The sequence below is a fragment of the Musa acuminata genome, chromosome BXJ2-9, assembly GCF_036884655.1.
Source record: "Musa acuminata AAA Group cultivar baxijiao chromosome BXJ2-9, Cavendish_Baxijiao_AAA, whole genome shotgun sequence".
Classification (NCBI taxonomy): Eukaryota; Viridiplantae; Streptophyta; class Magnoliopsida; order Zingiberales; family Musaceae; genus Musa; species Musa acuminata.
Window position 1 is genome coordinate 20,175,315 of NC_088346.1, and position 72,089 is coordinate 20,247,403.

The 72,089-nt window shown below is 38.8% G+C and overlaps 2 protein-coding genes across 2 annotated transcripts in view; one reads left to right on the top strand and one right to left on the bottom strand.

The window, feature by feature from the left end:
• LOC135623294 (uncharacterized) overlaps positions 1–4,648 on the bottom strand; it is a 9,121-nt gene extending 4,473 nt beyond the window's left edge. Inside the window, exons 1-3 of the mRNA XM_065126088.1 lie at positions 4,445–4,648; positions 4,209–4,326; positions 4,040–4,083 (exon numbers count right to left, since the gene is read on the bottom strand). Of these exons, the coding sequence (XP_064982160.1) occupies positions 4,040–4,083; positions 4,209–4,326; positions 4,445–4,536 (254 nt within the window). The 5' untranslated portion in view covers positions 4,537–4,648. The remainder of the gene's footprint in view (positions 1–4,039; positions 4,084–4,208; positions 4,327–4,444) is intronic.
• A 12,017-nt stretch (positions 4,649–16,665) lies between these two features.
• Positions 16,666–31,340, top strand: LOC135623297 (WD repeat-containing protein WDS homolog). The gene is made up of 4 exons (XM_065126091.1): positions 16,666–17,567; positions 20,343–20,444; positions 21,294–21,932; positions 30,898–31,340. The coding sequence occupies exons 1-4, from the start codon at positions 16,890–16,892 to the stop codon at positions 31,075–31,077; spliced, it is 1,599 nt and encodes a 532-aa protein (XP_064982163.1). The 5' UTR covers positions 16,666–16,889; the 3' UTR covers positions 31,078–31,340.
• The last annotated feature ends 40,749 nt before the right edge of the window (positions 31,341–72,089 follow it).

Sequence of the window (72,089 nt, forward strand, 5' to 3'; positions counted from 1 at the left end):
TCTAAGTGCAGATTGCGTTTAAGCGCAGTTTTGCGTCTAAGCGCAGTTTTGCGTCTAAGCGCAGTTTTGCGTCTAAACTCAGATTTACGTCTAAATGCAGATTTACGTCTAAACGCAGATTTACGTCTAAACGCAGTTTTACGTCTAAACGCAGATTTACGTCTAAACGCAGTTTTACGTCTAAACGCAGTTTTACGTCTAAATGCAGATTTACGTCTAAACGCAGATTTACGTCTAAACGCAGTTTTACGTCTAAACGCAGATTTACGTCTAAACGCAGATTTACGTCTAAACGCAGTTTTACGTCTAGACGCAGATTTACGTCTAAACTTTGAAACTCGTTTGTATACTTGCAGAAGACAGTATGCAGTTGAAATCAAGACGTAAATGTAAACTGAAATCTGATGATTGAGCGAGGAAATCCGATTTACGTCTGAATGCAGTTTTACGTCTAAATGTTGAAACTCGTTCGTAAAATCGTAGAGGACAGATTGCAGTTATTAATAGGATTAAAATGTAAGCGTAAACTGCAAGGAAGCTCGTTCGTAAAAGTGCGGAAAACAGTTCTGCAGAATCAAACGTAAACGTAAACAGTAATGTATGAAAATACGAAGTTACGTCTGAATGCAGATTTGGAAGAACAGCTCTTAGAACTTGTTCGTGAAAGCGCAGAGAGCAGTAGTGATGAGGGAGGTTTGCAGTAATGATAAAGTGCTCGAAATTAAACGCAAACCAGAGATTTAGAGTGGTTCGGTCAGCCTTGACCTACTCCACTTTTGGCTTCCTCCACCGATGAGGTTGCCGACGTCAACTAGGTGCCTTCCTTCAATGGGCGAAGGCCAAACTTCCCTCTTACAGTTTCTCTCCTTTTGACAGGCTTAGGAGACAACCTTTACAGACCTTTCTCTCCTCACTTTACAATTGAAAACTTGAAGAACAGAAGGAGGAGACTTAAAGGCTTTACAACACTTTTGAGCTCTTTAGAATCACAGAAAAGATCAAGATTTCGGTATAGGTCTGTATCTTTTCAGTGCTGAATGGGTGGGGTATTTATAGGCCCCAACCCAATTCAAAATTCGAGCTCAAAACGATCAAATCGATCAAATCCCAGAATTCTGGGATCAGGCGGTTGCACCTCTCGACTGGAGAGGTGGCACCGCCTGGCAGAGCTCGAAGACTGAGCTCTGCCGATTGCTCTTCTCTGCCAGAGCTCGAAGACTGAGCTCGATGGTTGCATCACCTGGCAGAGCTCGAAGACTGAGCTTGGTGGTTGCATCACCTGGCAGAGCTCGAAATCTGAGCTCGGTGGTTGCATCACTTGGCAGAGCTCCAAACTGAGCTCAAGCTGATGCACCATTCTGCCAGAGCTCGAAGACTGAGCTTGGTGAATGCATCACCTGGCAAAGCTCGAGACTGAGCTCAGGCTGATGCACCACTCTGCCAGAGCTCGAAGACTGAGCTCTGTGGTTGCATCGCCTGGCAGAGCTCGGAACTTGAGCTCTGGCGGTGCAACCTCTTGGCTGGGGCGGTTGCACCTCCCAGCCTCGCAACCCTGGCGGTTGCACCTCCTGGCTGGGGCGGTTGCACCTCCCAGCCCCACAGCCCAGGCGGTTGCACCTCCTGGCTGGGGCGGTTGCACCTCCCAACCCCACAGCCCAGGCGGTTGCACCTCCTGGCTGGGGCGGTTGCACCTCCTGGTGCAATCAGGGTCCGAATGGTTCACTCCATTCGGCCCACTTTGAATCTTTTCAGGGGCCCAATTGCCCCAAGATTAAGCTAATGGGATCACCTCCCATTTTCATGCTTAATCATCATGCTAACTACGATTAACTCTAAGACAACTTCTGCAGCTTTGCTCCGATGCGTCAATCGCTTCTTCCGGCGAGTTTCCGGCCAACTTCCGTCGATCAACCGATAACCCTCGGTGATCCTTCTGCGGACATCCGGCATACTCCTGGACTTTGCGACGATCCACTTGGCGAGTTCCGACGAGCTTCGCTTGGCAAGCTTCTGGACTTCTCGGATCTGTTCTCTCTGAACCTCCGACGACCGTCCGAACTTCCGTCGAACTCTCGAACTCCCAACGTGATCATGATCTTGACTCCGGCGCAACTCCTGCTGCTTGTCTTACTCTCATCGTAGTTAATCCTGCACACTTATCTCAACACATAGATTAGATAACAAATGACAATTGACTTCATCATCAAAATCCGAGATTCAACAACATGTACTGGTCAATGGCTGAACTAGAGTGGGTCTGACCCATGCCGACATACTGCCACATAGTATGCTGTCGTATACCGTGGTACCGTTTAACTTCAAGGGGAGGTCAAAGAAGGAAGAAGGAAGGAAAGAGGAGGAGGAGGAGGAGAGCACGCATTGAAGTAGGAGAAGGAAAAAAAGGTGGTGGAGGAAGAGGAGAGGTACTAGAGCATAGAGTGTGCTGGGCTATGAGTGATAGGTGGATGGGCAGCAGTAGGTAGGCATCGACGGTCAGGCTTTGATGTGGAGGGAAGATGTCTTCTGAGGAATTGAAAGCATTACAGGGCAAAAACTATCAATCCAGTTCTCTATTAAAACAGCCAGACGTACTATTTAAAATAATAATAAACCGTCTGAAATGGGGCATCTACATCTCGGTTCACACTTGAACTGGTAAACACTGGTCAGTATATGGACTGGTCCGGGTGAAATTAAATTCCTTGCCAGGTGAAACCGATGGCTACTTTTAACAATAAATAATGATGTTTAAGTTTTCCACTACTGGATGCGAGAAGCTATTAATGTGATGACGAAGTTCCAAAAAGATATGAGTGGACTCAACGTGATGTTCCGACACAATTAAAGAGAATTCAGGTAAACCTTTTTTACTGTTCCAGGCCTCTTATTTGCTCAAATTCCAATATGTCACATTCTCTCAGCATTAAAGCATAGGTGTCATAGTTTTTTTAGTTATTATTCTTGTATATGTCTCCATAACTCCATTGTATCTTCTTAGTGAATCTTCAGTTGGATAGTTATCTATACTAGAATCTTCTTCACATGTCAGCTTATTTTGATTGCAAAACCATTGCATTTACAGTGGAGATGGAAATGGTTCAAGAAATATGAAACCTTCCTGATCCAAATCTTACTACATCCTTTTCATTATAATTTGTCTTAAAATTTTTTTATCAGCTGTTCGGCTCTATAATTCATTTCTATTAAAGTGAAATTCCCATGTATCCTTCCAAATTAATGCTGTACAAATTGTGTCATTGAAGAATTTTGTCTTATTTACAACACCATGGAAGAAGTCAAGAATGCTCTATCCTTTTTTCTTTCTTCTTCCCCCTTTTTATGTTGCCAAAGTTAACGAGATCAAGATTGTGTTCGCAAGTACATGTCTAAATTAATATCTAAAGTAAAATTCACAGTAACCAACTTTCCAGTATTCATAAACTTCAGGTGAAAGTTAACCAGATACCTGAGTACTGTAACAAGACATGAGATTCATATCTCATAATTTGGCCATATCACAACCATATGCTCCTCCAAATTAAAAAAGTCGTTGTAGATGCAATACAAACATTTAATGTCAACCAACAAACTTTGTTCTACAATCAACATTGCCTTGCTCATCTAGGTTAGTCAATTTACCATAAGATGTGGCATATCTTCTGCTGCCAAATTCCAGGACGAGCCAATTTTGAGCTCACAGTGCATTAACCAATTTTCCCATTCATGTGTAAGATAATTCCTCCAAATGAATAATTAAGTTCTAATCCAAAAAACACAAAACAAAAATTTTACGTTTACAATTATCTTGTTACATTTACATATAGAAATAGGTAAGTAACTAAAAGAATCCATACTGCCCAAAGTTGGTCAACCACAGCACAAGCTCGACTAGATTTTATAACTTTTTCCAGTAGCTACATGCACGTATATATACCTATTTATCATTAGATTAAGATGCCCATTCTATTAAGTCAAAAAGAACAAAAAAATGTGAAATCACGATAAAAAGAGGAAACATCTGTGGATTAGAATATCTTACTTCATTTGTATCCTTTCAAGCAATTCAGCAGCTGGATCGATGTCCTGAAAAAGAAGAAAGAAAGTGAATCTCAAGAGATCAGAAGAAAAGAAATAATGAACAGAATACAAAACGGCCTAGTTTTCAGAATCCAAATGGAAACAATGAAAGACAGGCTGAGAGAGAATGCCTGTGAAAGAAAGGGTGGCTTGTACTCTAATCTCCTCTTGTTACAGATGAAAACCACATCGCCATTTGTCTCCGATGCGCGGTTGATAGCGAATTGAAACAGAAGAGACGTCTTCCCACTGATTCCTTTTATGAAAGGAAATGCATATTTATGTGAGCAACGAGAATCCAGAGATGGGGTCAGGTTCTTAAAGAAGGAAAAGGGTGTAGAGAGGAAGTGAGGAAATAGAGGGAGACCAGGAAGGAGGACCGGAGAGGAGGGTAACGGGCGGTACGGCCTCGGGGGCCCCGCCTTGCCTTGGCCTGGCCGAGAAGAAGCTTTCCAACATCTTCGTGGATACAAACCCCGCCGATCCCGTGCTCGAAGAAATGCTCCACCGGTTGGTGCTCAATTGAGAGGTCTCGACAACTCCTCTTTTGGATCGAGCTGATGTGCTTATTAGCGGATGCAGCGCCTCACCTTGGCATGTCGGCTTTAACGGATCGGATCCGGAGTGTGGCATGACTTGAAAGTTCGAAAACGTAGCACTTGCAGATTAGGTTGCATGTCAAAACTGGCTTCGTGTTCAGAATGTTCTATCTTACGAGTTATCTCATTACATATTGTATGGTTTATCTCATTAATCCGACAATGTCAAATCCATGGCAAGAAAATGCTGTACAACAATTGCCTACGAATCTTAAAAGGTTTTTGAGTTTGATTCTAACTAATTTGTAAAACAAAGTTAAAGCCGAACGATTCGACTAGCATTCTAAAGTTTACTTGAACAAAACCTGATAACCAAGTGTATTAATGTATCTATAATGGTCAAAAGTTATTGTCCAGTTGATTGTTATGTTTAACAATTGTTATTCTCATGCTTGTTATGTTTTTAATATTTATTTTAATCTTTTCTATCTAAGAAAAATGATTGATAGAATCAAATTTGTTTCTTGTGTTTTTCTTTTTTAATTCATTGGCATCCATTTGAATCCATATTCGTCCTACACTTCATCTCCTTACGTTCTCCTTTTCACGCATTTGAACCAGTATCGACTGATTCGAAATGGATATAAATTACGGAGATTAACACTTACTTCACAGGATAGAGTAAGAACACTAAACCATCTAAGTTTTGAAATAGCATGGACATCTACTGACATGAAATATTCTCCCACATCATATATCTATCTATATATCACATTCGCATTCACCTCTCTAAATTTGAATTTAACGTATACATTATCTAATTTTCATATATATATATATATATATATATATATTGTTGAATCTCGGATTTTGATGATGAAGTCAATTGTCATTTGTTATCTAATCTATGTGTTGAGATAAGTGTGCAGGATTAACTACGATGAGAGTAAGACAAGCAGCAGGAGTTGCGCCGGAGTCAAGATCATGATCACGTTGGGAGTTCGAGAGTTCGACGGAAGTTCGGACGGTCGTCGGAGGTTCAGAGAGAACAGATCCGAGAAGTCCAGAAGCTTGCCAAGCGAAGCTCGTCGGAACTCGCCAAGTGGATCGTCGCAAAGTCCAGGAGTATGCCGGATGTCCGCAGAAGGATCACCGAGGGTTATCGGTTGATCGACGGAAGTTGGCCGGAAACTCGCCGGAAGAAGCGATTGACGCATCGGAGCAAAGCTGCAGAAGTTGTCTTAGAGATAATCGTAGTTAGCACGATGATTAAGCATGAAAATGGGAGGTGATCCCATTAGCTTAATCTTGGGGCAATTGGGCCCCTGAAAAGATTCAAAGTGGGTCGAATGGAGTGAACCATTCGGACCCTGATTGCACCAGGAGGTGCAACCGCCCCAGCCAGGAGGTGCAACCGCCTGGGCTGTGGGGTTGAGAGGTGCAACCGCCCCAGCCAGGAGGTGCAACCGCCTGGGCTGTGGGGTTGAGAGGTGCAACCGCCCCAGCCAGGAGGTGCAACCGCCAGGGTTGCAAGGCTGGGAGGTGCAACCGCTCCAGCCAAGAGGTTGCACCGCCAGAGCTCAAGTTCCGAGCTCTGCCAGGCGATGCAACCACAGAGCTCAGTCTTCGAGCTCTGGCAGAGTGGTGCATCAGCCTGAGCTCAGTCTCGAGCTTTGCCAGGTGATGCATTCACCAAGCTCAGTCTTCGAGCTATGGCAGAATGGTGCATCAGCTTGAGCTCAGTTTGGAGCTCTGCCAAGTGATGCAACCACCGAGCTCAGATTTCGAGCTCTGCCAGGTGATGCAACCACCAAGCTCAGTCTTCGAGCTCTGCCAGGTGATGCAACCATCGAGCTCAGTCTTCGAGCTCTGGCAGAGAAGAAGCAATCGGCAGAGCTCAGTCTTCGAGCTCTGCCAGGCGGTGCCACCTCTCCAGTCGAGAGGTGCAACCGCCTGATCCCAGAATTCTGGGATTTGATCGATTTGATCGTTTTGAGCTCGAATTTTGAATTGGGTTGGGGCCTATAAATACCCCACCCATTCAGCACTGGAAAGACACAGACATATACCGAAATTGTGATCTTTTCTGTGATTCTAAAGAGCTCAAAAGTGTTGTAAAATCCTTTAAGTCTCCTCCTTCTGTTCTTCAAGTTTCCAATTGTAAAGTGAGGAGAGAAAGGTCTGTAAAGGTTGTCTCCTAAGCCTGTCAAAAGGAGAGAAATTGTAAGAGGGAAGTTTGGCCTTCGCCCATTGAAGGAAGGCAGCTAGTTGACGTCGGCAACCTCATCGGTGGAGGAAGCCAAAAGTGGAGTAGGTCAAGGCTGACCGAACCACTCTAAATCTCTGGTTTGCGTTTAATTTCGAGCACTTTATCATTACTGCAAACCTCCCTCATCACTACTGCTCTCTGCGCTTTCACGAACAAGTTCTAAGTGCTGTTCTTCCAAATTTGGATTCAGACGTAAACTCGTATTTTCATACATTACAGTTTACGTTTACGTTTGATTCTGCAGAACTGTTTTCCGCGCTTTTACGAACGAGCTTCTTTGCAGTTTACGCTTACATTTTAATCCTATTAATAACTGCAATCTGTCCTCTACGATTTTACGAACGAGTTTCAACATTTAGACGTAAAACTGCATTCAGACGTAAATCGGCTTTCATCGCTCAATCATCAGATTTCAATTTACGTTTACGTCTTGATTTCAACTGCATACTGCCTTCTGCAAATATACAAACGAGTTTCAAAGTTTAGACGTAAATCTGCGTCTAGACGTAAAACTGCGTTTAGACGTAAATCTGCGTTTAGACGTAAAACTGCGTTTAGACGTAAAACTGCGTTTAGACGTAAAACTGCGTTTAGACGTAAAACTGCGTTTAGACGTAAATCTGCGTTTAGACGTAAATCTGCGTTTAGACGTAAATCTGCACTTAGACGCAAAACTGCGCTTAGTCGCAAAACTGCACTTAAACGCAATCTGCGCTTAGACGCAAACTGCACTTAGATACAAACTGAGAATTTGCTTTTGCATCATATTAATTCTTGAACGAACGCAGCTTTTGGTTTTTAAATTATTATAAGATATCCGCTGCACTAATTCACCCCCCCCCTCTTAGTGCTCTCGATCCTAACAATTGGTATCAGAGCTCGGTTAACTCTCTAAAGGATTAAAACCCAAGAGAGATGGCATACGCCGGAAACCAAGAGGGGCATTCGATTACACGTCCACCCATGTTCAGTGGAACGGACTACACTTACTGGAAGACCCGAATGAGGATCTTTCTTATTTCTATGGATTTTGAACTATGGAACCTTGTTGAAAATGGATTTTCGAAATCTTCTCTTCCAATGATCGATTGGAACGATTTGGAAAAGAAGGCTTTCGCTCTTAATGCAAAGGCTATGAATGCCTTATTTTGCGCACTTGATAAAAACGAGTTTAATCGTGTTTCAACTTGCGAAACTGCTTTTGATATTTGGCACACACTTGAAGTGACCCACGAGGGCACAAGTAGAGTGAAAGAGTCAAAAATCAATCTGTTGCTGCATTCTTTTGAACTTTTTCGAATGAAACCGAGTGAAACCATTGGCGACATGTTTACCCGTTTCACGGATGTCGTCAACAGTTTAAAAGGTCTCGGAAAGAGCTTTTCGGATTTTGAGCTTGTTAATAAGATACTAAGATCCCTTCCTAAGAGTTGGGATCCTAAAGTCACCGCCATTCAAGAGGCAAAAGATCTGCAAAATTTTCCTCTTGAAGAACTAATCGGGTCATTAATGACCTACGAAATGACTTGCAAAGCTCATGAAGAGCAAGAAGACATCCTTCCAAAGAACAGGAAGGATATGGCACTTAAAACTTCTGAATGCCACTTGAGAGAAAACTCAAGTGATGAGGACTGTGATGATGACTTGGCACTTTTGACAAGAAAGTTTAAAAAATTCTTCAAAAGAAACAAGTTTAAAAACGATGTGAAAAATAAACTTGAACCTAAGAAGGACCAAGTGATCTGCTATGAATGTAAAAAGCCGGGACATTACAAAAGTGATTGTCCCCAAGTCAAGAAAAGAACAACAAAGAAGAAGGCGCTCCAAGCAACATGGGATGATTCGAGCGCATCCGAGGAAGAAGAATCCAACACCGAGCAAGTTGCTCATTACGCCTTTATGGCCATCGAAGAGGAGGTAACGAATTTATTAGATGCTGATTTATCCTTCGATGAATTATTAAATGCCTTCCATGATTTATTTGATGAATGCAAAGTTATAAATAGAAAATACAAGTTGCTAAAAAGGGTACATGATAATCTTACTTGTGAGTTTGATAAGTTAAAAGTCGAACATCATGATAGTTTAAACTCATGTATCAAATGTCATGATTTAGAAACTATACAAAAAGAAAACTTGCTGCTTAAAGACACCTTGAAGAAATTCGAGGTTGGTAGCAAGTCATTAAACATGATCCTTACAAACAAGGGTCATGGTCCCAAAAGAAGTGGGATTGGATTTGTGAGGAGTCCTCACCAAAATCCAACTACCTTTGTAAAAGGCCCCATCTTACACGTTCAACACCAAACCAAGTGCAACTTTTGTTGCAAATCTGGACACAAGACACATTGTTGTCCATTCAAGAAAATAAGTCCAAACAAATTAATTTGGGTTCCTAAAGGAACCATGATAAACTCTATGCAACATGATAGAAAAAATAGATCTGTTTATGAGGCACCCAAAAGCAAATGGGTTCCTAAAGATCATCCGTTCCTATAAAAACATTAAAAGTCTAAGGCCGGAGCAAGAAATAATGTTCTGCTCCTTAACTCTCAATGATCATAAACCAAGAATCAAAAAGGAACTCGCAACACTTAAGTAACAAGTGGAAGCTATGAAATCACAAATACGATACAATTAGAAACATATAATATCCAAATTCACATACCCCTGATCTTCAAAACCTGTTCATCTACGAATTAATTCTTGTAGAAACTAAACATGTCATAAAAGGGACACCAAACAAACATTCGTATGCACCTTAAAAGATCTATCTTACAAAGAGCTTCTTCCTTAAATGAAAATTCATACGAAATCATGTAACAAACATCAATTGCTCTGAAACTCTCCTCAAGGCAAAAGCTCCCTAAATCAAAACATCCTAAAATGCTCACCTGCTGCAGGCGGTGGCACCTCTCCAGCTGGCGGTTGCACCTCCAGCCTTCACGGGTTGCCAGAGGTTGCACCGCTCCAGCCAGAGGTGCAACCGCCAGCAGCTCTGCCCCCTTAAAATCACGCTAGGGCCGGCTAAGGAACCGACCCCAACTCACCCCCATTTCCTCCTCTACTCTTCCAAGACTCCTCCATTCCCACTTCACTCCTCTAAGCCTTCCAAATACCTCCCATTTCGGAGCAAAACATCAAGAATCCTTCCTTCTCTTGAAGATTTCACAAAGGTATTCTCTAAGAAGCTCTTAAATTCTGTTTTGTTCTTCATTTACTTTAGCTAATCATCATCCCTTTAAAACAGCAGTAGTAATGGGATCTAGAAGATCCTCAAGGGACAAGGGAAAGAGGAGAGTAGTAGAAGAGTTTGATCTCTCTCTTTTTGATTCCAAAAACCATGCTGAAAAATTTCTCTCCTTCGAACTAAGAAGCATCAATAAGGGAAAATATGTAGATCTGAATGAACTAAGAGATGTAGAGACTATCCATTGGTTTGCAAACCTTAATCTACTTCCCATTTTGCAGATCAACGAACCCATTTATCCTAGACTAGTTAGATTGTTTTATAACAACATGCAAAAAGATGATGAAGAAAGGATATCAACCTATCTATTAGGACAACACATTTCAATCACTGATAGATTCATTTGTGATATAATAGGTATTCCCATGAAAAGCATAGGACTTTACTTTAAAGGATCATGGGATGAAAATACTATTGGAACATCTTACGTTGACGCCTTAGGAACAATCCTTGCCAATCCTAACATAGAATCTATTCCTAAAAGTTGTGAACATCTAATGCCTTTTAACACTAAGATACTTCATCATATCATGACTAGTATAATTCTTCCTAAGCAATATCATCATGATGAAGTGAGTCAATTGGAATTAGGAATTATGTACCTAATTATGAAAGAACGTGACATTTGTCTTGGCTATCTGATCCAACAAAACATGTTGGAATTATCTACGAAAGATATGATGCTCCCATATGGTGGAATTATTACTAGAATAATGAAAGCTTACGACATTCAAATACCACTAGAAGAAGAAGTAATGAAATCAGATAGATACAGCATAATAAACAAAAATCTACTTCACCGACTGAGATGTCACTATAGAAACGGTAACTGGGTTAGAATGCCTAGAAGAACTGATCCCCCTCAGCTTGAACCTGAACCAGAGCCGGAAACCCCAATCTTTAGGAGTACCCACTCTCCTCCGATCTGTCCCTTTGAGGAAACACATTCGGTTGAGCAAACTCACACATCATCCATCGAAGATATCGGGATTCGGATGGACCGATTTGAGCAACGACAAGAACGGCTTGAACTTCGACAAGATCAAATCCTAACCGAGCTACAACAAATCCATCGACAATTTGACTCTTTATTTAGGCACTTTAATCTTCCACCTCATGAATAAGCTTGTATAAACATCTGATGTTTTTGATATGACATGTTGTAAACTCCTTATGTTATTCATGAAGGACTTTGTCTTTATGGTTACCTGATATGCTGTACATATGTTACCCTGATATGGTTATCTTTATCTATGTAAGCATATTTGCAAACATCTCTTGTTGTTTATCTCGTCTTTTTTACTGAAACTAAAAAGGTTTAAAAGCCTATGCCTTGAAAATATGAAGCAACATACCAATGTAAGTTGATAAGTCAGCAGTATGACATTGATATGGTTGCTATTGCTAATATGATTGCTATCATGCCATGTATCAAACAAAAATTTGCATCCGACTAGCTGATATCTTACCATGTGATGCAATGCTACACTTGCTAAAATAAAAATCCTGCTATGCAATATGATATAATGCTGCACTTGAAATAATTGTGTTACTACATCAAAATTATTTTTCGGATACTATTACATGCCATGACAACGCTTGATCAAATAACATGTTGCAAATTATCTGACAAATATTTTTAACCAAATGCATGTAAGAAGTTCATTTTTCGGGTTGTATGCTAAAAATGGGATGTTCCCGTACACACTTATGAAAACTCTTGAGAAAATGACTTTCCTCCGTCAAGCAAAAACAATAAAGAGATATATGTCATAACTTCCTTTATATGCTTGATAATGCTATCATGCTTTTTTGTTGATGACAAAGGGGGAGAAAAATATGAATTGATAAACACTATGTCATAGCTGAACTGCCATAATCATATCTATGTCATAGTTGTAAATACTGGAGTGATGCTATAAACAATGTTATGCCATCCTTGCATCACCAAGAGATATGTGAACATGTGCTATAGTTTGCATCATATCTTGATTTGATATTCTATAGAAAATGCAAACTTGCTAGAAAATCTCAAATGTGAGCATCATGTAAAAAGTCCTTCGTTGCTTTATATGATTGCATGATGAATGGTTACAAACACTATCATACAAACTTGATGATGTATGTCATGCCTTGACATACAAACTTGAAGAGATACATCATGATGGGCATCATGATGGGAGCATTGATAAGTTTAACTGATCTAACTTATCAATACGTCACTTGAATTCTTAGGTCTTGAATTCAAGGTTGACTTATCTCAACTATGGCATATAGATAGGGGGAGTTGAGGACAACTCCGTTATCAATTGATTGTCATCATCAAAAAGGGGGAGATTGTTGAATCTCGGATTTTGATGATGAAGTCAATTGTCATTTGTTATCTAATCTATGTGTTGAGATAAGTGTGCAGGATTAACTACGATGAGAGTAAGACAAGCAGCAGGAGTTGCGCCGGAGTCAAGATCATGATCACGTTGGGAGTTCGAGAGTTCGACGGAAGTTCGGATGGTCGTCGGAGGTTCAGAGAGAACAGATCCGAGAAGTCCAGAAGCTTGCCAAGCGAAGCTCGTCGGAACTCGCCAAGTGGATCGTCGCAAAGTCCAGGAGTATGCCGGATGTCCGCAGAAGGATCACCGAGGGTTATCGGTTGATCGACGGAAGTTGGCCGGAAACTCGCCGGAAGAAGCGATTGACGCATCGGAGCAAAGCTGCAGAAGTTGTCTTAGAGATAATCGTAGTTAGCACGATGATTAAGCATGAAAATGGGAGGTGATCCCATTAGCTTAATCTTGGGGCAATTGGGCCCCTGAAAAGATTCAAAGTGGGTCGAATGGAGTGAACCATTCGGACCCTGATTGCACTAGGAGGTGCAACCGCCCCAGCCAGGAGGTGCAACCGCCTGGGCTGTGGGGTTGAGAGGTGCAACCGCCCCAGCCAGGAGGTGCAACCGCCTGGGCTGTGGGGTTGAGAGGTGCAACCGCCCCAGCCAGGAGGTGCAACCGCCAGGGTTGCAAGGCTGGGAGGTGCAACCGCTCCAGCCAAGAGGTTGCACCGCCAGAGCTCAAGTTCCGAGCTCTGCCAGGCGATGCAACCACAGAGCTCAGTCTTCGAGCTCTGGCAGAGTGGTGCATCAGCCTGAGCTCAGTCTCGAGCTTTGCCAGGTGATGCATTCACCAAGCTCAGTCTTCGAGCTATGGCAGAATGGTGCATCAGCTTGAGCTCAGTTTGGAGCTCTGCCAAGTGATGCAACCACCGAGCTCAGATTTCGAGCTCTGCCAGGTGATGCAACCACCAAGCTCAGTCTTCGAGCTCTGCCAGGTGATGCAACCATCGAGCTCAGTCTTCGAGCTCTGGCAGAGAAGAAGCAATCGGCAGAGCTCAGTCTTCGAGCTCTGCCAGGCGGTGCCACCTCTCCAGTCGAGAGGTGCAACCGCTTGATCCCAGAATTCTGGGATTTGATCGATTTGATCGTTTTGAGCTCGAATTTTGAATTGGGTTGGGGCCTATAAATACCCCACCCATTCAGCACTGGAAAGACACAGACATATACCGAAATTGTGATCTTTTCTGTGATTCTAAAGAGCTCAAAAGTGTTGTAAAATCCTTTAAGTCTCCTCCTTCTGTTCTTCAAGTTTCCAATTGTAAAGTGAGGAGAGAAAGGTCTGTAAAGGTTGTCTCCTAAGCCTGTCAAAAGGAGAGAAATTGTAAGAGGGAAGTTTGGCCTTCGCCCATTGAAGGAAGGCAGCTAGTTGACGTCGGCAACCTCATCGGTGGAGGAAGCCAAAAGTGGAGTAGGTCAAGGCTGACCGAACCACTCTAAATCTCTGGTTTGCGTTTAATTTCGAGCACTTTATCATTACTGCAAACCTCCCTCATCACTACTGCTCTCTGCGCTTTCACGAACAAGTTCTAAGTGCTGTTCTTCTAAATTTGGATTCAGACGTAAACTCGTATTTTCATACATTACAGTTTACGTTTACGTTTGATTCTGCAGAACTGTTTTCCGCGCTTTTACGAACGAGCTTCTTTGCAGTTTACGCTTACATTTTAATCCTATTAATAACTGCAATCTGTCCTCTACGATTTTACGAACGAGTTTCAACATTTAGACGTAAAACTGCATTCAGACGTAAATCGGCTTTCATCGCTCAATCATCAGATTTCAGTTTACGTTTACGTCTTGATTTCAACTGCATACTGCCTTCTGCAAATATACAAACGAGTTTCAAAGTTTAGACGTAAATCTGCGTCTAGACGTAAAACTGCGTTTAGACGTAAATCTGCGTTTAGACGTAAAACTGCGTTTAGACGTAAAACTGCGTTTAGACGTAAAACTGCGTTTAGACGTAAATCTGCGTTTAGACGTAAATCTGCGTTTAGACGTAAATCTGCACTTAGACGCAAAACTGCGCTTAGTCGCAAAACTGCACTTAAACGCAATCTGCGCTTAGACGCAAACTGCACTTAGATACAAACTGAGAATTTGCTTTTGCATCATATTAATTCTTGAACGAACGCAGCTTTTGGTTTTTAAATTATTATAAGATATCCGCTGCACTAATTCACCCCCCCCCCTCTTAGTGCTCTCGATCCTAACATATATATATATCATTAGATGGATGATCGATCAATATGTAATTTTGCCTACAAAATACATAATAAAACAGACGATTTCATGAAAAAAGCCTCAAATTTTGATTTTGATTTTGATTTTGTTATGAAAAAAGCCCTTCATTTCTTAAATGTCTTAAGAGAGTCTCAATTTTATAAAATAATAAAAATATCCTCATTGACAATTGATAGTTTTATTTTTTGAGTTTCCATCGAATCCCAAGTAGTCCGAGCCAATTAAATGTATTTGGTGTTAAACCAATTGGTTCAATGAAATCAGTATTTTTTAATTATACGTTTTGTTACTGAGTTAAATACACTATAACCATGTCCAAAAGCATCGTAACATAATATTAATTTATTCAAATTCTCACAAACCTTAATTTTTAACATTATTATATGCATTAAGGTTTCATAAATATTTTTGATGAGTGTTTTAAAGTAATTTTGAATAAAGATTAAGAACTCTTAACATATTTCAAAATAAAGGATGAAAAACTTTTATGTTTTTATGTAACCTTACTTTAGGAATATATATTTTGAAATATTACAATATTTTTATTTTATTTAATAATAATAATAATAGAAAAACCTTGGCTATAATATTTTTGAATGAATTTATAGTGTTTGTGTCATTGACTCAAGATACAGTGAAAAATTGGTTTAATTAAAAACACTATAAATTTTTTTAATTGATAACACTATAAATTAGTTTCAATTAATTAAAATCCTCACCAACCATAATTATCAATTTACTATTGATCTTTAGATATTATAAAATAACTAATATGAGAATCAGAATGGAATTAGATGAATATTACGAGTGTTTGACATATTTCAACATAAAATATGATAAAAGTTTAATTTGATAAATTTGTATTAAATTTAGTTCTAAATATTTTAGAAAATCTTATAATATCTGTGATAATTTATGGTGAAAGAATGAGTAACAATGTTTTTGAATTTTATAATAGTAATTTGTGATGGTTCACTGCATTTAAAAAAAAACTTTATAACTGGTTTTAGAAAATAAATTATAATAATTTTGAATTAAGCAATAGGATTTTTGATTTAATAATCAAGAACTTCATAAACCAAAACCGTTGTAGCACTAATAAAAAATAATATGATATTGAAACAGTTTAACTTAAATTAGACTACAATGAGAAACCCTCCTTTTTAAAGATATATTCATTTTTTTATACAAGAAAAAAATTCTCTTTGGAAAATATGAAAATGAGAGATATGATCTCGAAAAATAAAAAAATAAGAGGATTTTCCTAGAAAATCACCCTAATATTATTGTCACAAAATAATCATACAAAAATAATACAACCATGTTTGTCATCAACCACATCAATCAAACTGAACAACGGGCAGCGTGACTTACCCTGTTGAACGATGTCTTCACAACCCCTGCAGCCTAGTGATCAAGAAAAGGACATGCGAGTGCCGACGACGGAATCCCACACCGCAAAACAGAGTGCCGGGGGAATTCCAGTGAACCCAACCAACGGCCGTTGGCACGCGAGCAACCACCACAACATCCTCCGCCGCAGCCATCCTCTCATTGCGTGACGCCCATCATTCGGTCCAATAACCGGAGGCTCAATCTAGAATGGGGAAAGAAAACTGTTCATGCCTTGTCCTCGCACCACTCGACATCATCCTCATCCGGCGGCTGCGATCTGCCAACGATCCGCCCACAACACCACTTTTCCTGCTCCATGCGAAACTACCCCGAATTGTACCCGTCTGATAGCCGGAGAAACAACCATTTTCTCGTGGGACCCGCATGCAAATCGGCGCAGAAGCGGGCGTGGTCGGGAACGGGTAGGGACCGCGAAGGTGCACGTTGGAGCTCAAACAGCAATCCGCCTCTTCGGCTTGTTAATTTATCCGATTTCTTATTCCTTTCTTCTGTCCGCTAAAAAAGGTTTGGCATTTCGCAAGCCATCGTTGGATCTCGTCTTCTCCTCTTCCCCCCAAAGCCACTGCTGTGGACTTTCAAGCCTCTCTTCTTCTTCTTCTTCTTCTTCTTCTTCTTTAGTCTATCAAGCAAGCCTTCCGAGGTCTCTCTCTTTTGTAGTGTTGCTTCCCAAACCCTAAGCCCCTCCAAACTGGCGAATTTGCAGGACGAATGGAGGCTAATGAGAATCCAGATCCCAGATCGCTTACGGACACCAAATCGCGCGAGGTTCCTCGTCGGGTGCTCGGCGAACGGAGGACCGAGTTCGTGAGGATCATCGTGCAGTGCCTCTACTCCCTCGGGTACCGCCGAGCCGCCGCGACGCTGGAATCGGAGTCCGGGGTCTCGCTTGACTCGCCGGAGTACACCGCGCTTTTCCTTGACGTCATGGCGGGCCGGTGGGACGACTGCATCGCCACGATCGAGTCTATCGAGGATATGGATTGCGGAGCCAGGGCCGCTGCGGCTTTTCTGGTGTGGAAGGAGCACTTCTTGGAACTCTTGGGGTTGAAGGATGGGTTCTTGATGGCTAGGGACGTGCTGTCGGAGCGGATTGCGCCGCTGGATATGGACCGGCAGAGGGTTCATGGGCTGGCAAGGTTGCTCATTTCGTCGGAGGGTATTGTTAATGTGGAGGACCGGGTCCGCAGGAGATTGGGGTTGCTGCTGGATTTGGTTGAGGTGCTGCCGCCGTGGGTGCGGGTGCCTAGTGCCAGGTTGGAGCATCTCGTGGAGATGACTGTTCTCAAGCAGATTGCGTCCTGCTTTTACCACAACTCTCCTGGCGAGGTAACTCTGTATGAGGATCACAAATGCAGCCAAGAACAAATCCCTTCCAAGTGCAGCCAGGTTGCTTGTATCCCTTTTACTATAATCCGTCATGTTGAAGAGCTATCTTTTAAGACTTGTTATAACTGGAGTTCATTTTTTTTTATGTAATGTGCCTAAGTATTTGCTTCACTCATAAATTGGGTATGCTTGAAGACCAAATGCATTCCACTTGCAGGAAATGGAAACGATACTCTGAATTTGGTAGGGAACTTGTTACATGAGGCAATCACCCTTGTTAATGTTATACCAATGACTGCTGACAACTGTTTCAGTTTCCACCAGAACCTTTAATTTCTGTGACACTTCAGTTAATCCGGCATAACTTATTCGATGAGCTGATCGTGTTAGTTTGACTAAGAAAACATATCCACTAAATGCTGAATGAGGTTGAATACAGACGATTCACTGCAACTAGCTGAAAATAATAATACAGCCACATTAGTGGCATTATGATTTGTGTAGCTAGTTTCCTTCTCCATTCCTTTGGAATTATTTTAAGTTATTTTAGATTGAAAAGAAGCTACAGAGTTCTTCATGGAAGCCATCCTTATGAGAAAAGTTTAAAATCTTTGGTTCAGTGCCAATGCCAATCAATAGTTGGACCAGAACGCATTGACATACTGACACCCGATATAGGTCAGTACATACGGGAGGGGAGAGAGAGAGGAGTGGAGGAGGAGGCAAAAGAAGAACAAGTTGAAAAGAAGTCATAAGAGGAGGAGGGGGCAGATAAGGAAAAGGAAAAGACAAAGGAGGAAGTAATAGAAGAAAAGATGGACTAGTAGGAGGAATAGGAAGAGGCAAAGGATGAGGAGAAAGCAAAGGCGGAGGCAGCAGGGAAAAGATGGACTAGTAGGAGGAGGAGGAGGAATAGGAAGAGGCGAAGGATGAAGAGAAAGCGAAGGAGGAGGAGGTGGTGGAGGAAAAGGCATATCACTAAGAGGAGGGAATGGTGATGTAGACGAGGTGGTGAAGGCGACAACAGTGTGCTACGGGACAGAGGATGTGGCAGCAATGATGCAACGATGTGACAGCGAAGCGGAGGAGGCGACAAATGAGGGGGGAAAGAGAGATCAAGTGAGAGGAGAAAGATCATGTAAGAAAGAGAGAGAATACCAGAATCAAAGAATAAAAATAATAGCCATTGCTCATTTGTTAAAAACTACAAAGAAAGATTATAGAGACCGAGTGATTAACTTACTACCCGGTTCCAGACTGTTCACCACAGGGTAAGCCTGGTACTGTGAACTGACTGTGTGGTATCGCCCATGTTGGTACCAAGCGACTGAAATCAGCTGTTCTACACTCTGGTTGGCTATTGGATCAGTATATATATATACTCGTACTAACCAGTACAAGTGGCATATGTTACCTTGCTTATGGGCACCCTGAATCACAATAGTCATCTTTATGGAAGTCATCATTATAGATGCTGAAGTCCATCATGGTGTTGTTGATATATATATATATATATATTCATCTCAAATTATTGGTGTTAATAATTTTTTAGTAGTCATAGTGCGACTATTTTGTTAGAAAATTTATGTTCAATCTGAATTAGCCCTTATGAGAATGAGCGAAAACATTGGTCCGATAGTTCTAGAAATAATCTTTGAAATAGACTCTTTGATTTCAATTATGAACCTAGTAAACAATTTTACATATGAATAGTGCATTTTACATTTACTATTTTACCTTCGATTTGCTCATTATCAATAAGATTGTTATTTTATATAATGTGGTAAAGGTTGGGGATTGTTTTAGTTCTAATTTGTAGTTTGTACTGTAGGGCCTTTTGTTTGTTTGCAAATTTGATATGTTTGAAGGAGAGTTTAGTTATGTTAACTTGCAACGATGGATATAGCACTATGAATTTACAAAACATGCCACATGAGTTGGTCTCATTAAAATGGTTAAAAAATTTTCCCTGCAAGGTTAAATATATACAATTGTTTACAAGTAGCTCATTCAGTTTACTCTAGAATTGCAATAATAAGGAGCATAATTAACTGCAACTAACTTCGAGATCCAAGAGTTTCTTCAGGAATTTAAACTGAGATTCAGGATTTAGAATATCCTCAGATTTGTTTGATATATAAAGGATAGTTCTGAACAGATCTTTTTAAGATAAGCAAGTGATTATTTGTTTTGGTGGCAAATGATCAATCTTTCATTTGCTGACACATATGAGAGAGAAGAATTTCTCTAAATTTTTTATTGTTGTGAACTTGCTGATACTCCACTTTATACTTTGTTTCTTGGTACAATTATCATGGAGTCTAAGGAGGCCTTTTAGAGTTGTTTCTATTCTATTCTTAGTTCTGATGCCTACTGATGAGATGCCTATTTACATCAAAAGATGGTATAGCATGGAAAGTTATGCCTTGCATTTTATATCATGCAAAAGAAAATACCATATCAGATTTTTTTTATGCACAAATGTTTTGCAATTAGTATTAGAGTGGTCATGGAGCCAATGTACTTGTATTTTGGTTGTTAAATATTCATTCCTGGGTCAACCTGAGCACATTTTCATTTTGGGAAAGAAATCAAGTTCCTTCTTCCCCTTGGTGAGAACCTTTATGCTGTTTTCAATATCAAGGAAATAATTGATTTCTTATATAACTCACCTTTTTTTAGAGCATTTTTGAAGGAAAGAAAGGCTGTTCTTCTTATGATTGTAAATTTTAACTTTGCAAGACTAGAAGAAAGAATACATTCTGTCATTCTTGTAACAGTTTAATATCTTTTGATAAGTTTGAAACAGGTGTATTACATTTTCCATATGTGCAGATATTATATGACCACAAAAATGAAGTTTGGTTTGTTCAGTTTTCACATAACGGGGATTACTTGGCATCGTCCTCTCGTGATTGCACTGCCATCATATGGGCGGTATGACTTTGCAACTAGTATGTAACAAATACTATAGTGCTTTCCCTTACAATCTTTTATTATCTGTATTTAGTGATAGATTGTTAGGATTCTTGAATTGTTTGTGTTGTATTAGTTTTACTTGGTAAGAAAAAGATTAATTTGTAGAAACTTATGCACAATAGAAACTATGTAGGTTAAAAAAAAAAAGATCAGCTCATTCAAGTTTATGTTACTGGAGTCTAGCTAATCCAATTATATTTCTTGATTTTTTTTTCAACCTTAACAGATATTGTTTAGTTATGTTTCTGTAAAATTATTCAAGGATCATATTGAGCATGACCCCTAACATCAGATGCAGCTGCAGGTACTGTTATGTAATATGCACACATACGCGAGGCTGGTTTCATCTGTGTATTAAAGTGTCTAATCATCCTTTAAGAGGGAAAGTATATTGAGGGGCCACATAAAATATTTGGAACTAAATTTAATAACTATGCTAATATTTAGATTGGAGACCATGTTAACTAAATATAGTAAAATTTAACAAAATTTTTTTCTGATAACTTTATAAAACTGACTTCTTATGGATTTAATATTTTTATTATTTAGATGGAAGGCAGCGGCTTTTCCTTTGGTTTGTCTTGATGAAATAGTCTCTAACTTGTGTGCTATATTTAATTAGTTTGTTCAAGTGCAACGAATCTCATGAAAAATTGTCTTCAATAGTTATTTAGCATTTGAAGGTGCTCTGTAAATTTGATTTTATATGAATGGTTTTTTATCATAGACAAAGGTTTAAAAGGAAATAGCATTGGTGATAACAAAGAACAAATATTTGATTTTTTTTCATTTTTCAACAAATTATAGGTGAACAAAGATGACAGTATATCATTAAGGCATGTTCTGGAGGGCCACATGAAACCTATATCTTTTCTAGCATGGAGCCCAAATGATAGAATGTTACTTACTTGTGGTAATGGAGAAGCCTTAAAGTTATGGGATGTTTGTGATGGCATGTGCAAATTCACATTTACTGGTGGAGCAAATCGTATCATCAGCTCATGTGCATGGTTTCCAGAATCTGAGAAGATAGTTTGTGGCAGCTGGGAGCCTGATAATCGAATCTTCACATGTGATTTAGAGGGAAATGAGCTGGAAGTTTGGGAGGGAGAGAGGATGCCAAAAGTTACTGATCTTGCTGTGACACCTGATGGGCGGTGTTTGATCAGTATATGCTCCAACAAAGAAATTTTAATACGTGATTTCCATAGAGGAAATGAATGGAAAATACACGAAGAACACTCTATAACCTCACTCTCTCTTTCAAGTGATGGACAGTTTTTTATTGTCAATTTAAACAGTGAGGAGATCCATTTATGGAATATTAATGTGAGCTCAAGCTTGCCAGATAAATTTAGAGGGCACAAGCAGGGAAAGTATGTAATTCGGTCATGTTTTGGTGGATCAAATTCTTTATTCATTGCCAGTGGTAGTGAGGATTCACAGGTGATGTTTCTTTTAACATTATTGTTCTTTTAAATTTTAATGCTTGCATCAGTTATTTTTCTCATTAGTGCAACCATATTTTTAATATATATGGATCTTAATATGTTTTGTTATCCTACTGTACCTTTTAGGTTGTTATGCCATTTTAATTTGCATTAGTTTTGTACAGAATACTAATAATGAATCTTGAACTATTGGTTCTTCTTGGTGGTGACCTAGATTTATGTTTATAATTCTTCTTTTAGTTTCTTAATGGCAATGCTAATATTCTCGCTCCCAAGTTTATATAGATTTAATGCAAATTTTGTAGGGAAGAGTTTATGAAGCTTGATAGCTCTCTAAGCAGTGCCTAAAGCATAGAAAGAGACCTTTAAAAGAGTTTCTAAAAATATTAGATATTTTTAATGTGCGAACTTGTAGAACCTAATATACTTGTTTTCTGATTTTTTTAATTCCCCACTGCATGTGCACTTGCTATATTTATTATTCATTCAAGACTAATTTCATATTACAGTTCAACTTTATTACTGCTCTGATCATATTTTTATTATATATCTTGAGATAAGAGTTGATGTTTATGGTTGGATATAAATCTAGAACTGAATCTTGGGAGTTGCATCCTTTCCTTTTGTTTCTTGATAAGATTATTGGCTGTTCCATGTTTTTTTTATCATGTTTTAATTTGCATACTTGGTTGGAAACATTTTCTGCTAGTAAACTTTTTTAAAAGGAACATGTACAGGCAGCATAGTTGATATTTGCTGTTTTCCAATCTTTAGTATGAGTTAATGCTTACCTGACCTGTAAAAATGGTTCTTGCATATGTTAATGTTTCTTGCTGCTGCTGATATTTGCCACATGTTTTTTTTTTCTGTGGCAGTGCAGCATAACAAAGATATGTACTTCTGTACTGTCTACTGTATGCCTCTCAGCCACATGTATGATATTAAGAAGCACACAAACTGCCCTGATTATAGAGATGCCTTGGCATGGGCATGGTACTGTACCACTGTTGAGTGACGTGTAGCACGAGTTACCTAGATCATTGTTCTTGCCATGGTTCCAAATAATACTTGGACCAGTGTATGCTGGGCAGTATTTGATGCTAGCTTGATGGTGAACTGGCACATGAATCAGCCCTTTTCGGATGGTCCTGAACTCCTGATCAACCCTTTTCGAGTGGTTTAGTGAAGGTCAGCTTTTTTTCTATTTAGGATTATCACATCGCCTCTTTCTCAATCTTTGTCACGGAAGGTTTGTCCGTCAATCTCTCTCACATTATCCCTCCTCCTTAGACACCCACAGCCCATTGCCACCAATCAGCCGCTCGGGCCCCCACATTGGTCCACTTGCGTCTGACTTCGATTACAAAACCGGCAGTTTCGATTCCAAGGTTTTGGGAGTCGGATTCGAGTAGCTCTGATTCTACATTTTTATTTAAAAAAAAATTAATTTTTAATTAAAAATAATTTTAAGTAACAAAAGGATCATAATTTTATTTTTAAATTTTGATTAAAGTGCCACTTTGAAAATCGGATTTATTTCTATACACATAATAACATAAAAATAGATAAAAAAATAAAAACATCAATCATTACTAGTGTTGGATTTCCTGATCATTCCTTTCATTGATAGATCGAATAAGTCTTTATTGTCTTTGTGTATGATCACTTGGGTCCGTTGCTCCTCCTTGGTCTAGTAATAAACACATGCTTAGGCTACACATAATAACATAAAAGTAGATAAAAAAAATAAAAACATCAATCATTTCTAGTGTCGAATGTCTTGATTATTCCTTTCGTTGATAGATCAAATAAGTCTTCATTGCCTTCATGGATGATCACTTGGCTTCATTGCTCCTCCTTGGTCCAATAATAAATGCATGCTTAGGCGTTAGCTGATTCAGGGCTCATACTTGAATGAGTATCATCCAGGATACGCCCCTCGTGTTGAAAGCTTTCTCCGCAGCTATCGTTGACATCAGATTTGCTAATATTTGTCTTGCAATGATGGCTAAAATTTGGAAGGTTGTTGAATGGTGTTGAATGGTGTACCCACCATTGAAAAGTGGAAATCCTACCTATAGTGCTATTACCAAACTCAAAATAATTTATTATATTAGTATCAAGTTGGGAATTCGAGCTTGATTATTTACTTGGATTCTTTTATCTTTGCAATAATAATTTCTCCCCTCTACTAATTCTACTACTTTAATTACTAACTTGATCCATAGATTGAGAAGATTGGGAGGTAGCTTGTTGTCTATTATAAGTTGCACTATAATGGTCATATAAGTTTATGATATTTTTTTTTAACTTTTCATCATTTTTTCACCAATATCGAGATCTAAATATAAACGATCAAATAAATTCTTAAATAATCATGCAAACCATCGACTCTACGAGGATCAAAACAAAAGAAACATGGAAAATAGGTAGAATATCTAGAAAATAATGTACCAATTTAGTTTTCATTGTCATAATGGTCATTTTCAATTCAAATTATTTTTGAAAATAATGCTGACAAATTATTGTATTTTTTATCCATAATGCATAAGCTAATTTTAGAGAGAGAAGCTTTGCTATAGTTTTTTTCCTCCTTCATGGCTGTTTGTGGTTCATCATTGATGGCAATGCATCACCCCACTTATGGTGCTCAGAAGCGCGGGCTATCACCACTCTCTCAAGGGCGTTAAGAGTCATTAAGAAATTTGCCTCTGACTTGGCAATACATAGTCCTAACATAGAGGACTCGTCAAGAGGGCAAGCATCTCCTTTTGCATCCTCTTCAGTTGCAATCTTTTGTGCGGAGAGATCTGTGGTGTTACATATGGACAACCATCATCCTGTGGATGTTGCATCGCATCCAACAGTGTCGCCTCCCCCTACAAATCTTGACCTACTTGCGGTTAGAAGTCCGATCGCTTCTTCCCACATCAACATCCCTTCCACGATGTGCTTCTTCCTTATTAGAGCTTTCCTTTAGTGTTGGAGCCTTGTCGACGGCTGACGCGGGAGTCTTGATAAATCTCGACGTTTCAAGCATGATCTCCTCCACAATCTTGTGCGTGATTGCTCCGCTTAAGTCATGCGTGTTTCCTTCCTCGGAGATGGGTGCGTTACCACCCTCAAATTCCATAAGTGATGTGAACCCTTCCCTCGTTGACCAATCCACAGTGTCAAAAGTCTAGCATGGGTCCCCTCCTCTCCTCCAATCAACAAGTTCAAGCGAATGATGATGTGGCATCGAATGCTTCCCCCTTGGATCCTAATATTGTTGCGAAGTGTTCACTCGTTGCACATGGGATGAAGGGTGTTAAGGTGGCCTAGACCTCTTTCAATATTGCTCATCTTACAAAAAGGGCTAGTATGCTCAGGAATAAGCCTTCGAGTTCTTTTTTTGCATCTTTATCTTGCGCTAAAAACTACTCTCTTCTACGAGGAACCGATATTTTCAAATGAAGGCACTCTTAAAATTAAAGCAATCGAGGAGGAAATGTTCAAGGGAGAGGAGTACGGAAAGAACTCTTTGATTGGATACTTTGTTAGTTCACGGTCATCATTTCATGTTGTCAGAAGCCGAGTAAATACTATCTGGAACCTATTGGATCCCTTGATGTCTTCTCTTTGGAAGTGGGTTTCTTTCTATCAATATTTAGCAATAAGGAGGATCTCACAAGAGTCAGAGTTCGGACTAACATTCACAATAAACTCATTCTTCGTCTTTGGGATCATGACACTCGTTTAGAGAAAATTAATTTTTTGAATTATTCCTCTTTGGGTGAAATTCTACAATCTTACCGTTTTCATGTGGACTCTCAAATTTCTCAATTCTATTATTAGTGGCATTGCCAAACACCTATTTATAGATGAACTAATAAGCAATATTACAAGCTTGTAATATGAAAAGGGGGAAGCTTGTGACATGAAAAGGGGTTTGCCAATGCCACTAGCAATGAAACTGAGAAATTTGAGAGTCCACTTGAAAAGGGGGAGGTTGTAGAGTTTTACCCAAAAAGGAATAGCAAATTATCAATTTTCTCCAAACGAGTATCATGGTCCCAGGGATGAAGAATAAGGAGTCTATTATGAATGTACCATGGTTCAGACTTCATAACTTTGGTGAGATCCTCCTGATTGCTAAATCTGAATGTAAAGAAGCCTGCTTCCTAGGAGAAGACATCAAGAGATCTAACTATTTCCCGATAGTATTTACTTGACTTCTTATAACATGAAAGGGTGGACATGAACCAACAAATTAATCGATTAGAGAGTTCTTCAAGTGCTCTTCTCCCTTGAGTATTTCCTCCTCAATCGTTTTAATTTTAAGAGTGCATTCATTTGAGAATATAGGTTCCTAGTGGAAGAGTGTAGTTTTTAGCGCAAGATAAAGATTGCAAACAAAGAACTCCAAGGCTTATTCTCGGGCATACTAGTCATTTTTTCAAGAGGAATGATATTGGAAGAGGTCTTGGCCTCCTAAACACCCCGTATCCCATGTGCAATAGGTGAACAACTTCATAGCAATATTAGGATCCAAGGGGGAAGCATTCGGTGCCACATTAACATTCTCTTGAACTTGGTGATTGAAGGGGGGGAGGGGACCTACGCTGGACTTTTGACACTATAGATTAGTCAGCAGGGGAAAGGATCCATATCACGTGTAGAATTCGGGGGTGGTAACGCACCCGTCTCCAAGGAAATGCATGCAATCTAGGGAGAGCAATCGCTCATGAGATTAAGGAGGAGATCATGCTTGGAATGTTGAGATTCATTGGGATTAATAATCTGTTGATCGTCGGCGAGGCTCCAACACCAAATGAAAGCTCTAGCAAGGAAGAAGAGCATATCGTGGGAGGGATGTCGATGTGGGAAGAAGCAATCAGACTTCTAATAATGACCAGATCAGGATTTATAGGGGGAGGCAACACCATTGGATGCAATGCAGGTTGTCCACACATAACATCGTCGGTCCCTTCGTGGAAGAGATCACGAGTGAAGAGGATGCTCAAGGAGAAGCTTGCCCTCCGAGGAGTCCTCTATGTTAGGACTATGCATCGCTATGTGAGGAGACGAGTTAGGTTTCTCAATGACGACTCTTGACGCCCTCAAGAGAGTGGGTGCAGCCCGGCCTTTTGTAGCACCATAAGCGGGGCAAGGCTTTGTTGGTAGTGATGAACCGCTGACGGCTATGAAGGTGGTGGAAAACCCTAACAGAGCTTCTCTCTCTAAAATCAGCTTGCACAACTATGGATAAAAAATATAATAGTTTGTTGGCATTATTTGAAAGGGCAAATTTATCCTTTTTTTCCTATTTTTATATTTTAAATTATAAAATAACCAAATGCCCCTTGAAATAGTGTTTATTTGGTTATTAGAAGGGGCAAATTAGTCATTTGCCCTTGATGCTTCTAACAGTCGGTGTTGGGCCTTAGCCTGATCCGTTGGGTCGCCAAAACATTCGATCAACGGTCAATTTTGATCGTTGGCCATTTTTTTCTTTCTGTAATTGTTTAGGCTAACTGCTAAGCCGGTTTGGTTTGGGTTACAAGCCAATTCGGTCCAGGTTCAAGTTGAATTGGCACTAGGTCTTTAGGCATGACCATGGTTTGGTTCGAACTAGAATCAAACTAGATTGGATTCGGCTTGGCAGTATGTTGATTCGGAATGTAATCAAAACCGAAGCCCTATTCGATTTCGGTTCGGTCCTAGTTCAAACCGAACCGGGAGCAGGTCTACTAGGCTTGACTAAAGTTCACTTCAAATTGGAATTGAACCGGAACCCAACCTGGTTAGAATCAGAACTGAATTAGCCTAGCAGTTTATTGGTTCGGAACCAAACTAGAATCAGGCTTGGGCGGTTTGGTTTTGGTTCCAACTGCACAGATTTGGAATCAAAACCTTTCCAATTACTAAATAGCAGCTAGTTGGGGGGTATCTTGGGAAGAAACAATCTCAAAATATCTATAAATACCTCCTAAACTTCTCATTCCTTCTCACACCAATTCATTAAGCAATCATAATACTCTCATAAGGTCTCTAAGTGCAATATTCTTTGCGATAGCATTCTCTCCCTCTCCTAAGTTCTCTTTATAATTTTAATGGCAAGTGGAAGCTCAACACACTTGCCTCAACATTCATGCATGAGGATAACTTCTAAAGCTCGGTTGTGCCTACTTAAGAAAGCCAACACTTCCTCGTAGAGCCAAATGAAGTCGATAAATTCTGATGGCTCATGCAAGTGATTTGCAACTACTATTAGATTTTTCAAATTTAAAGGAGGTGAATATGAAACATTTAGAATGATCTTAAGGACTAAGGGAAGGGGAGCAAGCATAAACAAGGTCCCTCTTTGGATTTTTTTTTTTATTACTTCACTTTGGAGCATGAGATACCTACATGATAACTTGATATGGAGCATGATGGAGTTTCTATTAACTGTTAGAAAATGGTGTCATTTCCTCCGCTGTATTAGGAATAAATGGAACTCTTACAACATTTTGGGGAGTCATTTACATACATACAAAAATGAAGGTTAAAGGTTATAGTCTTTTGCTGTGCCCCTTTAGCTGAGATATTGTAACATGGTACATATTACACGTCCCATATATCATATTGGTGTGTTAATTTAACATGCTAGAATAATCCATGTCATGGATTCAGGCCTTGTATCTATTGGATATCCATCTGTATGGTATGTACAAGGTGTGTATTGTGGCAACTAGCAACACCTAAATTCATGATATATATTCTAGACTAAGAAGCACAGACATGTTGATTTGGTGGGCATATCCGTGTTGGACACAGATATGCCACCGACATGGCCAGACACGTGTCTGTTATTTATTTATTTATTTTAATTTTGGACATGCATATTCGTGTCAGGATAACTATCTCCCATTGGTCCACACCCTTCCTCATCTCTCTCGCATCCTTCCTCGCTCACATGATGTGCATGCGAGCCTACGGTATCGAGGTAGCAACTTTATGCTAGGCCCATGTCCCTTCGAGGGTGATGGAGAAAATGACCGCATTGTCATTAGGTCTAGTGGAGTCACATTGTCGAGGTAAGTATTTTTTTTTATTTTATTCGTAATCGGTGCAAGGGGTCAGAGACTTGGATTAGTTCAATGGACGAGGGTCCACGTGGGGCCCATTTGATGGTCAAAGGCGAGTGATGGGTTTAGGCAATGATTAGCATGTTAACATTTCTTCTCCCTTCTTCCTGAATTGCAATTCAAGGAAAGAGCAAGATGTCAAGCGTGGGAGAGAAAGATGTGAAGCGTGATAATTCATCGATTTGCTACATTAGTCTCTAGAAAAGTTGGGAATACTAGCATTTTATGTATACTAGATGTTATTTACACACCAAAAACAACACTCCAAGTGACATAGCAGTACGAAAGCTCACGAGAAATTGTTATTTACATACCAAGAACAACACACCAAGTGACTTAATAGTACAAAACCTCAAGAGAAATTATAGCTGGAATATGTATATATATAACCTAAAAGCTTGGAGCACTGGGAATAGTGGTCTAGAGCTTGCATGGGAGTAGAGGCATGAAATCTTGGGAGTTTGAAGATTTCTTACGGAACCTAGAGATTACGTTAAATTGCGACCCTTAGTCACCGATAGCAGAATGCGAATCCTATAACAGGATTAGAATGCCAGTGGTAATAAGGGATTCTAGGCTTCCAACAGTAGAAATCGTGAACTTGTATGATGATATTTATCTGTTCACATTGTTGAGTCTATAAAATTGAAGTATAAATACTACAAAACTTATGTTAATCGAATATTAGTGTTAATCGAATTATATATATATATATATATATATATATATATATATATTAAAAAATATGTGTCCTAATTTTTTTAAAAATGACGTGTCGCTGTGTCTGTGCTTAGATTCTAGATTGTCACATACATGGGCATATAGATTTGTAAGGAGGATTTTCTGTTTACGTTTAAATAGAATGACCAATCATGCTAATGCAATATAAAGTCCCTTGGACAGTCTCTTTTTCTATTGTTATGGTAGCTGTTCTTTTAGTGGTTCTTAAATGGAAAAAATCAGATCTCTTAACCTAAATGTAAAAAAGATAAAGATCAGAAGAAATTTGCAAATATTAATTAGCAATTAGTTGTAGTAAGGCACAATAATGAGAATAATACGGTTCCTGCCCTTAAAAAAGAGGTATAATTGGTCATCAACAAAAAGAAAAAAAAACCCAACAGATTTCAAGCTTTAATTTGAGGCAACGATTTAATTATTGGAGAAATATGATATACAAAATCAGATTTGCATCACTTCTTTGATGTCAATGTAGTTGTAATTTTGCTCTACATCACACATACTGCATGTTTCGATTCCTTGGGACATGGTCTTTAAGACATCTGGTTCATGTATGTTTTTGCAACACTAAACAGATATTTCTTTCTTTCCTTTTTTTGTGTAGTAGTAACATATCCAAGATTATGCTAGAACTTGAAGCTAAAGAAATCGGACAATGTACACTAAGATCTAAAGCTCTTTCTGTGTTAATGGTACACACCTATTCAGTGCAGTATGCTGTATTTTTTTATTTTCATCTGTGGGGCTTGATTATTAAGATGAAGTGGATACAATATTCTTGTCTGGTTACAAAATTTGATGGACTGAATGTTACCATACTAATTATCAGCTGAAAACAGATTGGTTTGTTGCCATTAAAAAAAGTACAATATTTGGAGATGAAACATGATCATATAAGGATCAATTGCTTCTTGAAAGCACAACTAAAGTTGTCTACTTTTTGGAAATGTTTATTTTTTGGTTTAAATCAATGCAAGAGTTATTTGTACGGTTAGACTGATTAAAAGGCTGGAGTCATGATCGTTTTATGTTTCATCATTGAGATTGAAGGTTACATGAAGGTTTTATGTTTCTTGATTTGTTTTGACATGAGTGCATCTTCTTCAGATCTATATATGGCAGCGACACCGTGAAACGCCGATAAAGATCCTAGCTGGCCATTCGATGACTGTGAACTGCGTGAGCTGGAACCCTGCAAAGCCTCGTATGCTGGCATCAGCAAGTGATGACCGCACAGTTCGAATATGGATGGCTAACGTAAATAACAACACTAAGTTTCATATGTGACTGAGACCTACTACATCCTTTTCTGCTTCCTTTTTCATCTGTAAATAGATGTACATCATAATTGTAATTTGTGTCTTTTGATCTAACATTGTTTTTGCGCAGATTTTCCAATAATTCAAGCCTTTGTCAGAGAAATTGTTGTTTGTATAATAATGAGACCCTAATCTCTCTGAATATTTTTTAGCTTGGTACGGGAGGTTAGGACGATCAAGATCCAATGGGCATTTTGTTAATGGTACTATTAAGATCAAGGTTTTTTATTTCGTATCGTATTGACCTATGGAGTTTTGTTTAATATGGTATGGTATGAGCATATCGAGTGATACATCAAGTTGTATCGCTCGAGATATATATATATATATATATATATATATATATATATATATATAAAGTGGGGTATAAAATATTGACTTCAGGATATTGATAAGGATTTCTAGGACTTAAGATAAAGATGAGGACTTGATTCATACAGCTTGGACACATGCATCATGACCAAGGACAACCGATGACATGGGGCTTCTACCAATAGAAACGTCACCTTGATCACCCCAATCATTAAAAGTCACCTTGGGATCACCCAAATCATAAAGTAACAAGATTATCATTATGACAAGGATTGCCTACGTTAATTACCGATGTAAGGTCCGACACATTTAGTATAATGAATTAAGAGGTCATGTTCGTTTAGTTATATAAATCTTTCGTTTGAAAAATATGATTGTCATACAGCTAGATCAAACACAAATATTATCATTTACCAACAAAATTTATAGGATAATTTATGAAAAAAAATACTAGTAGTTAGTTTTTACTATGTTTCATTTACTATGTCTCATATTTAGTTTTTATCGAACATATTTGGAGATGTTTTTTTTAGACTTTGATCAAAATAATATCAATGAAATCATAAAAAGATGATGATTTATCTTTTGATTATGTTTAATTCAATCGTTTAGAGCTCAACCAATGTTTTGGGATAAATCGAATCATATCAGTTTAATTAAATCTTAACTATTTAATTTAATTTAATTGAGCCTTAGATTACTTCTTTATTCTGCTCCTCCTACCTCTTGGCTTCCTTCACTTCCACCACCTTTTTCCCCCCCTCCTAAGCATTCTCTTACTTCACATCTGCCTTCGCCACCTCCACCTTTACCATGGTCACCTCTTCCCTTCCCCCTGGTTTCCATCTTCTCCTCCCACTCCTCCTATTTTGCCTCTTTTGTCTTTTGCTCCTCCAGTGCACCTTGCCTCCTCCCTCTTTCTCCTCCTTGTAGTTTATCTAGATAAATTATTAGACTCAAGTCATATTTATTCATAAAATATATTTAAAAACATACTAGCTTTTATATAAAATTATCCTAAATTTACCATAAACTAAAAAAACTCAAGTTATCTAAAAAATATATTATTTTTTTAAAATTATCCTAAATTATCAAAAAATTATTGCACTCAAGTTCCACTCGGATTGCACTCGAGTTATACTTATTCACAAAGTATATTTTAAAAAATTATTAATTTTTATTAAAAGTATCCTAAATTCATCATAAAACTAAACACTCAAGTTATCCTAAAAAATATATTAATTTTTAATATAAAATTATCTTAAACTATCCAGAAAAACCATTATACTCAAGTTACATTTATTAACTAAATACACTAAAAAATATATTAATTTTTATATAAAATTATTCTAAATTCATAAAAAAATAATAACAAATCTTATATTTCCTATTTCCTATTTCCTATATTGACCTAATTACATTCGAAATTAAATTAAGTTAAATTTGATCACCTAACCTATTTCAAATGAATTATGTTTTAAGATGAGTTGAGGATAATTAATTTTTAAAATTTTAAGAATTATACTAGAATATTATTCTAACAAAAAAATATTATTTTTTAATTTTATGATGAATTTAGAATTGTTGAATCTTGGATTTTGATGATGAAATCAATTGATAAAGTTATGATCTAATGTGTGTTTGAGTGACGTAGGACTGACTTTGATCATGGAAAGACAATTCGATTAAAGCAAGAAGAATCAAACGTTGGGCTTGAGTGGAACATGCTAGAGATTAGACGTCGGGCTAGAGGAATGGTCGACGTGCCGGAAAGACTTTGTGCTATGAGTGTTGAATCTCGTATTTTGATGATGAAACTACTTGATATATGTTTATGATTTAATCTGCGTTTTGAGTGACGCAGGATGCTTCGATCAGGATGAGACAATTAAAGCAGGAAAATCATGTTGTGACGGACGAACATGTTAGAAGATTGGACGTCGGGTCGGTAGATCGGTCGACATATCGACAGAAGGCTCCGGGCAGTGGACTCGGGCATCGGGCCAAGAAGAGCGGTTATTGTGCCAAGGATATCGGAGTTGCGGAGTCAACTGGCCGATTGGGCAATAGGCCGCAGGAGAGGACGATGCGTCGAAGAATCAGACGAAGCGTCGAGGGACCAATGACATGTCGAACAACTTGGTTAATTGCTTAGGATTAATTGTCTCGATCAAAGTTTTGCTTTAATTGTGCAGGATTAACTATGATAACGTTGAAGACATAAAGCGAAACAAAGTGTCGGAGTCAAGCGCGAAGGATTTGTTGCAAGTTCGAGAGTTCGACGGAAGTCCGAAGGTTCATCGGGAATGCTACTGGAACTAGCCGAGAATGAGTTGGGAGCTTGCCGAAGGATTTTCGGAAGCTCGTCGGAAGCTTCGTTGGAAGTTCGCGGAGCTCGCCGAGAAAGATCAGAGCTTGCCGAAGAAGCTCGTTGGAACTCGCTAAGATCAAATCGTGAAGTCTAGGAGCTTGCCGGGAGTTCGCAGAATGGTTTCCGAGAGTTCATCGGAAGACCGCCGGAAGTTTGCCGAAAGCTCGCCAGAAGAAGTCTTAACTTGCGAACATTGTAATAGCTTAGAAAATGTCTTTAAAGTTATAGTTAGCACGTTAATTAGGGTTAGGATTAGGTGTTAATCCTATAACCCAAATAGGGGCCAATTAGGCCCAAGTTCGGACTGGTTTGGACCAAGTTTGGAGCCAAACCAAGTGAGCTGAAATAGTGAAAGAGGTGGCACCACCAGGGTTGGAGGTGGCACTGCCCAGGAGAGGATCTCTCAGTGAAGCTGGGCGGTGCAACCGCCCCAGCCAGGAGGTGGCACCGCCTGAGCTCAGTCTTCGAGCTAGACTGGGCGGTGCAATCTCCATGACAGAGAGGCGGCACCGCCTGAGCTCGGTCTTCGAGCTCTAGCAGAGAGGTGCAACCGCCTCAGTCAGGAGGTGGCACCACCTGGGGCTCAGTCTCCGAGCCAGACTCAGGCGGTGCAACCGCCCCTGATAGAGAGGTGCAACCGCCTGGGCTCAGTCTTCGAGCTCTGCCAGGCGGTGCAACCGCTCCAATCAGGAGGTGCAACCGCCTGGTCCCGGAATTCCGGGATTTGATCGTTTTGAGCTCCAAATTTGAATTGGGTTGGGGCCTATAAATACCCCACCCATTCAGCACTGAAAAGATACAGACCTACACCGAATTCTTGATCTTTTCTGTGATTCTAAGAGCTCAAATTTGTGTAAAGTCCTAAAGTTCTCTTTCTGTTCTTCAAGTCTTGAGTTGTAAAGAGAGGAGAGAAAGGTCCTGTAAGGGTTGTCTCCTGAGCCCATCAAAAGGAGTGAATCTGTAAAAGGGCAGTTGGCCTTCGCCTATTGAAGGAAGGCCTCTAGTTGACGTCGGTGACCTCGTCGGTGGAGGAAGCCAAAAGTGGAGTAGGTCAAGACTGACCGAACCACTCTAAATCTCTGGTTTACGTTTATTTTGAGCACTTTATCATTACTGCAAACCTCCTACATTGCTACTGCTCTCTGCGCCTTTACGAACAAGTTTCTAAGTGTTGATCTTTCTGAATCTGCATTCAGACGTAAATCAGTGTTTTCATACATTACAGTTTACGTTTACGTTTTGATTCTGCAAAACTGTCTTTTGCGCTTTTACGAACAAGTTTCTAAGTGCTGATCTTTCCGAATCTGTATTCAGACGTAAATCGGTGTTTTCATACATTACAGTTTACGTTTATGTTTTGATTATGCAAAACTGTCTTCTGCGCTTTTAGGAACGAAGTTTCTAAGTTCAGATCCCTTTAAAACTGCGTTTAGACGTAAACTGTGCAAACTGTGTTTAGACGTAAAACTGTGTTTTAGACGTAAACTACTTTTAAACGCACAACTACGTTTAGACGTAAAACTGCGTTTAGACGCAAACTGCGTTTAGACGTAAAACTACGTTTAGACGTAAAACTGTGTTTAGACGTAAAACTACGTTTAGACGCAAACTGCACTGCGCTTAGACGCAATCTGATCTTAGACGCAAACTGCGCTTAGACGCAAACTGCGCTTAGACGCAATCTGCATTTAGACGCAAACTACATTTAGACGCAAACTGTGTAAACTGCGCTTAGACGCAAACTGTGTTTAGACGTAAACTGCACTTAATCATAAGTATTCTTAGAATCGGCTTTTGCATCAAAATAGTTTTATCAAACGAACGCAGCTTTCGTTTTTAATCGCTGAATGATTTCCGCTGCACTAATTCACCCCCCCCCTCTTAGTGCTCTCGATCCTAACAATTGGTATTAGAGCGGGGTATTTCTCATTTCGGATTTACACCCGAGAGAAATGGCTCTTCAAGAGGGCTTTTCGGTCTTTCGTCCACTGTTCTTTAACGGATTGGACTATACTTATTGGAAAACTCGAATGAGAGTTTTCTTGATTTCTCTAAATATGGATTTATGGAATATCGTTGAAAACAGTTTTCAACTTCCCTCTAAACCGACGAACGAATGGTCAGATTTGGAGAAGAAGTATTTCTCTTTAAACGCAAAGGCTATGAATGCCTTATTTTGCGCTTTGGACAAAAATGAGTTCAATCGGATTTCTACGTGCGAAACAGCTTTTGACATTTGGCGAACACTTGAAATCACGCACGAGGGAACTAGTAGTGTCAAAGACTCGAAAGTTAACTTTTTATTGCATGATTTCGAGCTTTTTCGAATGCAACCAAGCGAGACTATAGTCGACATGTACACCCGTTTCACAGATGTCGTCAATAGTTTAAGAGCTCTTGGAAAATGTTTTTCGGACTTTGAACTCGTAAACAAGATTTTGCGTTCTCTTTCTAAGAAGTGGGATTCAAAAGTAACTGCAATACAAGAAGCTAAAAACCTAAACAACTTACCACTTGAAGAACTAATTGGTTCATTGATGACATATGAAATGGTGCACAATGCACATGATGAACATGTTGAACACAATCACCTTCCAAAGAACAGGAAGGATTTGGAACTCTGGACAAATGAATGCCACTTGAGCGATGACTCAAGTGATGAGGACAATGATGAACAAAACAACCTTCCAAAGAACAGGAAGGATTTGAGACATAGAACATTTGAAGACTACTCGAGCATAAGCTCAAGTGATGGTGAACTTAAACTACAAATGAAACGAAAATTAAAAAGCAAAAAGAATCGAACTACTTGCTTTAAACGCAATAAGAAGAACAAAAATTGGGATGAATCGAGCTCCTCCGAAGAAGAGAAAGTCAACAAAAGCAAGGCGGCAAACTACGCCTTAACAGCCTACATTGATGAGGTAATCGAAATCCCCCTAATTTATTTTGAAATTACTTGATGCTTTCATGATGTATTTTTCTCTTTTAGTTTAGAATTAATTTTCTTAAAAATTACATGTTAAAAAAAAAATTATTATGATGATACTAAGTAATTTCGAAAATGATAATATTGCATATTTTATGATAAACAAATAAAATGATCTTGATTGAAAATATGAAATCATGGTTAAGAAGTAATAATGTGTATTACGTTGATTTCCATTGTTATTTCTCGATTTTGATTAAAGATCATGTTTGATTTGAAGAAATGCATAATGATGAAATTAAATATTTTGATTAACAATTTTATGCATGAGATTTTAAGCCGATGATAAGCATGTGTTATTCTCATGAGTATATTTGAAAAACTATGGCAAAAATATGCTCGAATGCATGAATGTGTTAAGATTATTTTTCGGATATTCTTGATTCAATGTTCAAAACACTTAATTGCCATGATGATTTTACACTATAACATGTTGGAAATTATATTTTTTGGATACATAAATTTTTATGATCATGAGCATGTTTTATCTTCATAATTGAACTTGAAAATCTATAGCAAAATCTTATCCGAATGCATGAAAGTACTAATTTCATTTTCGGATTCACTTAACAATTGGTATCCTAACAATCGAATTTTCTTATACACTTATGAAAAATAATTTTCTAAAATGGATTTGATGAAATGATTCCGGCTTATAAATTCCATCTTGAAATATGAATGATAGTGTCTTTGCTTGCAAAGATTTGTTTCACATACATATCTCCTATGATTCATGTGCAGAAAAAGAATTTATAAATCATAATACAATGAGATTTCTTATGCAAAAAAAAAGTGCTTTTGTGATTCTTTGCTAAAGAGAATAATTATTAAAATCATGATCTTGATAATTATAACATGAAGCTCTTTATAAATCAAGATCGTTCATTATGCTCCCTACATTTATCAAAAAGGAGTTCTTCAAATGAAATGCAAATTGTCTTTTGATTTCATGATATTTTGTGAATTTCGAAATTAATTTTAATGACTTGATTATGAGTTTCAAGTTGACGATTTGATTTGAATAAGTTATGTCTAAATCATAATCATGATCTTGAAAAATTGAAATCACAAATAATATCTTTTGGTATTCATAAATTGATACTCACAATATGAAAGTATTGGTATTCATGACTTGATTTTGATTGAAACATTACATGCTTAAATTAATCATTCTTCTATGTTTCAAAAATTCTTTAAATGCTTTATGTGATGACTGAAAATTAATTTGCTTTATGATGAATCACGAATCATGACTTGATCTATGATATTGAAATATTTTACTTTGCCCTATTAAAAGGATTTGTTGAATGGATCATGTCCTTCTTGAACTTTCTTGATATCATGACAAGATTTTGTAATATGGCCTGTATAATAATTAAAAATTTTTGGCCATTGATTTCTCCCTTCTTTTCGACAAAAACAAAGGGGAGAAAGCTTTTGCTAGTTAGAACATGCAAAGAAAACCAAGTGCAATCTTGCACATGAAGCAAGTGTTGAATTGCCATGATTGAACCTAAGAATCTTGCTATGCTTTTGTGCTTATATGTTGTGATGAAAACATAGCTTCATGTTATAAAAATTTGCATATATTTTAAAATAGCTAGAGCTACTTCTTCTTTTGTTGATGATAAAGGGGGAGAAATATATGAATTGATACTATAAGTTCCATATTTGAATTTTCATCATGTTAAGATATCAAGAACTTGCATCGTAATTCTACTTGATGATATCTTGCTATGTGATGAAACGCTACGATTTGTTGCTAAAATGATGCATGCAATACTTAAGCTTTCTACGTAATGTATTGCATATGATATGAACCTTGATTAAAATTGCCTTGATCTAAATTCAAGGTTTATCTCAATTATGGAATTTTGAAATAAAAATGATTACTCACCTTTGTCATGATTTAGAAATTGACAGAAAGGGTTTTCCCTTCTTTTTGACAATGACTAAGGAGGAGATAACTTGCATGCACAATTCAAGAAGAAAGCAAATTTTCACTTCTCAAAAGAGAAGAAATTGCTATCTTGAACATCTTAAGAAACAAAAAGAACAAAGGTGCTATCTTGCTTGTCTCAAGAAGCAAAACATGCTAACTTGCGCATCTAGCAAAGTGGACAAAATTTTCATATTTCAAGAAGCAAGAGTTGCCTTCTTGAACATCTCTAATTTGCTAGCTTGCATGATGTAGAACTTGCTATCTTGAACATCTCTAATTTTCATACCAAGTTCTATCTTGTATACTATAAAACTTGCATATCTAAAACTTGATTGCTTGAATATTCTAAGCATGATTCAACACTTGCTATATTTTCTAGCAAAATTGCATGATGATAAAACTTGATATTATGTTTTTCATGCAATGAGTTGAACCAATATCACAAACACTTGATTGTGATACTTCTCCTTTTTGTTGATGACAAAGGGGGGGAAGTATGTTGATGAAAGTATGTTGATGACATGACATGTGATGCATAAGTTTATGCATATGTTCATGTTGACGTGTTGCAAGTATTCATGATGAATATTGCAATGACTTGAATTCAGTTTGAATTCAAGGTTCTATCAATATGGCATATTGATAGGGGGAGTTTGTTTAAACTCCAGGAGTTAAGTTTAACTCCGTCATCAAGTGGTTGTTATCATCAAAAAGGGGGAGATTGTTGAATCTCGTATTTTGATGATGAAACTACTTGATATATGTTTATGATTTAATCTGCGTTTTGAGTGACGTAGGATGCTTCGATCAGGATGAGACAATTAAAGCAGGAAAATCATGTTGTGCCGGAGGAACATGTCAGAAGATTGGACGTCGGGCCGGTAGATCGGTCGACGTATCGACAGAAGGCTCCGGGCAGTGGACTCGGGCATCGGGCCAAGGAGAGCGGTTATTGTGCCAAGGATATCGGAGTTGCAGAGTCAACTGTCCGATTGGGCAATAGGCGGCAGGAGAGGACGATGCGCCGAAGAATCAGACGAAGCGTCGAGGGACCAATGACATGCCGGACAACTTGGTTAATTGCTTAGGATTAATTGTCTCGATCGAAGTTTTGCTTTAATTGTGCTGGATTAACTATGATAACGTTGAAGACATAAAGCGAAACAAAGTGTCGGAGTCAAGCGCGAAGGATTTGTTGCAAGTTCGAGAGTTCGACGGAAGTCCGAAGGTTCATCGGGAATGCTATTGGAACTAGCCGAGAATGAGTTGGGAGCTTGCCGAAGGATTTTCGGAAGCTCGCCGGAAGCTTCGTTGGAAGTTCGCGGAGCTCGCCGAGAAAGATCAGAGCTTGCCGAAGAAGCTCGTTGGAACTCGCTAAGATCAAATCGTGAAGTCTAGGAGCTTGCCAGGAGTCCGCATAATGGTTTCCGAGAGTTCATCGGAAGACCGCCGGAAGTTTGCCGAAAGCTCGCCAGAAGAAGTCTTAACTTGCGGACATTGCAATAGCTTAGAAAATCTCTTTAAAATCATAGTTAGCACGTTAATTAGGGTTAGGATTAGGTGTTAATCCTATAACCCAAGTAGGGGCCAATTAGGCCCAAGTTCGGACTGGTTTGGACCAAGTTTGGAGCCAAAACAAGTGAGCTGAAATAGTGAAAGAGGTGGCACCACCAGGGTTGGAGGTGGCACTGCCCAGGAGAGGATCTCCCAGCGAAGCTGGGCAGTGCAACCGCCCCAGCCAGGAGGTGGCACCGCCTGAGCTCAGTCTTCGAGCTAGACTGGGCGGTGCAACCTCCATGACAGAGAGGTGGCACCGCCTGAGCTCGGTCTTCGAGCTCTGGCAGAGAGGTGCAACCGCCTCAGTCAGGAGGTGGCACCACCTGGGGCTCAGTCTCCGAGCCAGACTCTGGCGGTGCAACCGCCCCTGATAGAGAGGTGCAACCGCTTGGGCTCAGTCTTCGAGCTCAGCCAGGCGGTGCAACCGCTCCAGTCAGGAGGTGCAACCGCCTGGTCCCGGAATTCCGGGATTTGATCGTTTTGAGCTCCGAATTTGAATTGGGTTGGGGCCTATAAATACCCCACCCATTCAGCACTGAAAAGATACAGACCTACACCGAATTCTTGATCTTTTCTGTGATTCTAAGAGCTCAAATTTGTGTAAAGTCCTAAAGTTCTCCTCTTTCTGTTCTTCAAGTCTTAAGTTGTAAAGAGAGGAGAGAAAGGTCCTGTAAGGGTTGTCTCCTGAGCCCATCAAAAGGAGTGAATCTGTAAAAGGGCAGTTGGCCATCGCCTATTGAAGGAAGGCCTCTAGTTGACGTCGGTGACCTCGTCGGTGGAGGAAGCCAAAAGTGGAGTAGGTCAAGACTGACCGAACCACTCTAAATCTCTGGTTTGCGTCTATTTTGAGCACTTTATCATTACTGCAAACCTCCTACATAGCTACTGCTCTCTGCGCCTTTACGAACAAGTTTCTAAGTGCTGATCTTTCTGAATCTGCATTCAGACGTAAATCAGTGTTTTCATACATTACAGTTTACGTTTACGTTTTGATTCTGCAAAACTGTCTTCTGCGCTTTTACGAACAAGTTTCTAAGTGCTGATCTTTCCGAATCTGTATTCAGACGTAAATCGGTGTTTTCATACATTACAGTTTACATTTACGTTTTGATTATTTAAAACTGTCTTCTGCGCTTTTACGAACGAAGTTTCTAAGTTCAGATCCCTTTAAAACTGCGTTTAGACGTAAATTGTGCAAACTGTGTTTAGACGTAAAACTATGTTTTAGACATAAACTACTTTTAAACGCACAACTACGTTTAGACGTAAAACTGCGTTTAGACGCAAACTGCGTTTAGACGTAAAACTACGTTTAGACGTAAAACTGTGTTTAGACGTAAAACTATGTTTAGACGCAAACTGCACTGCGCTTAGACGCAATATGATCTTAGACGCAAACTGCGCTTAGACGCAAACTGCGCTTAGACACAATCTGCATTTAGACGCAAACTACATTTAGACGCAAACTGTGTAAACTGCGCTTAGACGCAAACTGTGTTTAGACGTAAACTACACTTAATCATAAGTATTCTTAGAATCGGCTTTTGCATCAAAATAGTTTTATCAAACGAACGCAGCTTTCGTTTTTAATCGCTGAAAGATTTCCGCTGCACTAATTCACCCCCCCCTCTTAGTGCTCTCGATCATAACAATTGGTATCAGAGCGGGGTATTTCTCATTTCGGATTTACACCCGAGAGAAATGACTCTTCAAGAGGGCTTTTCGGTCTTTCGTCCACCGTTCTTTAACGGATTGGACTATACTTATTGGAAAACTCGAATGAGAGTTTTCTTGATTTCTCTAAATATGGATTTATGGAATATCGTTGAAAACAATTTTCAACTTCCCTCTAAACCGACGAACGAATGGTCAGATTTGGAGAAGAAGTATTTCTCTTTAAACGCAAAGGCTATGAATGCCTTATTTTGCGCTTTGGATAAAAATGAGTTCAATCGGATTTCTACGTGCGAAACAGCATTTGACATTTGGCGAACACTTAAAATCATGCACGAGGGAACTAGTAGTGTCAAAGACTCGAAAGTTAACTTTTTATTGCATGATTTCGAGCTTTTTCGAATGCAACCAAGCGAGACTATAGGCGACATGTACACCCGTTTCACGGATGTCGTCAAAAGTTTAAGAGCTCTTGGAAAATGTTTTTCGGACTTTGAACTCGTAAACAAGATTTTGCGTTCTCTTTCTAAGAAGTGGGATTCAAAAGTAACTGCAATACAAGAAGCTAAAAACCTAAACAACTTACCACTTGAAGAACTAATTGGTTCATTGATGACATATGAAATGGTGCACAATGCACATGATGAACATGTTGAACACAATCACCTTCCAAAGAACAGGAAGGATTTGGAACTCTGGACAAATGAATGCCACTTGAGCGATGACTCAAGTGATGAGGACAATGATGAACAAAACAACCTTCCAAAGAACAGGAAGGATTTGGGACATAAAACATTTGAAGACTACTCGAGCATAAGCTCAAGTGATGGTGAACTTAAACTACAAATGAAACGAAAATTAAAAAGCAAAAAGAATCGAACTACTTGCTTTAAACGCAAGAAGAAGAATAAAAATTGGGATGAATCGAGCTCCTCCGAAGAAGAGAAAGTCAACAAAAGCAAGGCGGCAAACTACGCCTTAACAGCCTACATTGATGAGGTAATCGAAATCCCCCTAATTTATTTTGAAATTACTTGATGCTTTCATGATGTATTTTTCTCTTTTAGTTTAGAATTAATTTTCTTAAAAATTACATGTTAAAAAAAAATTTATTATGATGATACTAAGTAATTTCGAAAATGATAATATTGCATTTTTATGATAAACAAATAAAATGATCTTGATTGAAAATATGAAATCATGGTTAAGAAGTAATAATGTGTATTACGTTGATTTCCATTATTATTTCTCGATTTTGATTAAAGATCATGTTTGATTTGAAGAAATGCATAATGATGAAATTAAATATTTTGATTAACAATTTTATGCATGAGATTTTAAGCCGATGATAAGCATGTGTTATTCTCATGAGTATATTTGAAAAACTATGACAAAAATATGCTCGAATGCATGAACGTGTTAAGATTATTTTTCGGACATTCTTGATTCAATGTTCAAACCACTTAATTGCCATGATGATTTTACTCTATAACATGTTGGAAATTATATTTTTTGGATACATAAATTTTTATGATCATGAGCATGTTTTATCTTCATAATTGAACTTGAAAATCTATAGCAAAATCTTATCCGAATGCATGAAAGTACTAATTTCATTTTCGGATTCACTTAACAATTGGTATCCTAACAATCGAATTTTCTCATACACTTATGAAAAATAATTTTCTAAAATGGATTTGATGAAATGATTCCGGCTTATAAATTCCATCTTGAAATATGAATGATAGTGTCTTTGCTTGCAAAGATTTGTATCACATACATATCTCCTATGATTCATATGCAGAAAAAAAATTTATAAATCATAATACAATGAGATTTCTTATGCAAAAAAAAAGTGCTTTTGTGATTCTTTGCTAAAGAGAATAATTATTAAAATCATGATCTTGATAATTATAACATGAAGCTCTTTATAAATCAAGATCGTTCATTATGCTCCCTACATTTATCAAAAAGGAGTTCTTCAAATGAAATGCAACTTGTCTTTTGATTTCATGATATTTTGTGAATTTCGAAATTAATTTTAATGACTTGATTATGAGTTTCAAGTTGACGATTTGATTTGAATAAGTTATGTCTAAATCATAATCATGATCTTGAAAAATTGAAATCACAAATAATATCTTTTGGTATTCATAAATTGATACTCACAATATGAAAGTATTGGTATTCATGACTTGATTTTGATTGAAACATTACATGCTTAAATGAATCATTCTTCTATGTTTCAAAAATTCTTTAAATGCCTTATGTGATGACTGAAAATTAATTTGCTTTATGATGAATCACGAATCATGACTTGATCTATGATATTGAAATATTTTACTTTGCCCTATTAAAAGGATTTGTTGAATGGATCATGTCCTTCTTGAACTTTCTTGATATCATGACAAGATTTTGTAATATGGCCTGTATAATAATTAAAAATTTTTGGCCATTGATTTCTCCCTTCTTTTCGACAAAAACAAAGGGGAGAAAGCTTTTGCTAGTTAGAACATGCAAAGAAAACCAAGTGCAATCTTGCACATGAAGCAAGTGTTGAATTGCCATGATTGAACCTAAGAATCTTGCTATGCTTTTGTGCTTATATGTTGTGATGACAATATAGCTTCATGTTATAAAAACTTGCATATATTTTAAAATAGCTAGAGCTACTTCTCCTTTTGTTGATGATAAAGGGGGAGAAATATATGAATTGATACTATAAGTGCCATATTTGAATTTTCATCATGTTAAGATATCAAGAACTTGCATCGTAATTCTACTTGATGATATCTTGCCATGTGATAAAATGCTACGATTTGTTGCTAAAATGATGCATGCAATACTTATGCTTTCTACGTAATGTATTGCATATGATATGAACCTTGATTAAAATTGCCTTGATCTAAATTCAAGGTTTATCTCAATTATGGAATTTTGAAATAAAAATGATTACTCACCTTTGTCATGATTTAGAAATTGACAGAAAGGGTTTTCCCTTCTTTTTGACAATGACTAAGGAGGAGATAACTTGCATGCACAATTCAAGAAGAAAGCAAATTTTCACTTCTCAAAAGAGAAGAAATTGCTATCTTGAACATCTTAAGAAACAAAAAGAACAAAGGTGCTATCTTGCCTATCTCAAGAAGCAAAACATGCTAACTTGCGTATCTAGCAAAGTGGACAAAATTTTCATATTTCAAGAAGCAAGAGTTGCCTTCTTGAACATCTCTAATTTGCTAGCTTGCATGATGTAGAACTTGCTATCTTGAACATCTCTAATTTTCATACCAAGTGCTATCTTGTATACTATAAAACTTGCATATCTAAAACTTGATTGCTTGAATATTCTAAGCATGATTCAACACTTGCTATATTTTCTAGCAAAATTGCATGATGATAAAACTTGATATTATGTTTTTCATGCAATGAGTTGAACCAATATCACAAACACTTGATTGTGATACTTCTCCTTTTTGTTGATGACAAAGGGGGAGAAGTATGTTGATGAAAGTATGTTGATGACATGACATGTGATGCATAAGTTTATGCATATGTTCATGTTGACGTGTTGCAAGTATTCATGATGAATATTGCAATGACTTGAATTCAGTTTGAATTCAAGGTTCTATCAATATGGCATATTGATAGGGGGAGTTTGTTTAAACTCCAGGAGTTAAGTTTAAATCCGTCATCAAGTGGTTGTCATCATAAAAAAGGGGGAGATTGTTGAATCTCGTATTTTGATGATGAAACTACTTGATATATGTTTATGATTTAATCTGCGTTTTGAGTGACGCAGGATGCTTCGATCAGGATGAGACAATTAAAGCAGGAAAATCATGTTGTGCCGGAGGAACATGTCAGAAGATTGGACGTCGGGCCGGTAGATCGGTCGACGTATCGACAGAAGGCTCCGGGCAGTGGACTCGGGCATCGGGCCAAGGAGAGCTGTTATTGTGCCAAGGATATCGGAGTTGCGGAGTCAACTGGCCGATTGGGCAATAGGCCGCAGGAGAGGACGATGCGCCGAAGAATCAGACGAAGCGTCGAGGGACCAATGACATGCCGGACAACTTGGTTAATTGCTTAGGATTAATTGTCTCGATCGAAGTTTTGCTTTAATTGTGCAGGATTAACTATGATAACGTTGAAGACATAAAGCGAAACAAAGTGTCGGAGTCAAGCGCGAAGGATTTGTTGCAAGTTCGAGAGTTCGACGGAAGTCCGAAGGTTCATCGGGAATGCTACTGGAACTAGCCGAGAATGAGTTGGGAGCTTGCCGAAGGATTTTCGGAAGCTCGCTGGAAGCTTCGTTGGAAGTTCGTGGAGCTCGCCGAGAAAGATCAGAGCTTGCCGAAGAAGCTCGTTGGAACTCGCTAAGATCAAATCGTGAAGTCTAGGAGCTTGCCGGGAGTTCGCAGAATGGTTTCCGAGAGTTCATCGGAAGACCGCCGGAAGTTTGCCGAAAGCTCGCCAGAAGAAGTCTTAACTTGCGGACATTGTAATAGCTTAGAAAATGTCTTTAAAGTCATAGTTAGCACGTTAATTAGGGTTAGGATTAGGTGTTAATCCTATAACCCAAGTAGGGGCCAATTAGGCCCAAGTTCGGACTGGTTTGGACCAAGTTTGGAGCCAAACCAAGTGAGCTGAAATAGTGAAAGAGGTGGCACCACCAGGGTTGGAGGTGGCACTGCCCAGGAGAGGATCTCTCAGCGAAGCTGGGCGGTGCAACCGCCCCTGCCAGGAGGTGGCACCGCTTGAGCTCAGTCTTCGAGCTAGACTGGGCGGTGCAACCTCCATGACAGAGAGGTGGCACCGCCTGAGCTCGGTCTTCGAGCTCTGGTAGAGAGGTGCAACCGCCTCAGTCAGGAGGTGGCACCACCTGGGGCTTAGTCTCCGAGTCAGACACAGGCGGTGCAACCGCCCCTGATAGAGAGGTGCAACCGCCTGGGCTCAGTCTTCGAGCTCTGCCAGGCGGTGCAACCGCTCCGGTCAGGAGGTGCAACCGCCTGGTCCCGGAATTCCGGGATTTGATCGTTTTGAGCTCCAAATTTGAATTGGGTTGGGGCCTATAAATACCCCACCCATTCAGCACTGAAAAGATACAGACCTACACTGAATTCTTGATCTTTTCTGTGATTCTAAGAGCTCAAATTTGTGTAAAGTCCTAAAGTTCTCCTCTTTCTGTTCTTCAAGTCTTGAGTTGTAAAGAGAGGAGAGAAAGGTCGTGTATGGGTTGTCTCCTGAGCCCATCAAAAAGAGTGAATCTGTAAAAGGGCAGTTGGCCTTCGCCTATTGAAGGAAGGCCTCTAGTTGACGTCGGTGACCTCGTCGGTGGAGGAAGCCAAAAGTGGAGTAGGTCAAGACTGACCGAACCACTCTAAATCTCTGGTTTGCGTTTATTTTGAGCACTTTATCATTACTGCAAACCTCCTACATAGCTACTACTCTCTGTGCCTTTACGAACAAGTTTCTAAGTGCTGATCTTTCCGAATCTGCATTCAGACGTAAATCAGTGTTTTCATACATTACAGTTTACGTTTACGTTTTGATTCTGCAAAACTGTCTTCTGCGCTTTTACGAACGAAGTTTCTAAGTTCAGATCCCTTTAAAACTGCGTTTAGACGTAAACTGTGCAAACTGTGTTTAGACGTAAAACTTTGTTTTAGATGTAAACTACTTTTAAACGCAAAACTACGTTTAGACGTAAAACTGCATTTAGACGCAAACTGCGTTTAGACGTAAAACTACGTTTAGACGTAAAACTGTGTTTAGACGTAAAACTGCGTTTAGACGCAAACTGCACTGCGCTTAGACGCAATCTGATCTTATACGCAAACTGTGCTTAGACGCAAACTGCGCTTAGACGCAATCTGTATTTAGACGCAAACTACATTTAGACGCAAACTGTGTAAACTACGCTTAGACGCAAACTGTGTTTAGACGTAAACTGCACTTAATCATAAGTATTCTTAGAATCAGCTTTTGCATCAAAATAGTTTTATCAAACGAACGCAGCTTTCGTTTTTAATCGCTGAAAGATTTTCGCTGCACTAATTCACCCCCCCCTCTTAGTGCTCTCGATCCTAACAATGAGTTCGGGCATCGGGCCGAAGGATTGGACATTGTGCCAAGGTGATCGAAAGTTGTAGGAGGTCAACATACCAATTGGGCAATACACCGAAGGAGACGATGATACGCCGAAGGATCAGACAAAGCATGGGATGAACCAATGACATATCGGACAACATAAGATTCATACTTGTAATTGTAGGGAAATCTAGCGGTGACATCACATACGCAGTGGAAGAACAGAAAATAAAAATCCTAAATTTCCTAAAAAGTTGTTCATCATCGTGCGAAGATTGGTGAGCAAAATCCATGAAATTAAAAACCATATGTGAGATAGTTGTGTTACATAGGAAGATCATATATCTCTAAATCTATACAGATCTATAGGAGCCGATGAAATAGATCAAGTGCCCTCATCTTTAGTGGTGATCCACACGGTAGGGCTGCAACGATGCTGCTCAAATCGTTACCCAAATCTCTACACCTGCAATCTAAGGAGGAGAAGAGGAGAGAAGAATAGGAGGTGACAACCAAGAAACCTCTAGCCTATAAGTGTTTGGTTCCCTCCTATTTATAGAGGTCCGTTATCTACTTAACCCTTAATGGATTCTACACTATTGGGTATTAGATCTTCATCCAAATACCTAGCCTCTTAGATTAGTGGATCTCTATCTAATAATCTCTTCTTGGATCTCATCTATAGGATCCAATAATTTAGGGGCTTATTGGATATCCAATAAGATAGGGGCTCCGACGGATATCTCATATTTGAACCTCTACTCATCACAATTTCTACCATATATGTATAACCCTCTAGGCACAACATCAAGCTGGTCGTGAGTCATACTTGTTAGAACTCCTTCTGAGTTAGTGAATTATTATATCCATAATAATTTACTTGACTCATCAACTACGGACGTACTAGGTCACTACACCGTAGTCCCTAGACGATATAAGAGAATCTAATCCATTGGACTTGTCTATTCTCAATTACTATGTATCTAGACTCCCTCATCCATCTAATATCCTAGAGATTGTATACTGGACATGGTGCTATCAGACCCATATGGTTTCTACTTGAGTCTCACTCTAATTGGATTCTCCCGGAAAACTCTCTCTCTCAATCTGAATGACCCTAACCAATGATTTGTCTGGGCAAGAACACATGGGTTATTCCTCTCGTGACATCGAGAGTGGATGATCCTCTATCGACACTCAATAGCTCTCGTAAGGTTGATTGTTACTCTCAATGATTGGCTGTGCTAGATCTGAAACTTCCAGGCCTATAAGTCTGGTATCAAAGAGTGGAGTACTCATACAAGACATCCTTGGTATATTAAGTCTAAGGACTAGATACACCATTGGGATATAGAATCACTATTTGACAACAAGGGATTATCAACCATCTAGCATTCCGTGAGCGGATCAATCAGTGAACTCATTCTCCAATATGCACCTACACTATGTCCTTATTGTCCCCACATGAGTAGTTATGAGACTAACTACCTCCATTATATGGACGGGTATACAGCACACCAGTCTGTCCGATTATCTCGATATCCCTCTCGAGTAACCTATTATTAGAACTATTAAGGGTCTATGTTTAAAGGTAAATCGATCTCATTATCATGATTTCATCACGATTCGATTCTCATTGCACAGATCAATGGATATCACAATATATATATATATATATATATATATATGCAATAAGCAATATAAAGTGATAAAATATAAAATAATATAATAAATAAAAAGAGTGCATGTCATATCACATATAGCATCACTCATGTGATTGCTTACATGACACTTATGACTAGCAATCACCCACTAGACCTAAAGCCAATCACCTATCTGTCTGATCCCCATCAGACCCCTGTGATGCTCAAAGACAATCTGAGACAGTGGTTTTGTCAGTGGATCTGTGATGTTATCTTCGGATGGAACTCTTTCCACTACTACATCTCCCCGGGTCACGATCTATCTAATCAGGTGGAACATCCTCAGAACGTGTTTAGACTTTTGATGAGACCTGGGTTCCTTCGCTTGAGCAATTGCCCCATTGTTGTCATAATATAATGGAATCGACTTCTCGCTGCCCAGCACGACTCCTAGATCTATGGTGAACTTCTTCATCCAGACTCCCTCTATTACTGCATCTACTGTAGCAACGTACTTCGCCTTTGTGGTCGAGTCAGTAGTAGTATTTTGCTTGGAACTATTCCAGTATACTGGTTCTCCATTTAGGGTGAACACATACATCAAATTAGACTTGTACCATCGACATCATATTAAAAACTCGAGTTCGAGTAGCCATCAATCCTGAGGCTACTACCTCCATATACCAATAAAATATCATTAGTCCTTTGCCAATACTTAAAGATATACTTTACTGCTTTCTAGTGCTCCAAGCCTGGATCCGTCTAATACCTACTCGTGATATTTAGAGCATGCACTATATCAGGCTTGGTATATAGCATGATAGACATTATAGACCCTATCACTAAGGCATAGGTTGTTCTATCCATGTTCGCCCTTTCTTTAGGAGTCTTTGGGGACATATTGCTAGAAAGCGATATCTCATGTCTCATCATTATGAGACATCTCTTAGAATTTTTCATACCAAACATTTTGATAATGGTATCTATATACCTGGACTAGGACATGTCAAGCATCCTCTTAGATATATCTCTATAGATCTGAATCATCAAGATATATGATGCTTTCCCTAAGCCCTTCATAGAGAACTGTCTAGATAACCAAGGCTTTACTGTTGATAGCATTCCTACATCATTCTCAATTATCAGGATGTCATCCACATATACCACTAAGAAGGTAATAGCGCTCCCACTTACCCTCTTGTACACACAGGGCTCATATTCATTTTTAACAAAGTCATAAGATTTGATTGCCTCATCAAATCTTATGTTCTAACTTCGGGAAGCTTGCTTTATTCCATAAATAGACATAAGCAACCTATACACCTTATTTGGATTATCCTTGAGTACGAATCCCTTAGGCTATATTATATACACCTCTTCCTCGAGGTTACCGTTAAGGAACATGGTTTTTATGTCCATTCGTCAGATCTCATAATCATAGTGTGCTACAATAGCCAACATAATTCGGATGGATTTCAGCATGACTATGAGTGAGAAGGTTTCGTCATAGTCAATGCCTTAACTTTGATGATACCCCTTAGCCACTAGTCTTGCTTTATAGGTCTCTACCTTTCCATATATTTCGATCTTCTTCTTGAGGATCCACTTGCAACCAATGGGTACAATACCCTCGGGTGCATCAATTAGGTTCCAAACCTTATTGGAGTACATGGAATCCATCTTAGAATTCATGGCTTCTTGCCACTTCCCAGAGTCTATACTCATAATTCTTGAATCTTGGATTTTCATGATGAAACCAATTGATAGTATTTATGATTTGATCTGCGTTTTAAGTGACAGCAGGATACTTTGATTAGGGAGAGATAATTAAAACATGAAGAATTATGTTCGGCCAGAGGAAAATATGTCAGAAGATTGGACGTCGGGGTTGAGGATCAGTCAATGTATTGACAGAAGGCTTCGGGCCAAGAAGAGCAGATATTGTGCTAAGGACATCAGAGTTACAGAGGTTAATTGGCCGATTGGGCAATAGGCCGCAAGAGAGGACGATGCGCTGAAGAATCGGACGAAGCGTCGATGGACTAATGACATATCGGACTACATGATTCTTATTTAGTAATAATTGTCTAGATCAAAGTGTGTTTTTATATATGCAAGATTAACTATGATAGCAAGGCATAAAGCAAAATGAAGTCCTAGAGTCAAGAACATGATTTCGTTGGGAGTTCGAGAGTTCGTCGGAAGTCCAGACGTTCGTCGGAAGTTCTACCGGAACCAACCGAGAAGTCTAGGAGTTTGCCAAAGAAGCTCATCAAAACTCACCAAGAAGATCGTCGTAAAGTCCAAGAGCTTGCCGGGAGTTTACCGGAACATTGCCGAGAGATCATTGGAAGTTCGCCGGAAGATCGCCGGCAGCTCGCCGGAAGAAACATGACTTATCTTGCTTAGATTATGTCTTAGGAATCATTGTTAGTATATAATTGGAGTTGGGATTGAGAGATAATCCCATGAACTCTATTAGGGGCCAACTAGGCCTGAAGTTGGGCTGGTTTAGGCCAGATTCAAGGCCCAACTAAGGTATTGAAACCTTGGCCGACAATGGCATTGCTTGGGGAATAGCACCCTAGGAAATCTGGGTGGTGGTACCACGAGTAGTAATGTTGCCAGTAGTGGTACCACCCTTGTCTGGCGATGGTACCACTTAATGGTAGATCCTACAATGGTAGTACTACCCAAGAATGACGGTGGTACCGCCAGTACCCAGGAAACCTAGGATGAGACCGTTTTAGGCTCTATGTTTGAATCAACTTAGAAGCCTATATATGCCTCTCTTATCTCTGGTTAAAAAACACACAACTGAGAGTAAAAAAGAAAGAAAACTCTATTGCAATTGTGTGTGAAACTCCTCTCAAAGTTCTAAATGTTAGAATAGTTTGAGAGAGGAGTAAGTGGAGGTATAAAGGTTATCTCCTAAACTCGGTAAAAGGAGAATCGAGTTGTAAAAGGTGGTTAGTCTTCGCCTATTGAAGGAAGACCAATAGTGGATGTAGGTGGCCTTGGTGGAAGAGGAATCAATGGAGTGGATATAGGTCACGAAGACCGAACCACCATAAAAATCCGGTTTACCTTTACTTTGAGCAATTTACTTTTATAAGCAAACTGCCTCTGCATCTTACTGTGCTTTTACTATGCCTACACTCGCATATGCTTTCAAGTTTTCGAAATCGATTTTATAGTATGAAACAAAATTTTTAGAACTGACATTTTTACCGCTGCACTAATTCACCTCCCCTCTTAGTGCCGACTCGTTCCTAACAATTGGTATCAGAGTCTCATAATTTCTTATTTGGTTTAACACCCAAGAGAAATGGCTCTTTTCGGCTTTCAAGAGGGTCACTCTCTCATTCATCCTCTCTTTTTCAATGGGATGAACTACACATATTAAAAAACTCGAATGAGAGTTTTCTTGCTTTCTTTGGATTTAAACTTATGAAATATTATCGAAAATCAATTTAAAAAGTCTTCTACTCCAATGAAAGAATGGAATGATTTGGAGAAGAAAACTTTTTCCTTAAATGCTAGAGCTATGAATGCTCTATTTTACGTTTTAGATAAAACTGAGTTTAATCGTGTTTCTATGTGCGAAATGGCTTTCGATACATGACAAACTCTCGAAATCACACATGATGGCACTAACAAAGTTAAAGATTCAAAAATTAACTTTTTAATGCATAATTTTAAACTTTTTCAAATAAAGCCAAGTGAAACCATTTTTGACATGTACACCCATTTTACAGATGTCGTCAATGGTTTAAAAGCACTTGGTAGAAGTTTTTCTGATTTTGAACTTGTAAACAAGATTTTATGTTCTCTTAATAAGAGTTGGGATTCAAAAGAAATGGCTATTCAAGAATCAAAAACCTTGAACCATTTTCCAATTGAAGAACTTATAGAGTCTTTGATGACCTATGAAATGACGTGCAATACACATGAAGAACTTGAGAACCACCTTCCAAAGAATAGGAAGGATTTCGGACTTAGAACAATTGAAGACCACTCGAGCACAAGCTCAAGTGATGATGAACTTGAACTTCTTATGAAATTTTAAAACAAGAATCAAAAATTAAAAATGAACTTAAAAAGAAGAAGAAGGCGACTTTGGACGAATCAAGCTCATCCGAAGACGAGGAGAGAAACAAAGGCGATGTGGCAAACTACGCATTAACGACATTCGACAATGAGGTAAACAAATCAAATGAAACTCCTTTAATTTATTTCGAAATTACATAATGCTTTTGATGAGTTGTTCTTAAATTAGTTTAGAAGAACTATATATATATTTTTTGAATTGCATGTTTAATGAAAATGCAAAAATAAAATTGGATCATGCTTACCTTTCTAGTGATTTTAAAAATAATCATGAAAATTACATGTTTTATGATAAACAAACATAATGATTTTGATTAAAAATGCCATATGAAATCATGCTTGATGTTTTAATAATATAATAAAATGTTAGATATAAATCTAATGCTTATACACCTAACAAGATGAATCATATTGTTTCTCGATTTTGATTGAAGATGCTCTATGATTAATGAAATCATGTTTAATTTGAAGTAATGATTTGATATCATGCTTAATAAGTTTATGTTTCGAATTTATGCACGATGAATCTTGAGATTTATGGATTATCAATTTTTACGATAATGAACGTGGCCTTTTTAGTTTAAAACCAAGATGTATGGTTTTCATACGAAAAAAACTTAGGCATGCTTGTATGAAATCAAATCACTTAGATTAAAACAAAAAGGGAGAATGTGTTAGAACCCTTGCAGATTCTAAACTTGGGGTTGATCTCTTTAGGGGATCGGCCTCTTTCGAACTCTATAGGGGTTCCTCCCTCCAAGTTGCTGCTCAAAGGCTGCAGAAAAGATTCATCTATTGCTTATGAAAAGAGAAGGAATACATGGCTATTTATAGGGCTTCTAAACCCTAACTCCTAATAGGACTCCTACTTAAGACTCTTACTTCTAACCAACTCTTAATAGGACTCCTACTCAAGACTCCTATTCCATTACAACTCCTAATTCTTCTCTAAGAAAAAACCTCCTACATGAATGCCCCTCTTAATTAGGACTCTCCTAGCTAGAGTCCTAACAGAATGTCCCTCTCAATTAGGACTCTCAAAGCTAGAGTCCTAACAGACCCGCCCTCTTCAAATCAGCCTTGTTCTCGAGGCTGATGATTCGTGAATTTTGAGAATTTGATCTTCAAGTCGTCATAGTTCTCCCAAGTGGCATCTTCTATTGGTACGTTCGCCCACTATATTAGCACTTCATTAGTGGGTCATCGTCGTCGAGTCACGATCCGTCGATCAATAATGGCACTTGGCTGGGTCTGGAGTTCTCTTTGTGTAGTCATATTTGGTGGGTGACTTTGGGCTGTCTCCAAGCACCTATTTAAAACTTTAGTCTGGCTGTTGGTTTGTGGGTGATATGTCGTACTCCTTTTCAATTTAGTACCCTGCATATGGAATAACTTTGTCCAAAATCTGCTCTTGAATATGCAAGTAGAATTTATCACAAGCACAATGCGTCCCTTATAGCATAATTCTTTTGAGTCCCGATTGTAATGAGCCACGGAGCTTGGTGCTTCATCTAATTTTTTTTTTTCTTACTGGTCTTCGAATCTTCCTGCCATTCCATCTTAATATCCTCAAGGAAGTTGCTGGTCGGAAGTGAAACGAACGAAACTTCAACTTGCTCGGGTAGCTGCGAAAGCGCATCTGCAAGAACATTCTCTTTCCCCTTTTTGTAAGTTATTTCATAATCAAATCGAAGAAGTTTTATTACCCATTTTTGCTGCTCAAGGGATGATATCTTTTGCTCCAAAAATTACTTGAGGCTTTTATGGTCGGTTTTAATTTGAAATCGTCGACCAATCAAGTAGGGTCTCCACCTCGTTGCTGCACGCATAATGGCGAGCATCTCCTTATCATATGTTGACTTATTTTGATGGGAGGGAGATAATGCCTTGCTAGTGTATCTGAGTGGTCGACCATCTTGTATGAGAATGGCTCCAATTCCGACTCTAGATGCGTCGGCCTCAATAATGAAGGGTCGGTTGAAATTTGGTAGAGTTAGCACCGGCGTCGTCGTCATGGCTGCCTTAAGTTTGTCAAAGGCAGCGAAGGCTTTGTCCGACCATTGGAAGACATCTTTTTTTAGTAAGGAAGTAAGTGGTGCACTGATCTCTCCATAGTTTTTCACGAACTTGCAGTAGTAGCCTGTTAAACCCAGAAAGCCATGTAGTAATTTTATGTTCCTCGGGGTCAGCCAGTTTTGCATTGTTCCGATTTTGAAGGGGTCTACTGCTACACCTTCCTCTGATATGATATGCCCAAGATATTCTACCTTCTTTTGAAGAAAGCAAAAATTCATAGTGGTTGTTGTGTGTTCAAAAGGTGGTTTTCGGTATGTCTTCTTCGCATACTCATATTTGATGATACCCGGATCGAAGATCCAGCTTTGTGAAGATTTGTGCTCCCTTAGCAACTCATCTACTACTAGAATAGGGTATTTATCCTTGATGGTTATGCCATAGAGAGCTCGGTAATCAACACATAATCGCCATATTCCATCCTTCTTTCGTATGAGGAGCATCGGTGAAGAGTAGGGGCTGCAACATGGCCGAATAACTTCTATTTTGAGCATCCCTTTTACAATCCTTTCTATTTCATACTTCTGGAGATGTGGATATTGATATGGCTGAGCATTTGCTGGAGATTTGCCTGGAAGAATCGTTATACAATGATCATGCCGACGGGTAAGAAATAGGTTGCGCGGTTCGTCAAATATATCTGAAAATTTTGCAAGCAAAGGAAGTAGATTTGGATCTTCAAATTCTATTGGCTCTCCTTTAATTTGCTCCTCAAGTTGTACCAAAAAGCTCCTGTATGCTTTATGCAAAACCTTCTCCATTTGTTGTGTGCAAATCATCGTTATGTCGCCCTCACGTTTCCCGTGCAGTATCACCTATTTCTCCTTACTGTAAAATTTCATAATTAGTTGCATAAAATTTCAAGAAATATCACATAATGTTGTCAACCATTTAATTATGAGGATGGCCTCATGATCATTAAGAGGGAGAAGGAAGAAATATGCAATTATCTCTTGGTAAGGCCTTATGATCAGCAATAGTTTCACTTGTGGGCGCCTACGATCATACTTCAAAATCCATCCGTTGGCGACCTTAACGACAAACCTGCTGCAATTCTCAATAGGTAAGTTCATATGGACAGCAACCTTACTGTTTATGAAGTTATTAGTGCTGCCCGTGTCGATGAGAACAGTGATCGGTTGTTGTTTGAGAAGGCCTCCAACTTTCATCGTTTGCGGGTTTGAGTAGCCAGCTAGTGTATGTACCGTAACTTCGGTCGGTTGTGGCTCTTCTTCTGCATCTTCTTCTTCATGATCAAGGCTCTCTTTTGGATGTTCAATGACCTCTTCTTCTATCGGTTCAATCATAAGAAGTCTCCCTTTACTACAGCGATGCTCACGGCTCCACGGCTCGTCACAATGCCAACATAACCCCTTCGCATATCGCTCCCGAAGCTCTTCTCTTGTTAACCTCTTTGGTGTAGGGACTTGGTCGGCAGTAGGGGGGGCTGGGGGCTTCAATATTACTAGTTGAGGAGTGACCCTAGTCCTCCGAGCTTCATGGTTCAATTGCTCCTCTTGATGTCGTGTGAAAGAGATGGCTACCATAAGCGTATACGGTTGTCGCGCTTTAACTTCTCCTCGGATCTCCGGCTTCAAGCCCTCAATAGCTGTTTTTGAGACTAATCATGAGTTTGATTAGATAACCTTTCAAACCTGATTTGGTACTCCTGAATGATGGAGGTTTGTCGGATCTTTGCTAGTTGTCCGTCAATATTCTCGTAATCGGTTGGTCTAAAGCGGATTAGCAGTCATTCTTTGAATTGTCGCCATGAAAGGACTCCATAAGTATGTTCAAACCAGTCAAACCACTGTATAGCATCCCCTTCAAGATGTATAGCTGCAATTTTCACCATAGATACATCCGCGATTTTGTGGTACCGAAAATATCGCTCTGCGCGCGAGATCCAACCAATCGGGTCTCCTTCTTCCCATCTAGGGAAGTCCACTCTCATGCATGGATAGTTGGGGTCAGTCATATAGCCTCCCCTCCCTTGGAAGTCATCTCTTTGGGCTTGATGTGATTGGGCAAAGCTCTCTCCTTGATATGATTTCTTCGGGCTTAGTGGTCGGCCTAATTTGAGTTTGGTAAAGAGCATCCGAATCTTATCCTCCATTCGCGCCTCCAAGGCTTCGAATTTAGCATTGATTGCCTCCTTAGATGCCATAGTATATGCCTCCAAATCTATAATGTTAAGATCTCTCTTTTGTTGTTGGGTTAAAGGCATGTATAGGTTGAGAGAAGTGATGGTTGAAAGGGTTGGTGGATTGGTGGATGTAGGTTGCGGTTTAGGCTTGTTTTGTGGCTGTTTTGGGTGCAGTTTTGAGGGTGTGGTTTGGCAGAGTTTTAGGGTTATGGATGAAAGTTTTGGATCTGTGGTAGATGGTAGCAAATGTTTGACAGAAATCCATGGAAGTTTCAGCAAGTATGTGCTATCTTATAAGAGTAGAATTGTCGTCGAAGAAACAATGGTTTCTCGATGTAATTTCTACCAAAAACTTAAGAGAATTGAGGAGGGAATTGATAGAAAAATCACAGATTATATGACAGCAAGGATGTCTAATTTAATCAAGAGAATTTCGGTAGTATAACAGCAAGAAAATTGGTGCAAGTTGCGATAGCAGAATTATCGTTGAAAAATTTCAGCGGATTACGATAAAAATTTGCAGCAACACAAAATCATTTTTAGAGATGAATTCATTAATATATCAATCTTAGATGGAAGCCAAGATGATTTATAAAGTGTATAAGAAATTTCATTCAAAAAAGATTGCAAATAGATGGGTTAAGGCAACAATATACCGCTGAAATTTTCTGCAACATAGATTTTTAAGTATAGCAGATTGGACGTAAAAGATCAGTGGTTTATATTGAGAATTTTTTGATGAAACCAAAGGGAAATCTACTATTAGGAAGTGACAAAGCTATCATAAAAATTTCGTAGAGATTTGTATAGAAACAATATAGTATCAAGATCAAACAAACAGTGCTATGCGGCTGAAATTTTACAGTGCAGATTTTCAAGTATAGCAGATTAGACGTAAAAGATCAATGGTTTATATTGAGAATTTTTTGAAAAAACCAAAGGAAAATCTGCTGTTAGGAAGTGTCAAAGATGTCATAAAAATTTTATAGAAATTTGGATAGAAAAAGCACAGTAGCAAGATCAAACAGATGGTGCTAGGCGGTTGGAATTCTGCAATGTATCTTTCGTCGTAGAGATGAAAACTTTGTGACGAAAGGTTTATGCAGCAATATAGGAATAATTTTTTTTTTTTTGGATTTTCGAATAAGGATAACTAAATTGCAGTAGAAGTAAGGTAGGAAACCAGAACCTGTTGCAATTCACGGGGAGATCAAAGGATGATCCGCGGTGGTGGAGATGATGGCGGAATTCGGCGACGAACTTTTAAGCAATTGTGGGAATTGCTTTGGATGGTTGTGGAGGGTTGATAGATGGCTGTGGAGGGGCAGCGAGATGCCAAGAACGCTGCTCTGATACTAGGTGTTAGAACCCTTGCAGATTCTAAACTTGGGGTTGATCTCTTTAGGGGATCGGCCTCCTTCGAACTCTATAGGGGTTCCTCCCTCCAAGTTGCTGCTCAAAGGCTGCAGAAAAGATTCATCTATTGCTTATGAAAAGAGAACGAATATATGGCTATTTATAGGGCTTCTAAACCCTAACTCCTAATAGGACTCCTACTTAAGACTCTTACTTCTAACCAACTCTTAATAGGACTCCTACTTAAGACTCCTATTCCCTTACAACTCCTAATTCTTCTCTAAGAAAAAACCTCCTACATGAATGCCCCTCTCAATTAGGACTCTCATAGCTAGAATCCTAACAGAATGTCCCTCTCAATTAGGACTCTCCAAGCTAGAGTCCTAACATAATGCATATTTTTCTTGAAAACACCTTTAAAGCTTTTCGATTTTTTCAACAAGTGATTCTTAGTGATGAATTTATCTTATGTAATCTCTTGAAAAATGATCTTGATTTGATGATTTAAATTTAAATAAGCTTTATCTTGATTTTTTAAAATTTATAACTTGAGATTTCTTATGCATGAATCAAGATCTCCTTTGTTTCTTTTATCCACTTATAAAAAGAGATTTATTGAAATAAATCATGTCTTATGATATTCATGAAAAATTGAGACATTATGCATGAATCGAGTTCTCATGAGTGTCTATTTACGTTGTCTTCATTGAATTTTTTTGAAAAGATGTTAATGATTTTGATTATTTGAATTTGAATGTGTTTTTACCTATATCGTGATTTTGATTCCTCGGAATTACTTGAGATTTAAATTTGAATTATAAAATTTCTTATGCATAAATTGAAATCTTTTTCTCCTATGTTTCTTTTTGCGATTTACTAAAGAGAATATCTTTTTAGGAATTCATGACTTAAAATTTCTTTTGAAGATCTTTTACTATTTGATCTCCTATTATTCTACTTACTATATATTAAAAAAGAAGTATTATTGAACTCATGATCTTGGATTCTCAGAATTAAATCTTGATATTTTCCTTAATTGAATCAAGATCCCTCATTTTTTATTCTCGAATAATTTCTTATAGTTTGAGAATATTTGTCCAAATGAATCACAATGTTCCCATGATTTTTTTTTACTCACAACTTCAGATGATGTGTTTTGAAGTTTGGAACATGGTATAAATAACTTGATTTTTCTTTCATCTTTCAAAACTCCCTTGTACTCATTTAGTGTATATCTCATCACCCAATTAATTTTTGATATTTTTCATGTGATGAAATGAATGTGATGATTTGAAATTATGCATGAAATACTCATGATACTATGTTGATGCATACAGATGAGAAGTTATGATCATGCATGGTAGGATGCAATGTAATTTGACATTTTAATACCATTATGATTTGAATTATTTGGAATGATTCATGCAATACTATGATTTTTTATGATGTGAAAGTCAACAATTATGATTTTCTGAAATGATACCATATTACAATTAAGAATGATACTCTATATTTGTCATGATGTGAAGATTGATAAAAAGGGAAAATAATTGCAATATTGTATTCTTCCCTTCTATTTGACAATGACATAGGGGGAGAAAATTTTGCTAGTTTGCTAGCTTGCATACTTCAAGAAGAAGCAAAAAGCTTGCTCATCTAAAAAAGATGCAAAAATCTTGCCAACTTTCATATGTGTAAAATTTGCTAGCTCACAAATTGTAAGGAGAAAAACTTGCTTGCTTGCTAGCATATCTAAAGAGAAGATACAAACGTACTCCATATAGCTTGCTTCATGTAAAACATTGTATCTTGCTAGCTTGTTATCTTGCATTATTTCTCAAAATCTTGCAAGCCTTCATACTTCAAAGAGAAGTAACACTTGTCAAATTGCTAGCTTGTATGTTGTAAAATAAAGCAAAACTTGCAACTTGCACATTGCAATAGGAAGCAAGAAACGCTAGCTTCACACTTCAACAAGAAAGCTATCTTGCATTTGCTTTCGAAATTTTCGCTAGCTTGTATGTTGTAAACTTGCTATCTTACTACCTTGCATATCTAAAACTTGATAGCTTGCATGATGTAACACTTGCTAAATTTTCTAGCTTACAAATTGCATGATGATAAAACTTGATATTATGTTTTTTATGTAATGATTTGAACTTGTATGTCTAAACACTTGATAGTTGGACTTCTCCTTTTTGTTGATGATGAAGGAGGAGAAGTATGATAATGTTATGTATAAGTTTATGATAACATGTTGCTTGGATTTTTGAATCCAAGAGTTCTATCAATATGACATATTGATAGGGAGAGTTTGGTTAAACTTCTGGAGTTAAGGTTAACTCCATCATCAATTAGTTGTCATCATAAAAAAGGGGAAGATTGTTGAATCTCAGATTTTGATGATGAAACTAATTGATAGTATTTATAATTTGATCTGCGTTTTGAGTGATGTAGGATACTTCGATCAGGGAGAGATAATTAAAGCAAGAAGAATTATGTTGGGCCAGAAGAAAACATGTCAGAAGATTGGACGTCGGGCCGGAGGATCGATCGACGTATCGATAGAAGGCTTCGGGCCATGGATTTGGGCATCGAGCCAAGAAGAGCGAATATTGCACTAAGGATATCGGAGTTACGGAAGTTAATTGACCGATTGAGCAATAGGCCGCAAGAGAGGACGATGCACCGAAGAATCAAACGAAGCGTCGATGGACCAATGACATGTTGGATGACATGATTCATACTTAGTAATAATTGTCTAGATCGAAATGTGTTTTTATGTGTGCAGGATTAAGTACGATAGCAAGGCATAAAGCAAAATGAAGTCCCGGAGTCAAGAACGCAATTTCGTTGGGAGTTTAAGAGTTCGTTGGAAGTCCGGACGTTCATCGGATGTTCTGCCAGAACCATCCAAGAAGTCCAGGAGCTTGCCAAAGAAGCTCATCGGAACTCGCCAAGAAGATCGTCGTGAAGTCCAGGAGCTTGCCGGGAGTTTGTCGGAATATTACCGAGAGATCATTGGAAGTTTGCCGGAAGAAACCAAACTTATCTTGCTTAGATTATATCTTAGGAATCATAGTTAGCATATAATTAGAGTTGGGATTGAGAGGTAATCCCTTCAACTCTGTTAGGGGCCAATTGGGCCTAAAGTTGGGCTAGTTTGGGCCGGATTGAAGGTCCAACCAGGGTGCTGAAACCCTGGTCGGTGGTGGCACCGCTTGGGGAATAGCACTCCAGGAAATCTGGGTATGGTACCATCAGTAGTAATGCTGCCAGTAGTGGTACCACCCTTGTCACGGTGGTACCACCCAATGGAAGATCCTACGGTGGTAGTACCGCCCAAGAATGACGGTGGTATCAATAGTACCCAAGAAACCTGGGATGAGACCTTTTTAGGCTCCAAGTTTGAATCAACTTGAAGCCTATAAATACCCCTCTCATCCCTGGTTAAAAAACACACAACTGAGAGCAAAAAAGAAAGAAAACTTTGTTGCAATTGTGTGTGAAACTCTCACAATTCTAAGTGTTAGAATAGTTTGAGAGGGGAGTAAGTGGGGGTGTAAGGGTTATCTTCTAAACCCAGTAAAAGGAGAATCGAGTTGTAAAAGGTGGTTGATCTTCGCTTATTGAAGGAAGACCGATAGTGGATGCTGGTGGCCTTGACGGAAGAGGAATCGACGGAGTGGATGTAGGTCACGACGATCGAACTACTATAAAAATCCGGTTTGCCTTTACTTTGAGCAATTTACTTTTATAAACAAACTACCTCTCCTTCTTACTGTGCTTTTACTATGTCTATACTCGTATACACTTTCAAGTTTCCAAAATCAGTTTTATCGTATGAAATGAAATTTTCAGAACCGACATTTTTACCGTTGCACTAATTTACCCCCCCTCTTAGTGTTGACTCATTCCTAATAGTAATAGCCTCCTCATAGGTCTAAGGATCAATATTCTCAATATACTTTCCTCTAATATGTCCTACATATCTCTTAGGAGGATGAGATACTCTGCTAGACTTAAGTAAAGTCAGAACTTGTGTGCTAGGTACTTGAACAAACTCGGGTTGTGGAGTGGTGCTTGAGTTAGATTTCCAACCTCGCTCGACTCTATCACACTCCCACTGTCTCCACCAAGAATATGTTCCTTCTCAAGGAACACTGCTCTCTTGGCTACAAAGACCTTTTGATCATCGGGATAATAGAAAATCAGTTTCCTTGGGGTATCTCGTAAACTTGAATCGCTTTGTCCTCGATTCCAACTTATCGGGGTTGTGTCTTTTAATATGGGCAAGGCAACTCCAAATCTTAACAACCTTAAGATTAGGCTTCTTCCCTTTCTATATCTCATATGGTGTAGACACTATTGACTTAGTTGGAACTCTGTTCAGAAGGTAACCTGTGGTCTCTAGGGCATATCCCCAAAATGTGATGGGTAGGTCGGCAAAGCTCATCATGGACTGTACCATATCTAACAATGTATGATCCCTCATTTCAGATACACCATTAAGCTGAGGTATATAAGGAGGTGTCCATTGGGATAGAATCCCATAGTCCTTGAGGAACTGGGTGAACTTTGTACTCAAGTACTCACCTCCTCGATCGGACAAAGTGTCTTGATACTCTTTCCAATCTGGTTTTCCACCTTATTTATATACTCTTTGAATTTCTCAAAGGCCTCGGACTTGTACTTCATTAAGTAGACATGTCTATACTTTGAGAAATTATCGGTTAAAGTAATAAAGTTGGAGTAACCACCTATGACATGAGTTAACATGGATCCACATACATCACTATGTATGAATTTCATTGTTGAATCTTAGATTTTGATGATGAAACCAATTGATAGTGTTTATCTGATTTGCATTTTGAGTGACATAGGAAGCTTCGATCAAGGAGAGACAATTGAAGTAGGAAGAATCATATTGGGCCGGAGTGGAACATGTCAGAAGATTAGATATTGAGTCGGAGGATTGGTCGACGTGTCGGTAATAGACTTTGGGTTGAGAATTCGGGCATCGAGCCAAAAAGAGCGAAAATTACGCCAAGGAAATTGGAGTTGCGGAGGTCAACTGGCCGATTGGCAATAGGCCGCAAGAGAGGACAATGCACCAAAGAATCGGATGAAGCGTCAAACCAATGACATGACCGGATGACATTTGATGAGCTTTGTAATAATTGCCTAGATCAAAGTAGGTTTTAGGTCTAATTAAGTGGTATTGGGGTGAAACAATGACAACTCAATTCGAGGCCAATTGAGCCTAAATTGGGAGTGATTTGGGCTTATTGGGAGGCTCATTCATTGACCCAAATATTGGGCCAAGCGGTGGCACCGCCAGAATTAGCAGTAGAATCGCTTGTGAGTTGGAAAATTTAAAAAACTCTGTCTTCGAGGCTGTCATACGGTGGTACCACCCAGTTTCAGGCTGTAGGCTATGGTATCACCTAGTGCAGGCGATGGTACCACCCAGTACAGGTGGTGGTACTGCCCGTACCCTGAAATCTCGGGGATTTGAATTTTGGGCTCCAAATTTGAATCCATTTGGGGCCTACAAATATCTCACTCTTTCCTACTTAGGGCAGTAAGAATTAGGTAGAAAGGGGGAAAGAATCCTAGACCAAAAATAGTTGAAAAAGCTTGAAAAGTATTGAGTGTTCCCCTCCACCTCTTAGAGTTTAGAGTTTATTCTAAGCGAGGTGTGAAACTTGTAAAGGTTCTCTCCCGAGCCTGTCAAAAGGAGAATAGAGTTGTAAAGAGGTTGTTGGTCTTCGCCTATTAAAGGAAGACTGATAGTGGATGCCGGTGGCCTCGACGGAGGAGGAATTAGGAGTGGATGTAGATTATGACGACCGAACTGTTAGGATCAAGAGCGGCACTAAGAGGGGGTAAATTAGTGCAGCAAAAAACTTTCATGATTTCAAAAGTCTTCATTTCGATTAAAACTGATTCCGACGAAAAATGTTTCGATTCGATCCGTTTCTGAGAGAAGTTGAATTTGAAAGCTTTCGTAAAAGTGTAAAGAGAAGATTAAGGAGGTTTGCAGTAATGTAAATTACACAAATGAAAAGCAAACCAGAATTTAGAGTTGTTCGGTTAATGTGACCTACATCCACTTTCAGATTCATCCTCCGTCGAGGTCACTAGTGTTTATTGAAGGCTTTCCTTAAATAAGTGAAGGCCAACCACCTTTTACAGCTCTTTCTCCTTTTACCGGGTTTAGGAGACAACCCTTATAAGTTTCACTCCTCTTTCTTGGATGGTTACAAGGCTAAGAGATGAAGGAGGATAACTCTTCTCACTTTTACAACACTTTTAAGACTTAAGAATTCAAGATTATGCCAATGCTTTCGTGCCCTTTCATGCAGAAGAGGGTGGGGTTTTTATAGGCCTCAATGGCTTCAAAATTGGAGCCAAAAAGTGTCACATCCCCAGATTCTGGGGTACTGGCGGTATCACCATCATTACTGGGCGGTACTACCACCATTGATCTGACATTGGGTGGTACCACCATTGGCAGTATTCACTGCTGACTGCCTAGATAACCTGGGGCACTGCTTTTCAGGCAGTTTTCAAGGGTTGAATTAGCTACTTAATTCGGCCCATTCAGCCCTGTTAAGTGCCCAATTAGTCCCTAATTAAGTTAGTATGATTGCCTCCTAATCTTAACTTAATTTATGCTCTAACTATGATAATTAAGACATAATTACAGTACTTTTTGTTTCGGTGCGTCAATTGCTCTTCCAACGAGCTTCCAACGAACATCTAACGAACTTTCGGTAATGTTCCAGTAAACTCCCGGCAAGCTCCTGAACTTTACAATAATTTTCTTAGCGAGTTCCGATGAGCTTCTTTGGTAAGCTCATAGACTTCTTAGTTGGTTCTGGCAGAACTTTCGACGAACGTCCAGACTTCCGATGAACTCTCGAACTCCCAATAAGATCTCGATCTTGACTCTAGCACCACACTTGCTTTATGTTTAACTACTATCATAGTTAATCCTACACACTTTTCTCAACATATAGATTAGATCAAATAAATTATAATTGACTTCGTCATCAAAATTCGAGATTCAACACGAACAACTATAACTCGATTTGCATTTACTTCTTACAATTTATATTTACTACAAACTACCCTTCTTTACTCTTACTGCTCTACTTCCTCTGTAAGTGTTTTTAAGTTAAATATATTTCTAATCGCTTTTAATCGTATGAAGATTTTTCGAAATCGATGATTTTACTGCTACACTAATTCAGCCCCCCTCCTTAGTGTCGACTTGTTCCTAATAGTTGGTACTAGAGCCTCGTTATTTCTCATTTAGTTTAACACCCAAGAGAAATGACTCTTTTTGACTTTCATAAGGGATTTTCTATCATTCGTCCTCCCATGTTCAATGGGATGGACTACACATATTGAAAAACTCGAATGAGAGTTTTCCTACTTTCGTTGAATTTCGATTTATGGAATATAGTCAAATTTGTTTTTCAAAGGTCTTCTCTTTCAATGAACCATTAGAATGATTTGGAAAAGAAGACTTTTCCTCTAAATACAAAGGCTATGAATGCCCTATTTTGTACCTTAGGCAAAAATAAATTTAATCAGGTTTCTACTTGTGAAATGGCTTTCGATATTTGGCACACCCTTGAAATCACACACGAAGGCATGGATAGAGTAAAAGAGTCTAGAGTAAATCTTTTGATACATGATTTTGAGTTTTTTCGAATGGAACCAAGCGAGACTATTGAAGACATGTATACCCATTTTATGGATGTTGTTAATAGTCTAAAAGTACTTGGCAAATGTTTCTTGAATTTTGAACTCGATAATAAAATATTGAGATCCCTTCCAAAAAGTTGGGATCCTAAAATAACGACAATACAAGAAATAAACGATCTCAATATTTTTTCACTTGAAGAACTTATCGGTTCATTATTGATATATGAAATGACTTACAACACTCATGAAGAGCTTGAGAACAACCTTCCAAAGAATAAGAAGGATTTGACACTTCAAACAATAGAATACCACTTGAGTGATGACTTAAGTGATGATGATGATGACCTTGAACCTCTTAAAGCTTAAAAAATTCTTAAAACAAGAATTAAAGATTAAAAATGAACTTACAAAGAATAGGTTGCCAAAGAAGAAGAAGACATTCAAAATGACTTGGGACAAATCAAACTCATCCGAAGACGAGGAGCAAACCAACAAAGACGAGGTGACCTTTCACATTGAGGTAAACGACTCACTCGAAATCCTTTTACTTTATTTCAAAATTACATGATACTTTTTATGAGTTATGTTTAAATTAGTTAGTAAATAAAAATAAAAAATAAAAATTTGAGCATGAAATTGCATGCACCAAGCATGAAAAGTTAGATTCACTTAAAAAGAAAAATGCATTACTACAACACACAAAATGATCTTAAAAATGCTTTATGTATGATGAACTCAATTTTGATGATTTAAAGATGTATAATGATGTAATGAAAATATTAAAACTTTTGGTACAATGCTTGATGATTTTATTCTATGTATGAGATTTTGAAGTTATACATGATGATTTTTGTGATTTATTGATCTAGAAGATTTTTATGATAAATCTTTTACTTTCATTTTTAATGATGGTATATATTTTGATTTGATGAAAAAGAGTTGAAAAAGCTTGAAAAGTGTTGAGTGTTCCCCTCCACCTCTTAGAGTTTAGAGTTCATTCTAAGAGAGGTGTGAAACTTATAAAGGTTCTCTCTTGAGCCTATCAAAAGGAGAATAGAGTTATAAAAAAATGGTTGGTTTTCGCCTATTAAAAGAAGATCGATAGTGAATCGGGAGTGGATGTAGGTCATAACGACTGAACCATTATAACTCGGTTTGCATTTACTTCTTACAATTTACATTTACTGCAATCTGTCCTTCTTTACTCTCACTGCTCTACTTCCTCATTACATGCTTACGTAAGTGTTTTTAAGTTAAAATGTTTTTGATCGCTTTTAATCGTATGAAGATTTTTCGAAATCGATGATTTTACTGCTGCACTAATTCACACCCCCCCCCTCTCTCCCAGTGTCGACTTGTTCCTAACAATTGGTCTTAGTGCATATTTGAAAATAAATCAAATCACTTAAATGAAATCAAATCACTTAAATGATATATGTTTTGATTTGGCGAAAAAGGACAAGGACATGCTTGAATGAAATCAAATCACTTAAATTGAAACAACTAAAAGGGAATGAATTTTGAAAATAAATGTTTGTATCATATTTGATGATTTTACATTTTGAAACTATGCATGATGAGTTGAAGTAATAATGATTTTAATGTATGAATCAACATTTTTTTTGTCACACGAATCATGATTCCTTCACTTGATACTCCAATTTTTTTTTTTATGATTCATGATAAATTGAGATATTATACATAAATCTAGTTCTCGAGTGAATCTATTTACCTTGCCTTCATTAAATCTTTTGAAAAGTGATTTTGATAATTTGAATTTGAATGAAAATTTTTCAACCAAATCATGAAATTTCTTTTTGATTTCTCTACTTGAGCTTGTAAGGATCGAGAGCACTAAGAGGGGGGGGGGGGGGGGGGGGGGTGAATTAGTGCAGTGGAAATCTTTCAGCGATTTAAAAATGAAAGCTGCGTTCGTTCGATAAAAACGATTTCGATGTAAAAGCTGATTCTAAGATTACTTAAGATTAAGCGCAGTTTACGTCTAAGCACAGTTTACATCTAAACTGATTTTGCGTCTAAATACAGTTTGCGTCTAAATGCAGTTTTGCGTCTAAACACAGTTTTACGTCTAAACGCAGTTTTGCGTCTAAACTCAATTTTGCGTCTAAACTCAGTTTACGTCTAAACGCAGTTTTAGGTCTAAACGCAGTTTGCGTCTAAACGCAGTTTTACGTATAAACGTAGTTTTACGTTTAAAATAAGTTTACGTCTAAAACACAGTTTTATGTTTAAACACAGTTTGCGCAGTTTACGTTTAAACGCAGTTTTACGTCTAAATGCAGTTTTGCGTCTAAACAAAGTTTTACGTCTAAACGCAGAAACTGAACTTTGAAAATCTTTTTGTGAATGTGCAGAAAGCAGTTCGCAGTTATGAATGGAATCAAAGCGTAAGCGTAAACTACGATGTAAAGATCGTACGAAAACACCGATTTACGTCTCAATGCAGATTCGGAAAGATATGAACTTAGAGAATCGTTCGTAAAAGCGCAGAGGGCAGTAGCTATGTAGGAGGTTTGCAGTAATGATAAAGTGCTAAAAAATAAACGCAAACCAGAGATTTAGAGTGGTTCGGTCAGTCTTGACCTACTCCACTTTTGGCTTCCTCCACCGATGAGGTTGCCGGCGTCAACTAGATGCCTTCCTTCAATGGACGAAGGCCAACTGCCCTTTTACAGTTTCTCTCCTTTTGACGGGCTCAGGAGACAACCCTTACAGATCCTTTCTCTCCTCTCTTTACAACTCAAGACTTGAAGAACATAAGAGAAGAGAACTTTTGGACTTTACATAAGTTTGAGCTCTTAGAATCACTGAAAAGATCAAGAATTCGGTGTGGATCTGTATCCTTTCTGTGCTGAACGGGTGGGGTATTTATAGGCCCTAACCCAGTTCAAATTTGGAGCTCAAAACGATCAAATCCCAGAATTTCAGGATCAAGCGGTTGCACCTCTTGACTGGAGAGGTGGCACCGCCTGGCAGAGCTCGAAGACTGAGCTCAGGCGATTGCACCTCTCTGCTAGAGCTCGAAGACTGAGCTCGATGGTTGCACCGCCTGGCAGAGCTCGAAGATTGAGTTCGGTGGTTGCACCGCCTGGCAGAGCTCGAAGTCTGAGCTCGGTGGTTGCATCACCTGGCAGAGCTCGAAACTGAGCTCAGGCTGATGCACCTCTCTGCCAGAGCTCGAAGACTGAGCTCGGTGGTTGCACCGCCTGGCAGAGCTCGAAGACTAAGCTCGGTGGTTGCACCGCCTGGCAGAGCTCGAAGTCTGAGCTCGGTGGTTGCTCCGCCTGGCAGAGCTCGAAACTTGAGCTCTGGCGGTGCTACCTCTTGACAGAGGAGGTTGCACCGCCTAGTCTCGCTTGGAGACTGAGCCCTGGGCGGTTGCACCTCTTGGCTGGGTCGGTTGCACCGCCCAGTCTCGCTGGAAGACATAGCCTGGGCGGTGCTACCTCCAACCCTGGCGGTGGCACCTCTTTCACTATTCCAGCTCACTTGGTTTGGCTCCAAACTTGGTCCAAACCAGTCCGAACTTGGGCCTAATTGGCCCCTACTTGGGTTATAGGATTAACACCTAATCCTAACCCTAATTAACGTGCTAACTATGAATTTAAAGACATTTTCTAAGCTATTGCAAAGTCCGCAAGTCAAGACTTCTTCTGGCGAGCTTCCGGCAAACTTCCGGCGGTCTTCCGATGAACTCTCGGAAACCATTCTGCGGACTCCTGGCAAGCTCCTAGACTTCACGATTTGATCTTAGCGAGTTCCAACGAGCTTCGTCGGCAAGCTCCGATCTTTCTCGGCGAGCTCCGTGAACTTCCAACGAACCTTCCGGCGAGCTTCCGAAAAACCCTTCGGCAAGCTCCCAACTCATTCTCGGCTAGTTCCGGTAGCATTCCCGACGAACCTTCGGACTTCCGTCGAACTCTCGAACTCGCAACAAATCCTTCGCGCTTAACTCCGACACTTTGTTTCGCTTTATGTCTTCATTGTTATCATAGTTAATCCTGCACAACAAAATAAAACTTCGATCGAGACAATTAATCCTAAGCAATTAACCAAGTTGTCCGACATGTCATTGGTCCCTCGACGCTTCGTCCGATTCTTCGGCGCATCGTCCTCTTCTGCAGCCTATTGCCTAATCGGCCAGTCGACTCTGCAACTCCGATATCCTTGGCACAATACCCGCTCTTCTTGGCCCGATGCCCGAGTCCACGGCCCGAAGCCTTCTGTCGATACGTTGACCGATCCACCGGCCCGACGTCCAATCTTCTGACATGTTCCTTCGGCACAACATGATTTTCCTGCTTTAATTGTCTCATCCTGATCGAAGCATCCTGCGTCACTCAAAACGCAGATTAAATCATAAACATATATCAAGTAGTTTCATCATCAAAATATGAGATTCAACAATCTCTCCCTTTTTTATGATGACAACCACTTGATGACGGAGTTAAACTTAACTCCCGGAGTTTAAACAAACTCCCCCTATCAATATGCCATATTGATAGAACCTTGAATTCAAACTGAATTCAAGTCATTCCAATATTCATCATGAATACTTGCAACACGTCAACATGAACATATGCATAAACTTATGCATCACATGTCATGTCATCAACGTACTTTTATCAACATACTTCTCCCCCTTTGTCATCAACAAAAAGGAGAAGTATCACAATCAATCGTTTGTGTGTGATATTGGTTCAACTCATTGCATGAAAATCATAATATCAAGTTTTATCATCATGCAATCTTGTAGCTAGAAGATTTTGCAAGTGTTACATCATGCTTAGAACATTCATGCTATCAAGTTTTAGATATGCAAGTTTTATAGCATATAAGATAGCACTTTTGGTAATGTTCAAGATAGCAAGTTCTACATCATGCAAGCTAGCAAATTAGAGATGTTCAAGAAGGCAACTCTTGCTTCTTGAAAATTTTGCTCACTTTGCTAGATGCGCAAGTTAGCATTTTTGC

Bases quoted from the DNA above. Each gene is read 5' to 3' on its own strand.
- LOC135623297 (XM_065126091.1), top strand. From the start codon at position 16,890: ATGGAGGCTAATGAGAATCCAGATCCCAGATCGCTTACGGACACCAAA. The intron at 20,445-21,293 runs GTATGACTTTGC...AACAAATTATAG, and splicing joins GCACTGCCATCATATGGGCG to GTGAACAAAGATGACAGTAT. The intron at 21,933-30,897 runs GTGATGTTTCTT...CATCTTCTTCAG, and splicing joins GTGGTAGTGAGGATTCACAG to ATCTATATATGGCAGCGACA.